General features: G+C 38.9%; 5 protein-coding genes across 6 annotated transcripts; 4 read left to right on the forward strand and 1 right to left on the reverse strand.

Annotated features, from left to right (window-relative positions):
* The first annotated feature begins 639 nt into the window (after nucleotides 1-639).
* On the forward strand, nucleotides 640-4,730 carry LOC102711114 (putative disease resistance protein At5g47280). The gene is made up of 4 exons (XM_006664090.3): nucleotides 640-1,567; nucleotides 2,441-3,191; nucleotides 3,274-3,485; nucleotides 3,737-4,730. Exons 1-4 carry the CDS (start codon nucleotides 799-801, stop codon nucleotides 4,567-4,569), a joined length of 2,565 nt encoding a protein of 854 aa, XP_006664153.3. The 5' UTR covers nucleotides 640-798; the 3' UTR covers nucleotides 4,570-4,730.
* A 19-nt stretch (nucleotides 4,731-4,749) lies between these two features.
* On the reverse strand, nucleotides 4,750-7,405 carry LOC102710831 (serine/threonine-protein kinase SAPK9). The gene is made up of 9 exons (XM_006664089.3): nucleotides 7,052-7,405; nucleotides 6,876-6,950; nucleotides 6,672-6,773; nucleotides 6,513-6,566; nucleotides 6,329-6,421; nucleotides 6,021-6,113; nucleotides 5,686-5,790; nucleotides 5,498-5,596; nucleotides 4,750-5,414 (listed from the first exon to the last, which is right to left on the reverse strand). Exons 1-9 carry the CDS (start codon nucleotides 7,226-7,228, stop codon nucleotides 5,124-5,126), a joined length of 1,089 nt encoding a protein of 362 aa, XP_006664152.1. The 5' UTR covers nucleotides 7,229-7,405; the 3' UTR covers nucleotides 4,750-5,123.
* A 16,295-nt stretch (nucleotides 7,406-23,700) lies between these two features.
* LOC102721699 (transcription factor HHO6-like) lies at nucleotides 23,701-26,431 on the forward strand. Its single transcript, XM_040529488.1, has 5 exons — nucleotides 23,701-24,006; nucleotides 24,125-24,393; nucleotides 25,013-25,337; nucleotides 25,543-25,619; nucleotides 25,738-26,431. The coding sequence occupies exons 1-5, from the start codon at nucleotides 23,781-23,783 to the stop codon at nucleotides 26,020-26,022; spliced, it is 1,182 nt and encodes a 393-aa protein (XP_040385422.1). The 5' UTR covers nucleotides 23,701-23,780; the 3' UTR covers nucleotides 26,023-26,431.
* Nucleotides 26,432-28,176: 1,745 nt separating this feature from the next.
* On the forward strand, nucleotides 28,177-32,245 carry LOC102721981 (protein misato homolog 1). 2 transcript variants are annotated; one of them, XM_015842860.2, is made up of 9 exons: nucleotides 28,177-28,423; nucleotides 28,524-28,625; nucleotides 28,714-28,759; nucleotides 28,862-28,940; nucleotides 29,912-30,263; nucleotides 30,454-30,703; nucleotides 30,787-31,029; nucleotides 31,120-31,239; nucleotides 31,428-32,245. In XM_015842860.2, the coding sequence occupies exons 1-9, from the start codon at nucleotides 28,352-28,354 to the stop codon at nucleotides 31,874-31,876; spliced, it is 1,713 nt and encodes a 570-aa protein (XP_015698346.2). In that variant the 5' UTR covers nucleotides 28,177-28,351; the 3' UTR covers nucleotides 31,877-32,245. The 2 variants fall into 2 exon arrangements, with proteins under 2 accessions (XP_015698346.2, XP_040385776.1); XM_040529842.1 differs by having other exon boundaries at nucleotides 28,336-28,423; nucleotides 28,698-28,759.
* A 3,616-nt stretch (nucleotides 32,246-35,861) lies between these two features.
* Nucleotides 35,862-41,351, forward strand: LOC102711394 (calcium-transporting ATPase 10, plasma membrane-type). Its single transcript, XM_006664091.3, has 7 exons — nucleotides 35,862-36,222; nucleotides 36,940-36,994; nucleotides 37,118-39,069; nucleotides 39,160-39,318; nucleotides 39,720-39,891; nucleotides 39,995-40,293; nucleotides 40,700-41,351. The coding sequence occupies exons 1-7, from the start codon at nucleotides 36,046-36,048 to the stop codon at nucleotides 40,946-40,948; spliced, it is 3,063 nt and encodes a 1,020-aa protein (XP_006664154.1). The 5' UTR covers nucleotides 35,862-36,045; the 3' UTR covers nucleotides 40,949-41,351.
* The last annotated feature ends 24,373 nt before the right edge of the window (nucleotides 41,352-65,724 follow it).

Genomic DNA, 65,724 nt, shown 5'->3' on the forward strand with positions numbered 1-65,724 from the left:
ACTATTACAGTAGTGCCTCCGGTTCCGAGATGTTGTTTGATCCAGTGACTCTTTTTTACTTATTTGTCATATCAGATGTTTGGACGTTAATTAGAAGTATTAAATATAGACTGATAATAAAACTAATTGTATAAATAAAGACTATTTTTTTAGACAAATTTTTAAAGTCTAATTAAGCTACGTTTAGCAATATTTACTGTAGCATCATATTCGCTAATCATGGACTAATTAGACTCAATAGATTTGAAATAGTACAGAGTATGGGATGAATTTTATTAATAGTCTATATTTAATACTTTTTAAATATTCGATGTGACAGAGACTAAATAAAGTTGTGTGGAAACAAACGGGCCTGAAAAGGCTTCATTTTTAGCCTTTTCTTTCATCTCTAATGAACTCTGTTTTTAGCAATTTATTACATTATAGTTTAATAAAAAATAGAAAACAAATGTATTGGGGTTTTAAAAATAAAGTCTTTTTAAACGATGGACTACGGATGTAGACTGAGCGGTGGGCCCCACACGGTAACTGGCGGTGTCAGTGACAGTGAGTAACCGGCGACCCCTCCCCGCGGCGGTTGACTCTCCACCCTCTCCCTCCCCTCCTATATCTCTTCTTCTTCCCACTCTGCTACTCCTCCTCCTCCTCTTCCACTTCCTCCATGGCGATGGCGACCATCCACTTGCCAGGCTGAGCCCCCAAACCAAGAACACCAAGACGGATAGCGAGAAGCGGGATTACAGAAGAGGAGGAGTGCTACAAGACAGTCCAGGATCCAAGAAGTGGTGTGGTGTGGCTATGGAGAAGCTGTTCGAGGAGCTTGCGAGCGAGGCGGTGAAGGAGCTGCTGCGGGCGGTGAGGGGCACCTTCTTCTGCAGGTCCACGGCCGAGCGGCTGCGCCGGAACGTGGAGCCGCTGCTGCCGCTGGTACAGCACCAGCACCACCATGGTGGGGGCGGGCACCGGAGCGCCGGGGAGCTGGCGGAGCTCGCGGCGCAGCTGAGGGAGGCGCTGGACCTGGCGCGGCGGGCCGCCGCCGCGCCGCGGTGGAACGTGTACCGCACCGCGCAGCTGGCGCGGCGGATGGAGGCGGCCGACCGCGCCATCGCGCGGTGGCTGTCGCGCCACGCGCCCGCGCACGTGCTCGACGGGGTGCGCCGCCTCCGTGACGAGGCCGACGCGCGCATCGGCCGCCTCGAGCGCCGCGTCGAGGAGGTCGCGGCGGCGCAGGCGCAGGCGCACCTGCCGCCCGCCATGTCCCTCCCCTGCGCGCCGCCGCCGCCGCCGCCACCGCCCAAGGCCATGGCGATGATGCCCATGGACACCCTTCCCTCCAAAGCCATGGCGATGGGGCTGGAAGCTCCACCGCCCAAGGGCATGCCAATGGAGATGGAGGTGGAAGAGGACGACGGCGTGGTCGGCAGCGGCGTCAGGGTGGGGAAAGAGAAGGTGAAGGAGATGGTGATGAGCGGCGGCGGCGGGTGGGAGGCCGTCGGAATCTGCGGCATGGGCGGCAGCGGCAAGACGACGCTCGCCATGGAGATCTTCAAGGATCACAAAGTCCGAGGTAAGCAAACACCATGGATCAAAATCACCAAATCCTAACCATCTTGTCTCTCACGATTCTTTCCAAGATCTCTTCTCCAAACACACACACAAAAAAAAAAATTAAAGTTTGCATCTTTCCGCAAAATTATTCGATTCTTGGTGTGAAAAAATTCCATATTTTTCCTTCAAATTCAATTATTGTGGCGGCTTGGCGTAAAAACATGCAAAATCGGAGCACCTTTGGTGGTGGTTGATTGGTGTGCTTTCGTGCAATTAGGTAAAGCTGAGGTTGATACTTCCGTCTTGTTCTTCACCTCTTTGCTCGGTCAAAATTGGCGCTTTGACCAGCTTAGTGCAAGGGTGTACCCTCCTAATGAGATTAGATTTTTGATGGAACATACTAATTACTCCACACGGCCTAACTTTATCAGATACTGTGAAAGAAAAAAAAGTTGTCCAAATTGAGTAACTTAATTTCTGTTCATGGCCATGGCACTTTTGCCTTGAATTCATGGCATGGTAAACCCTACCAGGTGAGTACTGGTGTGTTCTCGCATAGATTCTGATCAAAACTATATGCTTAATTAGCATGCTTTAATACAAACCCGATATGATTATCTTTCCTAGCAAGGGAATTAGAAGTAGTATGGTGGCAGAGCACTCATACAGCTCAAGTTGCAACTTGGATTCATACTGCCACTTTTAATCAAGATAACATTGGAGAGCTTATCTCCTCTAATTGATCTGACCAACCATTGGATCTTTGTTTATCATCAAGATCTGGTTACAGGACAGTTGTATTTGTATTTGATTCTTTCCTAATTTCTCTGAAAAATTTTGCATGCTGCCTTGTTTTTCATGGTGCTGACTTCTTTTTTTTTCGTTTATTTAGGCTACTTCAACGATAGGGTCTTCTTTGAGACTGTCTCGCAGTCTGCAAATTTGGACACTATCAAGATGAAGCTCTGGGAGCAGATAAGCGGAAACCTTGTGCTTGGCGCGTACAACCAGATCCCGGAATGGCAACTCAAGTTAGGTCCAAGGGACAGAGGACCTGTCCTTGTTATCCTTGATGATGTCTGGTCTCTCTCACAGCTGGAGGAGCTCATCTTCAAGTTCCCTGGGTGCAAGACTCTTGTTGTATCAAGGTTCAAGTTCCCCTCGTTGGTCACCCGGACTTATGATATGGAGTTGCTTGATGAGGAGGCTGCTTTTTCTGTCTTCTGCCGTGCTGCCTTCGATCAGGAGACCGTCCCTCAGACTGCTGACAAGAAATTGGTTAGGCAGGTTGCTGCAGAGTGCAGAGGCCTTCCTCTAGCCCTGAAGGTTATCGGTGCATCATTACGAGATCAGCCTCCTAAGATATGGTTGAGTGCAAAGAACCGGTTGTCGCGAGGAGAGGCTATATCCGACTGTCATGAGACCAAACTCATGGAGAGAATGGCTGCAAGCATCGAGTGCTTGTCAGAAAAGGTTAGGGAATGTTTCCTTGATCTGGGTTGCTTTCCAGAGGATAAGAAGATCCCACTAGATGTGTTGATCAATATATGGATGGAGATTCATGATCTTGATGAGCCAGACGCCTTCGCCATCTTGGTTGAGCTATCAAACAAGAATCTTCTTACCCTAGTTAATGATGCACAGTATGTATCAGCTGCTCTATTTCCTTTTAATGCATTTAATAATTACAAAAGGACAGATTTGACATTTGGTTACTCTATGCAGGAACAAAGCTGGCGATTTGTACAGCAGTTACCATGACTTCTCGGTTACACAACATGATGTCTTGAGGGATCTAGCGCTTCACATGAGTGGCCGTGATGCTCTGAACAACCGGAGGCAGCTGGTGATGCCGAGAAGAGAAGAATCACTACCGAAGGATTGGCAGAGGAATAAGGGCATTCCGTTCGAAGCTCAGATAGTTTCCATCCATACAGGTGATTCATTGGCCATTAGTTATACTTCTTAACTTTTCTTAATTTCTTTTTATCATAAAAACTGGCCCGCAAATTTGTTAAACTGATGCTTAATCCTTCAACATAATTCATAAGGTTCCATTTTAGATCAGTACTACATGATCCTGTGAAATATTCCCCTTATATAAAATTCTATAGTGTTTTTAGTTGCTATTATTTGGATTTTTTCTCCTTTGGACAAAATGACCTGACCAGCATGTTTCAATCTTCAGGTGAGATGAAAGAATCTGACTGGTTCCAGATGAGCTTCCCCAAAGCTGAAGTGCTTATCCTCAACTTCGCCTCAACTGTATACTACCTCCCACCGTTCATTGCAACCATGCAGAACTTGAAAGCCCTGGTGCTGATCAACTACGGCACCGTCAGCGCAACCCTTGATAACCTATCAGCCTTCACCACTCTCAATGACCTGAGGAGCCTCTGGCTTGAGAAGATTACCCTCCCACCGCTACCGAAAACCACGATCCCACTGAAGAACCTGCGCAAGATCTCCCTTGTTCTTTGTGAGCTGACCAACAGTCTAAGAGGATCAAAGATGGATCTCTCGATGACGTTCCCGCGCCTATCCAACCTCACCATTGACCACTGCGTAGATCTGAAGGAGCTACCATCTAGTGTATGTGAAATCACTTCACTAGAGAGCATCTCCATCTCAAACTGCCATGACCTCACAGAGCTTCCACATGAGCTGGGAAAGCTGCATTGCTTGAGCATCCTGAGGGTGTATGCCTGCCCGGCTCTGTGGAGGCTCCCGCCTTCGGTATGCAGCCTGAAGAGACTGAAATACCTCGACATCTCGCAGTGCGTGAACCTGACAGACCTCCCAGAAGAGCTTGGTCACCTGACAAGCCTGGAGAAGATCGACATGCGAGAATGCTCGCGCCTGAGGAGCCTTCCAAGGTCATCCTCGTCACTCAAGTCCCTTGGGCACGTCGTGTGCGACGAGGAGACGGCATTGCTGTGGAGGGAAGCTGAGCAGGTCATCCCAGACCTCCGGGTACAAGTAGCAGAGGAGTGTTATAACCTGGACTGGCTTGTAGACTGATGTCCTGGATGCTTCTGGCTCCAAACTCACCTTGTACAGATGATGTGTATATTTTTCCCCCTGTCTAATACAGGATAGAGGAACAATCCACTGTGCAATTTTGACATGTTCAGTGTTCATGCAACTGACTCTCCAGCAACTACCAAAGCTTGTTGACGAAATAGAATCATACAAATACAGTAATATAGATTTTCTTGTTGGCACAAAGTATATTTACATGCACATACAATACAATAACCAATACATATTTTCTGTCTTCCTGTTTAATACAATACAGAAAAAGGTTCCATACAGTGCTTCTCATTTCTCAGTGTTGCCTAGAAACAATCTTGCACGGTTTCATCTGGTGCTAAAATTGTTGCACAACATACATACTACACAATCTGCAGCAACAACAACGCAGCTACAATATGTCTCATCAGATATTCAGACTTGAACAGTAATGGCAGCAGAGGTCTGCTTCTCTATAGCCTGAACAGAGATATCTTCTGGAGCTCTACTTGCTCTGAAACAAGCTGATTCAGACTGCAATTTCATTGCAAATGTTCAGATGATTACATGGCATATACAATCTCTCCACTGCTCTCTATGTCAAGGTCAAGGTCTGAGTCCATATCCTCCATGTCGTCGTCAAGGTCAAGGCTGTCAGTCAAAAACTGGTTGATTCCACGGGTGCCAGCTGCTGGTATTGTTGCTTCTGCCAGTATATGCATGATCTCGTTCATATTCTGCATCGGCTGGTCAGGCTCTTCATACTGATTGCTCACCATGCCATCATCCATGAGGTCAGCTGGTATGTTCTTCATGAACCATGGGTGGTTCTTTATCTCAGTCATGGTGATCCTCTGCAGGAGCAAACAATAGCACGTGTTCTCACATCACAGCTGAATAATGGACGCTGTGTGACAGGAATAAAATTGTTACTCACACTAGATGGGTTGCCGACAAAAATCCTTGTAATGAGATCGCGACACTCCGGAGATATGTGGACATAGTCCGGAATTGAGTACTGAACACCCAATATTTTCTGCAAATTAAGGCCCAGTATTTATATGACTTTGAACATAACTGTAACTTGTGGTGCTACAAAGCTGAATGAATGGTTGGCAAGGATACCTGAATTGTCTTTCTGAAATTCTTAGGATCTTCAGGATCCTCGAAAGGGTATGCACCAACCAACATCACGTAGAGTGTCACACCACATGACCACACATCAGCAATCTCCATTCAAGGACAAATTATTAGGCATTGAGTTAATTAAACGCATTGTATAATAGGGTTGCTTCAGAAAATGATACGCTACTCATGCCATTGAAACATGGACAACACCTTTACAACACAATGGCAGGTTCTATTGTCGAGCAAAAGGCATAGAAGTTGGGCAGTTGTTAATAGCAATGTATCTTTGCATGCAGGAGGGCAACTTAAAGCACAAAGGAGATAGATAATACCTTTCCATCATATTCTTTCTTCAGCAAAACTTCAGGAGCAATGTATGCTGGAGTTCCAACTGTTGATTTTGGTTGTGAATGAAGAACTGATGACTGCAAAATCAGAAAACAACAGGTCCATTATTCAGGCTTCAATCACATCGAGCAATTTCCAGAGAAAGTTCCCCTTTTTCCACAACTACAAGCAGTAATTTAAGCCTCATTGTGTTGCCTAGCTGCCTTCTAGATATCATCAGCCTCCAAACCATCGAACAGCCATAGTAATCCAGACCAAAATCACAGCAAAACAAAATAGAAAACATTGGTACCTTTGAGTAACCAAAGTCGCAAATCTTCAGACGAGGAGTAGTACTTCCATCTAGCAGTGTGTTCTCGAGCTTTAAGTCACGATGGCACACTTGCTTGACAATACAAATCACATAAAAAAGAATTACTTTAGCTGATTAGCTCTGTGCAGCGAACAACTCAGAACTGGGAATCAAAATGATATACCATGGAATGGCAGTAGCTAACTCCAGATATCAGCTGCTGGAAAAAGAAACGAGCCTGAACACACACAACAAAATTCAGAGTAATCCAGGCCAATACAACAGTAGCATCATACAAATACAATACAATTATCGGTTGAGAGAAATGGACAGTGAGATCGACCTCGTCCTCGCTGAAGCGGCCGGCGCTGCAGATGCGCTCGAAGAGCTCCCCGCCGGAGGCGTACTCCATGACGATTGCGAGATGCGTCGGCGTCAGAATAACCTGAAAAAAGAAAAATAAGTGCAGCTTCATCACAATTATTCAGCACGACATGATCTCGGGAAGAAAGAGAGTAGAATCGTGTGTGAACTGTGACGCGATCACCTCCTTGAATCGGATGATGTTGGGGTGGCGCAGCGACCTGTGGTTGATGATCTCCCTCTGCACGTTCTCGTCGATCTGCAAACAATCGAGTCCCGACCGGCGCACGCCGATGGATCAAACCAACCCTCCCAGTTCTTGAGAGAGAGAGAGAGAGAGAGGCGCGGGGGTGTCCTCACCTTCTCGCCGCGGTCGATGTACTTGACGGCGACGAGCTCGCCGGAGGCGCGGTTGCGCATGAGGCGGGCGACGCCGAAGTTCCCCGACCCGATGTCCTTCACCAGCTCGTACCGGTCGCCGTCGTGCATTATCGGCATCTCCATCCCCAGCGGCCCCGCCGCCGCCCCCCTCTCCATCTCCGCCTCCGCCGCCGCCGACCAACCGAACACGCAATCCCACGCTCCCCGCCTCCCCTCGATCCAACTCGCACACGCCTCCTCCTCCTCCCCCGCAGCCGCGCCGGAGAAGAGAAGCCAACCAGCTCGTTTTTCTTTTTTTTTTTTCTTTCTCCCGCGCTTTTCTTATTGCCGCGAGACGGCGAGACAGACAGTGGGAGAGGACTATTTCTCAGAAAAAAAAACCAAACCGTATATTTTTAACAGAAAATAAATTTTATACACGCTAAAAAATCAACAGTAAAATAAAGAAAATACAAAAAACATAAAAAAGAATATTTTAAATTTATAATTAAAAAATTAAATTTTAGTTTATAAATATAAGATAAAATGAAAGATAAGTGTGAAAAGAAAAGGACATTACCCGCACACGTGTCCCAAGCTCACGTCACCAGTCTACCCGCGTTCACGTGACAGGTGGGTGGGAAAAGGGCGCGGAAATATCTGGCGGTGGGGCCCAAACAGCGCAGGGGGAGTGGGAGTAATTACGATCATGCCCTCCCGGATCAGGAAGCGTCGGATGGGAATCGGACGGTGGAGAAGGGTTGACTTTTGGATTAGGCGGTGCTGGTCTCATCGGACGGCTGCGATTGGCTTGGCGGCTACGCGGTCACATCGTCGGCCAATACAAACAGTTGTTGATTTTTGTCGGTTTTTCTCCCTTTTTTATCGCATGTTTTCAAACTACCAATAGATGTTTTTTTTAAAAAAAATTCTACGGCGAAGTTAATTAAATTATATTTTTAAATAGATTTTTAATTTTTATAATAGTTAATTCCGTCGATGCTCTTTCGTCTTTTTATCCTTCGTCCCTGAAGAAGACGGCCTTTTACAAGTGGGCTGGCGACCACTCTTTTAGCTAGGCAGGTGTCTCAAGGAACTAATAAGCCCAATGGACGTTATCGTATTATGGGCCTAATGTGAAGCCCAGAAACTACCGTTTCGGTTCTTTCCAAAAAGAAAAAAAGAAAAAAACATGTTTGACTGGCTGGACCATGTAAGATAGTTGTGGCCGGTAATAGTTTGTTCTCGAAACACGGTATAAATGTAGGCGCTAATAACATACGAAATTTCACTCTTATAAACCTACGATGCTACGAACACCCTATCTATCTCTATAACCACCTCTAGAGACTATTGACGAAGTCGCTATTAACGTATGTTTGTTGATGAAATGATCGCTTATCGCTAAAAGAATATGAGTGAATTATATGTTGAGATATATTTTATTATCCAAATTTCACTTTAGACCATTCTTAAACCCATATTTTTATTTTCAACCGGATAAGCATGTGACCATTGGGATTTGAATCACCCCAAACAATTTATTTGATACACATCAACGACCTCTAATACATCGGTTCTAATGCACCGGTAAACTCAGTATTTGCGAGTATCCTCGTGAGAGGACTTAAATCTAGGTCGACAGGTTCCACTATAAGGAATGACTCTAATCAAATAAGCTAAGCTCTGTTCGACCATTATTATTTTGTTTTTGTTTCTCTCTAATTTAGTACATAGCCAAGCTCTGTAAAATTAGGAATTTTGGTGACGACCTGCTCGATGGTGCTTATAAATTATTGACTATTCTTTTTTAAAAAATGCAATGTTTTTCTTTTCTTTACTGTGAACACCATAAGGGGATTTTATATCAGGAATATTGGTAAATCGAATGCAGGTAAGGATGGGTGGTGCAGCAGTGAGTGCTATCCATCCTATGGAGAATTGGAGATCTCAGTATCTCACAAGGATCAGATCATCTCCATCTTTTCCTGATGCATATATCCTCGTGTCATTTTCCTCTGAAAACTAAGCAGGGATGAAACTTGCAGAGATTCTTCATTCTTCCTTCCACAAGAGACAATTTGCAGCTTGCAACAAACAGCTAATTTATTTGTAATTCAGAGTTTCTCAGCGAGCTAAGCATGTGATATTTTTCAAGGGAAAAAGTAAAAAAAAAGCTTCTGCATGCATTACTTCTTAGCAATTCTAAGGGCATATTCAATTTGGAGCAACTGGACTGTTTTCTATACAAATCCTATAAAATTCATGTGTTCTGAAGAAGCTCCGGATGTGTTCTTCTTAGGTAAGGCCATTTATAATTTCTAAATATTTTTCCCAAAAACATCACATCGAATCTTTAAACACCTAAATAAAGCATTAAATATGTATAAATATTAAAACTAATTACACAGTTATGGGGAAAATCGTAAGACGAAACTTTTGAGCCTAATTAGTATATGATTAGCCATAAATGCTACAGTAACCAACATATGCTCCATGACAGATTAATTAGACTTAAAAATTCGTCCCACGGTTTTCAAACGGAATCTAAAACTTGTTTTGTAATTAGACTACATTTAAACTTCAAACATATATGACCGTACGTATTGACGTGACCTCTCCTCTAAAAAATTTTGCCATCTAAACAGGGGCTAAGGCAAGAGATTCTTGTCAATAATTCAGATAGAACAGCGAACTGCATTCTGAATTCTGAATTCTCTGATCCTGAAAAGCCAAGCAGCACACAGCAACAGAACAGTGCACATAAAGTCGAGATCCATGTAAAGAAAAAGAAATACTCCTGATACAAACGATGATAAAAAAAAAGGAAGAAGAATAAAGGCAGGTAAAGTATATATCAACATATGGTCCATTTCCATTGCACAACTGTGTGCGCCACCATCAGCAATGGTGGCCAGAATATTCTCTGCACCCACACAAACAAGATTGTGATAATAAAGTCACCATATCAGAAAAGAAGGAATTTTATCTCCCTTTTTTTCCTCTTTTTTGTCCTCCTTGTGGTTGGCCATTTTAATTATGTGATAATACATATATATATATATATATATATATATATATATATTAGTCAAGTTTCAGTTAGAAATCCTGTTTCTAGGTCTCAAAGAATGTATCCCCATTTTTGTCTACAAAGAGGCACATGATTTGGAGGGGTGAAAAGGAGGAATAGGATAAAACATAGGATTTTTATAAAAAAAAATAATTGTAAAATACGAGAAAAATATGAGAATAACCTTTAGAATAGACCATAGAAAAAGCACCGTGTCAGATACAAGAGAGAGAGGCTTAAAGCAATTTTTAAGTTTTTATAGCTTTTGCTAACTTTTCTCCGAAATATCTACTGTAGTATTGCTCACTCTGTATGAAGTTTATAAGGTATAGAATCCAATCCTTTATTTCAAAGGCCTTCGAAAATTTTCTATTCTTAAAATCCTTCAACTTTCCTATATATTTTAGTGTACTTTACATATTCCAAAGAAAATCCACAAAATCTAAAATATCCTTCGTTTTTTTCAAACTTCAATGCAATTGTTCTCTACCGTTTCAAATCTCAAGTCATATGCCTTCCACAATTGCTTAAAAAGTAAAGTATTTATGGAACCAACAAGGGGGACTAGAAAAGTATTTCCGGTACACAGGGAGTACACATTAAAGAGGACTTAAATTTTTAGGCAAAACATTTGACAAGAAATCAAACATGGATGAATTCCTAGCCAGGGTTTCAGCTAAAATTTCAGTTTCTCAAGCCCACTGCAGACAGCAGTAGAGAACCAGACAACCACCCCTTCACCTTCACCCTTCACCCTCACCCTCACCTTTTGCAGAAAATTTCAGGGTAAATTAGGCCTTGTTTGGTTCCCAAAATTTTTTTCAAAAACATCACATCGAAATTTTGAACACCTAAATAAAGCATTAAATATAGATGAACCAAAAAACTAATTGCATATTTATGAAAGAAATCTTGAGACAAATCTTTTTAGCCTAATTAGTCTATGATTAGCCATAAGTACTACAGTAACCAACATGTGCTAATGACGGATTAATTAGGCTAAAAATATTCGTCTCGCGGTTTCTAGGCTAGCCGTGAAATTCGTTTTTTCATTCGTGTCCGAAAACCCCTTCCGACATCCAGTCAAACATTTGACGTAACACTTCTCTCAAAAATTTTCTCAATCTAAGGTGATGTTTAGATTGAGAAAATTTTTGGGAGAAGTGTCACGTCCAATGTTTAACCGGATGTCGGAAGGGGTTTTCGGACATAAATGAAAAAACGAATTTCACGGCTAGCCTAGAAACCGCGAGACGAATCTTTTGAGCGTAATTAATCTATCATTAGCATATGTTGGTTACTGTAGCACTTATGGCTAATCATGGGCTAATTAGACTCAAAAGATTCGTCACAAGATTTCTTTCATGACTGTGCAATCAGTTTTTTGGTTCATCTATGTTTAATGTTTTATTTAGATGTTCAAAAATTCGATGGGATGTTTTTGGAAAAAAAATTTAGGAATTAAACAAGGCATAAACACCACCTTAACCCAGACGCTGACGTGTACACATTCCCCTCCCTCGCCAAAGTGGTGGGGCCCGCTACGCGGCGAATCGATGCGACCCTGTGTCACTGACAGCCTGACACGTCAGCGGCTGCCAGGTTGAGGCCGACAAACGCTGCGTGCTGCTGTGCGAGATTCCCTTCTCTCTTTTCATTCCCCACACACACACACGCGCGAAGAGGAATCTTTTTCTCTTCCTCTTTCAATTTTTTCAGGGGGAAAATAGAAAACTGCACATGATTTAGGTGGTGTTTAGATTGAGAAATTTTTTGAGAGAAGTGTCAAATCAAATGTTTGACCGAATGTCGGAAGAGTTTTTTTGGATACGAATGAAAAAACGAATTTCACGGCTAGCCTAGAAACCGCGAGACGAATCTTTTGAGCCTAATTAATCCGTCATTAGCCCATGTTGTTTACTGTATCACTTATGGCTAATCATAGATTAATTAGGCTTGAAAGATTCGTTTCAAGATTTCTTTCATAACTGTGCAATTGGTTTTTAGTTCATCTATATTTAATGCTTTATTTAGGTGTTTAAAAATTTAATGTGATATTTTTTAAAAAAATTTTGGGATGTAAACAAGGCCTTAGTCACAGGGAATCTTGTTTCGCTACTGCACTTTCGTCCCAAAATATCACTGCTTTTAGAACGCTTTCCCTGTCTTAAAATGATTAATTTTAGCTGAGTATCTGTCGAGAAGGGTCATCTTTTCGCTTTTATAAGAAAAAAACTAAATAAAATATTTACTAGCGAAAAATAATCGGTGAATAAAATTTATATATATATATTCTCAGTAATCTAAAATCATAGACTAAAAATAAATTACGATAAAAAACTATAAAATTAACTTCAAATTTTAAGATTACAAATTTAGATTTTGGTTTTATATAAGCAAAAGCAGAAAAGATGCGGTATAAGTTTATCCCTAAAAATTGGTTCTTGAGAGATAGAGGGAGTAGTGCTAAGCCAAATATTCTAAACTTTGAGCATTAATAACAAAAAAAAATCAGAAACATCAGTGTTACTAGATTTATCATCGAGCTAACTCTTTTTACTTAATACCATTCTTATAAATATCATTGATCAAAGTAGTATCTTCAATATCAGGTCAAGAAGTAGTTGCAATTTTTTTTGGCTCGATAGTACACTATGGCCGGGTTCTATAGAGAGAGAAATAAGGTAATTTATTCGGCGCGAAAAACGTAGTAATTGATAAGTACATGATTAATTAATTATTAATTATAAAAAATATGAAATAGACTAATATGATTTTTTTGAAGCAACTTTTCTATAGAAAATTTTTAAAAAAATATATTGTTTAGCAGTTCGGGAAGCGTGCGCGTGAAAAACGAGAGAGATAAAATATCTTATCCGGTTGCCAAACGGGACCTATGTTTTATATAACATTTTTGTTAGTGTACTCCAACTGCCCTCTTGTTTTTCCCCCTTCTTCAGAACATCACTGCAACATATGACCAGTGAATTTCACCAAATTCATATGGAAAATTCCGCGGAAACAGTGGGCGTACTGACCTGGAACTTTACAAAAATCTAGGCGAGTTTTACGTATAGAAATCGTAATCTGAAGTCTCAGCTCATAAAGTTTCAGGAGAGGATCGAAATTCGGTCAAGCATGCAAGTGCAACTGCTACAGACTTCTGCAGTTAGTTGGCATTTTGTTTGGTACTATCTCCATTTCATAATGCAAGATGTTTGATTTGTTTGGTTGTAATGTTTGACCATTCGTCTTATTCAAAAATTTAGTACAAATATAAAAAATGATAAACCGTGCTTAAAGTTCTTTTGATAATAAAGTAAGTCACAAGCAAAATAAATGATATTTCATAATTTTTTGAATAAGATAAATGATCAAACATTGCAGGTAAAAAAGTCAAACATCTTACATTATAAAACGGAGGGAGTACTGTTTTCTTTAAGACTCTCCATGCCAATTAAGAAGAAAGGAGATGAGGTGGACTTAAGCATAACCCCTCTCACTTGATTAGTAATGACTGCTGAGTCAGCTGGTGCCCTGTCACAATCTTGTGAGAATCTTGAGAAGAAGGTGCCTGCCTGCCTGCCCAAACCTTCACACAAAAAAGGGGAATATCTGATGAATATGGTTGGCATCTCCAAGCTCTCATAGCCTAACCAAAAGGAAGGGATTAGGATTTGATCTCACATCACCCACCCCCTCCTCCATTATTAATTCATCAAGGGTTAACATGATAAGATAAGATACTAATCTCTTGCATAATGTAATGTAGACATGTATAGAGAGAGAGAGGGGGGAAAGATGAGAAAGAAGACAAGTTGTGCAAGTCTTTGGAGTAATCTCTGGGGGATCTCACAGAGATTCTTCTGCCCTTTGAAATTATATTGGTCTTGGGTTGTTTTTTCTAGTCTTCTCCTTTTCTGCTGATGTTTTTCATGTGAAGGTTTGCAGCCAAGTCAAAAGAATGGCTCTTGGAACCCTGGCAGGGGCAACTGGCCAACCAACTAATGTGCTACTTGGACTTTGAATGCTTCCCCATTGGACCCTAGTCATTGGCATTAACTGAGCAGTGTTTAGTACTCCAATGCTTAGGCGTTGTTTAGTTCATAAATTTTTTTTTCAAAAACATCACATCAAATCTTTGGATACCTAAATAAAACATTAAATATAGATAAAAAAAACTAATTACACAGTTACGGAAGAAATTTTGAGACAAATCTTTTGAGCCTAATTAGAAATTGATTAGCCATAAGTGCTACAGTAACCAACATGTGCTAATGACGGATTAATTAGGCTCAAAAAATTCGTCTTGCGGTTTCCAGCCGGAATCTGACATTTGTTTTGTAATTATACTACGTTTAATACTTCAAATATGTATCCGAAAACTTGATGTGATGTTTTTGCAAAAATCTTTTGCAAACTAAACACCACCTTAGATGTAATAAAAATGTAATAAAAGTGACATTTTTTGCAAAAAGTTTATTGATGTAAGTTTATATTTCATAGTAGCAAGAATGTTCCTTTTAGCTACAGTGGATGGCAATTGTGCCAGGCATGCTTTTGAAGCTCCTAAATGGCATAACTTTTGCGAAAAATAACAAGTCATCAGCATTTCTTAGAAAACGAACTTTTCATCCTTATGATATGTGATTCATCCGTTTGTGTCCTTAAACAGTCGTCGTAAACTCAGTTTCATCCATTATCCATTATGATATGTGATTCATACGTTTCCCGAACTGCTAAACAGTATATTTTTTATAAAAAAAATTACTATAGAAAAGTTGTTATAAAAAATCATGTTAATCTATTTTATATTTTTAATAATTAATTAATTATGTACTAATCTATTACTACGTTTTTTTATATCAGAATAAGTTAACTTACACCCACGTCGAACCGGCCTAAGATGGGCAGGCTTTAGGGAGACAGCCAAAGTCATCACATCCCGTTTGAGGCGCACTTGGCACTTACCAGACCAGCACACTGAAAAACAGCAGCACAAACTAAAAGTTGAAGCCATCTAGATTGGTAGTGGCATGTGCATGAAACCCACAATTGACCTAGAGATACGATAAGGATCTCGATAGGCGCAGGACGACGTCCTACGGTGATAACCTAGTGCAATATTGATCTTATACTCTTCCTTTCCTCGAGTGTACAAATATTATTTCCAACCGTGAAATCTACACAATAATGCACCGACTGGTTTTACTTATGCTTCATCCTTATTTATCATTCTTTAAATCCGATGGCTAAAATCATCTTCGTAAGATTGGATGGTTAGGATGGACTCCACGTCTCCTTACACAAACTTTCTATATATTAGAAACTTTCAAAATTAAATTATATTTATCAATTTTAGAGTTTACGTATGTTATTAATTATCATTCTAATTAAAAACAATACAAACACTTTGAATATATTAGAGACTTTATATTAAGACAAATATATAAACTTTTCAATTATTATAAATATGCAGTATATAACTATAGAATCAAAGTTTAATCACATCAACGATATGGCTGGCGTAGTAGCACATGCCGATGCAAAACACCATTAAAACACCGTCAATTATGCAAACACAATGAAGTTATGTTTATCATCATATCACAGTTGCGCTCATTATTAGATCAATGAAAGCTCTAGAGACAAATATTATTGAATGCCTAAACGATCAAATCACTAACAATAACATCAAAGATAAATATCTAATAAATAGAAATTACTATTTAGGGTTCTAGGAATATTGCATTGGCAACATCTTTTTATCTGAAATAAATAAAATCGTTGATCTGTCAAATGATGCATCGTTGTAGAATATGAAGGGTATGTACACCTCATAATAATAAAGAATAGGAAACACAATAATTGAAAACATCACAGGTAATTTTGCTTTATTAAAAACTATGTGGTATATTTTAACACTAAAAGGAACTCATGTGATAAATATTTGCCAGGTATTGTACAATCATATTTGATTTTAATTTCTTTTTACGTAATATAAGGAGACATAATGGTATTTGTTTTTAAACTCATAAAAATTTAGATTTTGAATTACATATTATTTAAGAGTTACATAGTTGTTTTGTTCATTTGATATCATAAACAATTTTTCATTTAATATAAGGAGATAGGAAGTTGTATGGGATGTAACTCATGTTTGTATAAAGTAGATTTTATTAAATTTAGCTTTATATAGTTTAAGTGTGTTGTGCTAATATTATATAATTTAAATAAATTATTTAATTAAAATTATCATTGCAATATGTGAACTTGATATTGTAGTGATTTTGGAATTAGTGTAATTGACTATGCAAAGCTATATGGTTTGTTGCTAATTTGATAAGAGTTTGTTTAGACAATCAAAGTAACAAATGCTAGATAGATAGACAACTTTAGCGATCACATTTGAAAAGTTAGCACGTATACAATACTAGCTGGGAATAATTTCCTCCGTTCCAAAGGAGCCCCTATGCTTCTAGAGGCTTAATAGTGGCAACTATCGTCATCACCATCTCTCTCTCTGATATATATATACGAAACCCTAACCTTGGTGCTTTGGTCCCCAAGTGAGTGAGGGAATCTCTCCTACATTTCTATCTCCCCCTTATCACCAGTACTAACACCATCACCATTCACCAACAAACAGCATTCAGGCAGGGGGGATGAGGAGGAAGCAGCAGGTGATGTTTTCACTGTGCAAGTGCGAAACCCACGCTAGCCATCGATCTATCTACCTGTAGCTCCCTTTCTGTGGAAAGGCATGGCTCATGTAAAGGGTGGCAGCGTGCAGGTGTTGGTGCTGGCCCATGCATCAACCAACAATGGCATCCACCACCCACACTACCACTTATCCACTCAATTCATCCATTTCAGGGACCATGTCACCATGGAGATGCATGGAATGAGAAGGGGATGTATTCTCTCCCGTTTGATATATCCCTTAACTTTTCGCTTATGTTTATGCTTATAAGCTAAGGTTTAAATTTTTAACAATTGATTTTAAGGTTTTTCACCGAAGTTTGTCTTCCAGCCTTAGACTTTTAGACCACTAAAAATATGTATATAAAAGTTTTATTCACAAATTATTTTTTGTTTGCATATATCGTTTGGCTTTTTTTATAAAAAACCAAACAATCACCCCTACAATTTGATCATCTGTTGATAATCAACAAATAAAATGACAGCTTGTATGAAAACTTAAATTGCTTGGGAGGGGTTGTGGGGCTATCTAGCCCGCATTCAGCCGCACATGTAAGTTAACTTAACATTCTCGTTTTCCGCACACAGCTTCCTGAACTGCTAAACGGTGTATTTTTGTAAAAAAATTCTATAGAAAAATTGTTTTAAAAAATCATATAATATATATTTTTAAAATAATTAATAATTAATTAATCATGTACTAATTAATTACTACGTTTACCCGAACGCAGCCCTAGTAGGATCTATGTCACCGAATTTTCAATGTAAGCACAGTATGAGAGTTCTGTGATGTTTATATATGTTCATATGCATGGGTCAATTTTCAATCCGATCAGATGCTTGTTTTTTAAACCTCTCTAGTCTCTATCGACAGAAATAGCCATTAGTCCACTAATAAGCACCGGAAAATTTCCTCCAAACAAACTAAAATTAGTACATGCATATGACTTATAACAATATTATCCCTCGATCGATATTCCGTTTCTAAAGTTTCAAATGTATAATAATTAAACTGTTTGAGATCCATCGCAAACCCACAATTACATAAGGAAGGATTTTCCCTAGTGGTTTCATATAACCTCATCTTTTCGCTTTCTGTTTATGTTTTATTTATTAAAATTTAAACATTCAACCTTAAATTTAAAGTTGATTTTATTATTTTTTTGCTGAAATTTGTTTTCTAACTTTGGCTTTTATATCGCTAAGAGTATGTAAATATCAATTTTATTTACAAATTATTTTTTGTCTATAAAAAGAACCAAATAATCACCCGGTATTGAGGGAGATCGATGCATGCATGCCTGGAGATGCTTTTCTTTGCAGTCGCATGCGGTGGTATGAAAATGAGAGAGAATTGGTACTGCAGGCAGCAAAGAATCCAATGGGGAAGAAGAGGAGGGAATCCGATCGATCGATTCGTACGATTCCATTGCAATTATTCACGCTCTCGATCCCATCCTTGCATCCAAAGGCACCCCCTGTGGGCCCCCTCTCCATTCGGAATCTCCACAGATCCAGACCCAATCATGCCGGGTGAAAAACGCAAGGAGTATTTTTATTGCAAAACAGTATATCATCTTTGATCAAACCTTTGTTTTTTTTATATTTGATGATTTGTCACTCCTAGAGGTGACACTTAATCTATGTGTCTATGATAGGTGGGTTCAGGATCCACATGTCATAGACACGGAGAGTGGCAAATTGTTAACATGAGCACTGTAGCAGATGGCAAAAAGTTAAATGCCCCTTGTTTTTTTAGTCTCGCTACGACCCAGTGTACTACCCGCGTATGACTAAAACACTATGACCATTGATTAGGCAAAGGGGATCAAGTGAGTAGCACTGTAACCATTGATCAATTGAGTTATACGTAAGTCGGATGGTTGAGTCATACGCATAGTAATTTTCTTTTTTCCTCAAGAGACCAAAAGTCCTTGCAAAAATCTTTTCAAAATTTTGTCGAATTCAATCGGATGACGAGGAAATTTTGTGTCAACAGTGATGGTATAGATGGCCTTCAGCAGACGAGGGATTTGACCTTTTGATACTTGTAAGATTGAGATCCGATTATTTGATATCCTGGCCCATTATCATTGACTCAGATGGTCCCACATGTTATACTCATAGTGTCAATATAAATAATTGGACAACGAAAAAAGTGTCAAATCATCAAATTTATCTCACCAAACACATCGGTGCGTTCATGTGTGGTGGGGTTGATGTTTGTTCAGGGAGCACAAAGATATGCAGGATGTGTTATTTCTCGATGAAAGATGAAATAATTTTTTGTTCTTTTATATCTATTTAATGCTATAAAAATAAAATTAACTATACACAGTTGAAAATTTATTTTAGAAATATGATACGATAAAATTTTATATAAAATTATTTTATAAAAAACATTGTTTAATTAGTTTGGGAAGCATAAACACGAAAGCCAAGAATTCAACGGATTAGAAAGTGTGCTTACGGGAACGAGGTGAGTTTTCCTACTATGTTACCCAAAAGAATGCAACCTTATGGCTTGTTCGGTTTGGAGGAAATTACCAAAACACATGAATTTTTGAAAGAGGTTGGATGGATATAAATTTGTCTTTATTTTCTCTCTATAACTTGTGGGATAGAAAAAATTCCTTTAATTTTCCTATGCATTATTCCAAATGGCACCCATATGAATTTTTATTAGTAATCTAAATTTTTTGTTTTCCTTCTCAAAAGAAGGTAAAATTTGATGGTCTAACACTTTCTTTGTTCTCAAATTATTTATGTTGACACTTGTGAGTATTATATGTGAGATCATCTAAGTTAATGATAGTGGGCCCTAAATGTAGTAAATTGCACTGTTACCCTCATTACCTACATTCCAGTCGTTTCCAAAATAAGCAGCATTAATTCCGAGTAACAATTGTGCCTAGTTGATAAAGGATTACAATTGAAGGTTACCTCTAGACATGCTCTGGAATATGAGAATTACAAGTATTATGATAAACAAAATTAAATGCTACAAGGAGAAATGATCTAAAATGGAAGGGGTAAAAAAGAAGATAAGTATGTGTTTGATTCATGAAGAAAAAAAAAGTGAGATGATTTTGGGCAAAATAACAATATTATGGCTCTAAATTTGGATATTGTGGCTAGGGACTAAGGCCATGTTGGGCACGTGCCACTTTCTTACCCAAATTCCCTCGTTTTCGCTCACACGCTTCCCGAATGCTAAACGTTGTATTTTTTATGAAATTTTTATAGGAAAGTTGTTTTAAAAATCATATTAATCTATTTTTATTTTTTGTTATAATTAATCAGATATTAATCTATTATTATATTTTACGTGTTGGATAACTTACCCCGAAACTAACCAAAATGAACTCGGAGTAAGTGGTGGGTACTGTTGAATGTTCTCTTCCACTTTTCATTGCCAGCGAATGGCTCTGACAAAATGGTGCACAAATGGGAGGATGCCAAATCATGGAATCCCAGCTTTATGCTTGTGGAGTTTCAACTTTCAACATTTGTTTTTTTGAATCATACTTTCAGCATCTGGAAGGTACCTCCTTGGTACATACAAAAGGAGGTCAAAAGGAATAATCTTGTTTCACACCAATTGCATGCTCATTTTGTTCTGTCAATAACTGCGGCTAATTGAAGCTTCAACGAATTAGAATAAAATTTAAATTTTGATTTATACACAAGTGAAAATCCGATGCCAAAGTTTTTTTTTTTTTGCACCTGTTCACTTCAAAAGAATCTTTGCAGCTTGGGAGCCGTGACGTTGCCTGTCTCCATGGGAATCTCTCTCTGCTTTGGCGTGTCGTCTCAGCCATGGCGGCAGCAAAATCCCAGGGAGATCTCATCTCATCTCACCTCTCTCCCATGGCCCACCCCATACATGGAATCCTTATCCCTTGGCCATTCCTCTTCTGCCAATAATAAATCCTCCAACACCTCTCACAGACGATGGAATCTCTATTCTCCTAAAAAACCCTGCCACGTGGAGGGAAGCCATTGGCTGGGAGGATGAACAATCTTGGGAGCAGTTGTTCTACTGCACACAGACTTGCACCATCCACTTTAATAATTTGGTGAAAGTAAAAAAGAACTTGTCATTTTCCACTATGGTGAAAAAGAGTATCGAAAAAAATCTATACGATGTTCGTTGCAAAATATAAACATTTCTGAAATTCATATATAAGCTTTCTCACTAGTAACTCACACGATTTCAGTTATTTCACAGCTAATCATATGTTTAAAAAGAAATCTAATTTGAATAATATAATTAATTCAAACTAAAAAACTGTTGAAATAACTAAAAGAGAATTGTTGATCCCAGCCTCTATTAAACAAATTAAAATGTTTATATTTTCGAACGGACCTAAAAAGAGCAAGTCCGTGGAAAGCTAATTGTTTATTCTTACAAGCTTTGGTTACTCTTACTAGTATATGCTAGTGTAACTTCAGTGTCAAGGCATAAATCCTTTTCAGATTTGACAAGGGTCAGATGATGCTTGAATTATTTCATTAGCTATACTTGCTGGAAAGTATTGAAAATGGATCCCCTCACTGTCATGGGATCATGCCATCAAGATAGATATCCCTAATTAATCCATGGTACTACTCTAACATTTACCAGATGAAGATAGAGAAAACAGTACTTTGGCAATTCTCTGGTCCCCCATGCACCCCCCCCCCCTTAAAAAATAGGAAAATAACTTTTCATGATGAAAGTGTGAAATTAAAAAAAATGTAAGATTGGTATTTGGAATGATAGCTATTAACTTATAAAAACATTAGCTAGTTCTGAATTAGGATGTCTTTGGTTTTCACATTTATTATTTGATGTCAATTTGCATTTATACGACAAGCATCGATTGGTCGCGTGCTGCATGAGGTAGAAACTGAACAAAAGTCCAACACACTTTGCTGGTCATGGAAAGCTCATGAAATCTATCGTCTAAGTCACATTAATTAGATATTAGGTACTGGCTAATATTACTCTTCCTAAACTACCAATGCGATTTTAAAAAAACCGACTCATAGAAAAAAAACAAAATGGATTACAATTTAAATAGAACGGCATGCCAACTCATTTAGGCTGCGTTCGTTTGTGCAGCTTATCCCCATATTATTTCTTGGCTTCCGAGAAAAACCACCCGATATAGAAATTACGTGAAAAGAAAACTAAACTCATGGAGCATTTTGAGAGAAGCATCACTAATTCTAGGGAAGAAGAATAACAAAGAAGAGGAAGGACGAGGAAAAAAAAGGCAACAAAGAATGGGAGGAATATATCCGTGTGTATCCCCTTGATGAAACCTACCCCTCACCAACTCTCAACTCCCAAGCATGAAGCATCAACGAGGGGAGGGAGAATGGCACAAAAGCTCAGGGCAAGTACAATAGCAGGCTATAAACCAACTATAAGCATATTTTAAAGAAATGAGAGAAGAGAGAAGAGAGGTGAGCTACTAATTTGTACCCAGCTGCACACGGATTCCAAGACACGATGTGTGTATGACATGTGAGACCATGTACTAATGTTTTGTAGGTAACTATTGTATAAATTGGCTATTAGATTGATTATAAATAAATTAGAGCTAGTAGTTGGCTATACTATTTAACTTGCTCTCATTGCTAACGACAACATAGGAAAGCGGGGGGGGAATCAACTTTCCAGCAATTTATCCCTATCTTTAAACCCCCCTTGGTTTCTCACAAATTTCCGCCGCATCCAAATGCGCACGAATTAAGATTCCGTTTGAGATAAACTAAAATTCTTGGATATTTATTTGAAGGTGTAGATCAATGAATTTACTCATACAAAGTTAGTAATTTTTTTCTAGGAAAATATTCTAAACATCTGTTTATCTCAAACGCGCCGCATCCAAATGCGCACGAATTGACTCATACAAATGAAATGAATGTCAAGGCAGAAAGAGATCTGGATGAAAACTTGGAAAGGATCCGGATGAAATTAGGAGAAATGTGAGGGGGTGGGTTGTGAAAGAGTAAGAGAGAGAGGGAGAGGGAGAGAGAGAGAGAGAGGAGGAAAGATTCGGTGGTGTGGATCGAAGGGGAGGCGGTATCCTGACCGACGCCTCCTTTTGGGGTTGGGTTGGGTGTTACGCGACGAAACGCCTCTGATGATTCCACGCCCGCGGCATCTTTTCTCCGACTCCCACCTCCCCCTCAATTTACCATTCTACCCCTACCCGTATCCATCTCACATCACCATTTACTCCCCCGCTATTTCGACCAAGATTTATATAAATATTAATATATATATATAAAGTAATAAAAAGTTTTTAATATGGAGTAGAAGAAAGCATAATAGAAAAAATCAAACAAAATCTTTGCAAAAAAATAATTTATAAATAAAAATTTTATGTACGTATCGTTAGCTATCAAAAACCAAGACTTAAAAATAAACTTCAGTAAAAAAACTCAAAATTAATTTTAAATTTAAGGTTGAAAATCTAAACTTTGGCTCATGAGCACAAATATGTGGTGATAGGAAGTTAACGAAAAATTGTCTTATTTATGAAGGACTCCATCTGTTCCACGATATATGACTTTATAGCAATGGCTAGATTTATATAAATACTAATGAATCTGACATATATATATATATATATTATATATTTATTAACTAATAAATTTAAACTAGACTTAAAAATGTACTAAAACGGAGAGAGTATCAGCGAAGGAATAACGTGGTTGTAGAGACAGTACGAGAAGCTAGTGGTGGTATCTTCCATGGCCGATTCTATGCTGTTCCACTGCAAAATTACCGTTTTGCCCTCCGGTCTGCCTGAACCGGAGCCAGCCTCCGCTCCGGTATAAACGCGGCGAGCGCGACACGCAAACCCGCCGCCACACCATCTCCACCGCCTCTTCCTCCTCCTCCTCCTCCTCCCCCCAATTCCGGCGAGGTGTCGTTCTGGGCGGCGAGGCGTGCCGTAGATGATGGGCTCGTCGGCGGCGGCGCGGGAGGAGCCCTTCCTCGGCGTCGACCTGCGGATGCTGGCGGCGAGGACGGCGACGGGCGCGCTGGCGAGGGCGGCCGGCGGCGAGGTGGGGGAGAAGGCGGCGCGGTTCGAGGAGTGCATACGCAGCCTCGAGGCGGAGAAGGCCAAGATGGAGGTGTTCCGCCGCGAGCTCCCCATCAGCGTCCACCTCATCGCCGACGGTGAGCTCGCTCGCTCGCTCGATCGATCGATCTGCTCGTCAAAGATCGCAGCCGGTTGGGTTTCTCGGTTGGTTCGTCCGGAGCTTGATGGCTTTCTATTCTTGGTTGGGGCGTGCAGTGATCGAGTGGTTCAAGGACGAGCTGGAGCAGCAGCAGCGGCTGCGGCGGCGGGCGGAGGCGGAGGCGGTGCCGGCGCCGGAGCTGTGCGCGCCGCCGCTGCCGTCGCCGAAGAGGAAGGCGGCGGCGGCGGAGGGCGTCAAGGCCGAGGCGGACGCGAACGACAAGCGGAGCTGGATGAGCTCGGCGCAGCTGTGGACCTGCGGGAGCCACACCAGCACCAGCACCAGCAATGGCGGCAGCGTCAAGAAACAGCAGCACCAGCAGAAGGTAGGGGATGACATGGGGAAAAATATACGTGGATTTTGTTTTTTTTTTGGGTTAGATTTCATAGCTTTTGTTTTAATTTTGTAGTATTCATACTAGTTTTTTGAAAAAGTTTGCAAATTTATGTGATTAATTCTATTAGTTCTACTGAAAAAAATGGAATCTGTACAATACAGCTGTTCAACAAAAAAAATGCCCATTTTTTCCTTTTTGTTTTGTATAAGCATAAAAATCATTTCCCCCACACCACCATGTATAGAATAGAAACGGAAAACTACAGCAAAAACCACAAAAATAGGAGGTATAAAATCTTTCTCATCTGTAGACTTCGGAAAGAGAAAAAATTTACAATTTTTATTCAGTTTCTCTCTCAAATCCTTCTCTCGTCTGTAATCATCAAACGATGAAAAAAAATCATTTTTTTCGCTTCTTGCGATACGTAGATTTTTTCTCAGGTTTTAATTTTGCTATTTCACCCAAGAAAATATTAACACATGTTAAGCATGCATAGCTTGTGTTATCAATCACATCCATTTGTCTGTATTTTTGCTAACTTTTTTCTGAAAAAGAGTATATTTTTTTCCTAACTAGTTCTGGTTCTGTCAATCTCAAATCATTTCAGGTGTCAAATGCGTTCATGCCACTGGCCGACTCGCCGGCGTTCGCGAAATCATCGGAGGAAGCAGGAGTCGCCGCCCCCGCCGGAGCCGGGGGAGCCACGCCATTGCCGCCGGCCGTGCCAGACCTGTCCCTCTCCTCCCGGGGGGCGACCGACGCCCCCTGCCCGGCCGCGCCGAGCGCCACCAGCAGCGCCGTCACCGACGCCGCCGGAGCGGCAGCAGCAGCGCAGCGCCAGCAGCCGTTGCAGCGGAAGGCCAGGCGGTGCTGGTCGCCGGAGCTCCACCGCCGGTTCGTCGCCGCCCTCCAGCGCCTCGGTGGCCCACAAAGTAGGGATCTCATCAGCCCGATTTTGCAAAAAGATCTTCTAATGATAATTTACATTGCATTTTTTTTTGAACTGCTTAGATAATTGCAATGATAATTTGCTGTCACATTGTTGATTGCTCGTGTCAATTTTTTGATCGATTTTTTTCCGATGGGTGTGCTGAAACTTGCTTAATATAATAATCGATTATTTTTTTTATGCTGCAGCTGCCACTCCTAAGCAGATTAGGGAGCTGATGAAAGTTGATGGTCTCACTAATGATGAAGTCAAAAGTCACCTGCAGGTTTGTTAAGCCTCAGCTCCTACTGTTCCAACCTACAAAAGAAAATGTGTTGTCGGTTGCAATTCGGTACACCTCTTTTTTTAGAACAATTTCACGAACCGCAGAGCAAACCGTGCAGAAATACCGGCTGCACACGCGGCGAGCGTCCGACGGTGCCAGCGGCTGCGACAATCAGATGGCCGGCGGCCACGGCCATGGCTTGTGGCCGCCGCCGCCGCCATCGGAGCAGTACACGGCGTCGCAGCACAGCACGTCGCAGTCCGGCTCGCCGCAGGGCCCCCTGCAGCTCACCGTGTCGGTGACCGCCGGCGACAGCTGCGACGGCGGCGACGAGGATGACGGCAGGTCGGAGAGCTACAGCTGGGAGATTCAGAATGGGGCAAGGGCATCATCATCGTCTTGAGCACCATTAATTGATTGTCTCCAGGTGCAACAGCACACTGTCAGTGACTACTGAAGAACTGAGGCCTGTTTCTGTACAGTATTCAGAGTTTTCTTTGGCCCCCTTTTTTTGGAGGAGATTAAGTACTGAGAGAAGTGATCCATGTGAGTAATTTGAGTTTGTTGTAGCAGAGGATTTGAGGATATGAGATGTGTTAATTACATCACATTGTATAATCTTTGGGTTAAATTGCGGTGTCGAGGTTAATTATGTTAATTGAGGAGAAGATTGCTATAGATTATTAGCATTAATCTTGGATGCCTCCTGGTTCTGCATTTTTGCAGTTTGTTTTGAATATCTGAACAGACATTTGCTTGCTTTGTGGTAAAAGTTGAACTAATTAATTGAGGTCAACAATGGTAAAAAATGGAGGTCAAATTCATTGGATTTTCTTGATTGCAACTTGTGGTGGATGTGCTTGGAGATGTTCATGTGCTAATGAATCTGGATCTTTTTACCCATTTTCGGTAAGTGCATTGGTGAGAGAGTGGTTCATTCTAACCTACTCATATTAATGCTTAATCAACAAGTGGTTGGTACTGTATGATGGTAATTATGAACTTTGGATCTTGACTTGCCGTCCATATCGTACTGGTTTATCCTTTGGCGGGAATCTGATAGGAGCTACCGCTCGGGTAGTAGGGTTCATCATTCTTGATCTAATTTCATAGGCTTCAACTTGCTTTGCTTCTGCTTATAAATTGAATTTGCATTTTAAAATTTAATTTTAGAGTAAATTATGTTTTTTATCGTAATTTTTTTTTGCATCATTTGCTTCTGAATTACAATGGACACATATATAATAGTTTTATCCACGATATTTTTGTATTTACTAAAGTCATTTTTCTTATTCTTCGAATAAGTGATATGATGACATGTATCTTTTGTCAGACTAATGTTGAATATATTCCTCTAGTGATTTATATTTTGGTGCTGGGAGAACCGGACCGAATTATCCTAACATCAAGTATAAAGTTATTTTAAATTTTATCAAAAAGATGTTTCCCTTCAACTCCAACACAAATCAACATACGTTGCAACTTTTACAATGCGATATTCTAATTTTACGAACACAAAATTTGATTTTGAACTCTAGTATACAGGCTTCTTTGAAACAAAGGAATTTTGAAGGATTAGATTTCTATGGGAAAAAAATCATGTATAGTCTTTTGGAACAAAGGAATGGCTCTTTCAATTTCCTTTGAAATTTCTTAGTAATGCCTCGAAATATAGGATTTTTAAAGGATTTTCAACATGAGATCCAACATCATGAAAAAATTCATGTGTGTCTATCCCTTGCTTTTAAAGGCTCCTTTAGAACATAGAATATTGGAGGAATTTTGAACGATTAGATTCCTATGGAAAAAATTCATATATGGTTCTTTGGAACAAAAGAATGATATTCCAAATTCCTTTAACTTTCTTTAGGAGTGCCTCAAAACATAGGAATCTTGGAGGGATTTCAACATGAGGTTCAACCTCTTAAAAAATTTCTTTGTATATCTCTTTTCGTGTGCTCAATCCAAATGATTATTTTTATAGTTACATGTGTTTTTCATATCCGTAGGATTTGGGTTGATAAGACACTCTAATCCTATTGAATCTTGTATTACGAAGAAATCCTATTTTTCTATGCTCGATCCAAACATTTATTCCTATTGTTTTCCCGTGTTTATTCAATCCAATGAATTTGGGTTGACAGGGGCACTCTAACCCGGTATTTTCTCTATTCCTGTGTTAGAATCCTACATTCCAAAGGAGCTCTACAAGTTAAAAAAGAAACAGTTTTCAAAGGCTTCTTAGAAACACACGAACTCTAAAAAAAAGAATTCACAGGAATTAGTTCAACCCGTATAAAATTCCCCTAAAATTCCAACGTTCGAAAGGAAGAATAGATTTTTGCCTCTCCATGGGATTGAATTGAGTTGGGCCGAGAAAAGTCCAGCCCATCTATTTTCTGCGTCAGATTGGGCCAACCCTGTCTTATTGGGCCCAATAAATTGGGCCAAAAAAGCCATCCAAATTTTTCCTTAAAAAACAAAATTAGCAGCCCAATCCACAGTAGTAGTGAGCGGAAACCTCCACGATTTCTCGCGCCGCCGCCGCCGCCGCCGCCGTCGTTTGGTCGCGCACCTCGCCGCCGGCGAGGTTCTCCACTTAGGCCACCTCGCCGCCGTAGGAATTTGCGCTCTAGGAGAGACAGAGTTGCGCAAGGGAGGCTTTCTTCGTCGACTCCGGCGGCGCGGTTGCGGCTCTTGGGAGCTTCCCCGAGCTGCGGGGAGCGGCGGCGATGAGGGAGGCCGTGACGGTGCAGGTTGGCGGCTTCGCCAACTACGTCGGCTCCCACTTCTGGAACTTCCAGGTGAGCCCCTCTCGTCTCCGGCAAAGATCCCCACCCCCGTGTGCTCTGTACGGTATCGCCGCGCAAGAACCCTGACGCTTTGGTCTTGGTCTTTCTCCAGGATGAGTTGCTCGGGCTCGCCGACGACCCCGACGTCGACCCGGTGTTCAGGACCGCCGCGCTGGACATGGACGTCCTCTACCGCACCGGCGAGACGCACCAGGTAGAGAGAGAGAGAGAGGGAGACGCTCATCTCTATCATTCAAAAATGCATCTTTTATTAACTAATATGCAGCGCTCGATTTCACCAGGGTGTTCCCACCTACTGCCCTCGATTGGTTTCTGTTGGTTCTCGAGGTAATTTTGATGCTGGATTTGGTCCGGGGATAGTTGTATGCAAGAACTGTTGTTTTGTTGCTGATACTATATACTGCATACTCATGCTGGTGCAATTTGCAGGGTCTCTTGGCTCTCTGAGTTCATCCGGAAATCTCAGTCAGACAAGTGCTCCTGCAGATCAGCTTGATATTATTACATGGCAAGTGGCACTCTAACTTCTTTGGAATATGTTTCATGTTTGATTTGCTTATTTTGTGCACCTTGTATGATTGATTATCATGTTTGGTATTTACGACCTACCTAGAAGAAGGCGGTTGTTTCAGGGGCTGTTTAGTTCCCAAAAATTTTCACCCAAAAACATAACATCAAAACTTTGGACATCTAAATAGAGTATTAAATATAGATAAAATGAAAAACTAATTGCACAGTTATGTGAGAAATCGTGAGACGAATCTTTTGAGCCTAATTAGTACGTGATTAGCCTTAAGTGCTACAGTAACCCACATGCGCTAATGACGGACTAATTAGGCTCAAAAGATTCGTCTCGCGGTTTCTACGCCAACCGTGAAATTCGTTTTTTCATTCGTGTCCGATAACCCCTTCCAACATCCGGTCAAACGTCTGATGTGATATGCAAACATTTTCATTTCACCAACTAAACACCCCCTCAGTTTAGTTTTGGATTTCTTATGTAATTGGGTTACAGGTGTGCTGCCATCAGTTAAGTTAGCTTAGGTATCTATAACGGGTGCCTGGTGGTGGTAATTCGGACAGATGGAGGAAACAAGTCTGCATTGTCAAACCAAGCAGATATTAAATGCAGAAGCTTCGCTCTAGAGTTGTTTGGTTGATACAGTTCTAGGAAATTACTGCAGCCTGAGGAAACAATGAACTGCTCTTAGCCTCAATGGACTGGTATTAACGATGCATGTAGTGATCCAGCTTCTGTGGAGTGTGGAATTGCGCTGCGTGGCATCTGCCTACTTGTTTCATAGAGTTACATGCATCTTTTCGCTTGCCGTTGCTTGCTGGTCTATTCAAATCATCCATGCTCTCAGTTACTATATGCTAACATCTTTGACAAGCTAACTCCTCTTAGGGAGCAGCTGTATGTTGAATAATGTGCTATGCTCATAGAGTACCATGATGAATTACTTTTGGTTTACATAGGTCTGGAAATGTAACAAAATCAGTATCAAAACCTCATGGGCGGAACCTGTTTCTGCAAAGCTTAGTTGAAGAAGGGCAGAATCCAAGCACTAGTAATGGTGGCAGCAACTCCCAGAAAAGTGTTGAAGATAAGGATCTGATAGAATGCCTAGAGAATGGTGTCAACTTTTGGACAGATTATTCAAAAGTTCAGTATCATCCTCAGAGTTTATACGAGTTACATGGGTCATGGACAGACTTTGACAAGTTTGATAACTATGGCAGCGCACAAGAAGTGGTTTTGGACTGGTCGCAAATAGAGGAAATGAATGAGAGGCTAAGATTCTTTGTTGAAGAATGCGACCATATTCAGGTCCTACCCTTTTCCCCAGTAAATTATTAGCTAACTCTACCTACAATTTTGCGACAAACCACATTCACTTATGCAATCAGTATTTCTCTTTGTGAAGGATACATAATCAGTGATTTTTGTAGACATTTTTCCATCTTGCATATGTTTTAGATCATAACTTTTAGCTTAATCAATTCTCAATTTACCACAGGGCATCCAGTTTATCGTGGATGATTCAGGAGGTTTTTCCAGTGTAGCTGCACGGTTTCTGGAGAACATTGCTGATGATTACACAAATACACCTGTATTGCTTTACTGTGTGAGGGATCCAGTGACCCTTGGATCCTCCAGGAATAAAAGGGAATCCATTACGAGATCTTTGCATGACGCTGTTTCATTTGCAAAACTTTCGTCCTATTGCAACCTGATGGTACCCATAGGACCGCCTTCATTGAGTAGAAGTATGCTATTATTTTCATGGGTCTACACAAAGATTATTCTGAATAGATTCACTCACAAATTTGTTTTCACATTGTTTCATCAGGTTACTTGTCACCTTACCTTTATATACAGGATGAGAAACCATTCCACTCTAGTGCTGTTTGTGCTGCAGCAATACATTCAGTTACTGTTCCATTTAGACTAACACGCTTGGGCCCAAGTTCCAACTTAGCACATTCATCTGGTAATCTTGACATCGGCGAACTTGTGCACATATTGTCTGATCAAGGAAGGCTGAACATGATTACTGCTCTGGATGTAGCAATGCCTGCCCCTTCTTTGACAGGTACACAACAGAACATATCCCCTAGTATATCGGACCAGCATTGAATGCAAATTTAATCTTGTTTTCTAACTGCACACTAGTAATTTGCAGATAGAGATGCTATGGGGAATATAGAGATGAAGCTGCAATCTTTGACCCCTGAAATCAGGGATGAAGACGAAGACCCTTATTCAGTTGAATCACTGGTGATTCATGGAGCTATTGATAGAGGTTGGCTCATCCTATGCCTTTGGATCTGATTAACTCCTGCCATTTGTCATGCCACTAAAACTTATTTTCTAGTGTTATTAGTTCTTACAATGATGAATATTTCACAACATTCTAGGCAACGCTAAATTCCGGTTATACATTTACATGTAGAAGGTGATAAATTTAATAATTGAAATTTGTCAGCACAGGTGGGCAAAGGACTTCCATATCACAAGTGAAGGACTCGGTCTGTTCGGTCTACGAAGGCAGAGAGACAAGGGCAAAGTTTTCCCATCTCGCAGTATCAATGTGTCCCCTCCCTGTCCCCCTTCCATTCCCATCGATCTTCAGAGGCAACATTGGCCGGCATGGGGAGATCCTCGGTGACAATTCAGAAGGAACCCAGCCAAAGGGCTCAATCGACATCGAATCGGTACCAATGGCAGCACGCCTACGGTCGAGCAGCGCTGTCCTGCCTTTCATAGAGAGGCGATCGGGGAGCCTCCAGAAGCACGGCGTCGCAAGAGGCTCCGTTGGGTCTCAGGTCCTCCGCGACTGGGGCTTTGGGAGGGAGGAGGTTCAAGACATGGGGGAGCACCTAGCCAAGTTGCTCCGCCCATTTTATCCTGAAATGGATCTAACCTCAGATTCGGACTAGATGCATCATCTTCACCTGTAATGAAGCTAACTCCGGAATCCAACTCGATCATCTTCTAAAATTCCACTGTGAGGATCAAGCTGGAGACTTAGGGATCACAGGATGAACTCTTGATCCATCTGTTGCAATGTATGTGGATTGTAGTAATACAGTTTTCTTTTCAAAGGATTTTCAGATGCTGAAATTGATGCTCATGTGGGATGTGGCTGCTGTGAGATCAAGAATGAGAGATCTGAATCTATGCTGTGGTGGATTTTCTTTGTCTGTGCATGTGCATTTGAGCACGGGAGTAGGCTGTGGATGCCACATGCTGCTGCCGTGACATTCTGCAGTGTTTCAGGTCATGTCCAGATCAACCGGGCCCTGATTTTTCTGACAGTCAAGCAAGAGCCCAGCTAATTATCGTTCCATTATCGTTAGTTCACAATCAGTCGCTCTAAGTTCATACTCACTCATTTCCATAGTAAGTCTCTTTAAGTTTGTCTTAAATCAAACTCTTTACGCCTGATCAAAGTTTAAAAAGGATGTGGCAATATTTTTAAGATAAAATAGTAATATTATAAAAAATATATTTAATTAGGGATGCAGTGAAATTAGTTTAGTAACTTTGTCAACTCGAAGGAAGTGACTTAGGACAAATCCGACGTTACAGAATACAACACCCTTATCTTTTTGTTTAAATTTTCAATCTTAGATTTGGAATTGTTTTTTTTATTTTTTTCTTCATGGTGTATTTTTTTAGTTTTTGCTTTTAGATTGTTAATAACTCGTATATAAAAGTTTTACTCATAAATTATTTTTCGATTGCAAATATGTCATTTAGAGATTATTTAATAATAAGCCAAAAGATAGACACCTATAATTCCGTAATAATAAAAAAAAAAGGAATCCCTAATTTCAAACAGTTAAACAAAGACGACGACTGGATTTTAGCCCTGTTTGTGGTTACAAAGGTCTTTTAGCACTTGAGGTGCCTATGGTGATTTCGTTATTCCGAAGTTTACCGGCGGTTTTTAGAGGTGCTTATAGGGGTAGGGTTTGCATGCGTGGGTTCTTAGGAGGAGTGCGTGTGAGCATTTGTACTGTGTTAAAAAAAAAGAAAAGAACTCCTCGCATGCTTCCCGCTGCCGTCCGCGCAACCCCGATTGCTGTCCGCGCCATTCGCTCGCCGACGGAGTCGTCCGATGTATAGCAATTCTGGTTTGGAACATCGGCTGCGTTTGCCCCGAGGTAAGTTAACTCGATCGTTTTCACGCGTATATTTTTTAAACTGTTAAAAAATTCTATAAAAATATTATTTTAGAAATCATCTTAATCTATTTTATATTTATGTTTTTTATTTAACTTATCCACCCCTCCATCAAACGCGGTCATAGTAAATTTTCTTCCTTGCTGCATATGTTTTCAATAAATTCCTGCGTACCAAACGAGTCATTTCTGTCGCTTCATCTCATTAAATCAATCTCCATCTCATTAAAATTGGCTTCTTTCCTTTCCCATGGACCCAAACATTTCGGGGTGTTCAGTTGGTAAAATAAAAATTTTTACGTGTCATATCAGACGTTTGACCAGATATCGAAAGATGTTTTTGGACAAGAATAAAAAAACGAATTTCACGGCTGATATGGAAACCGCGGGACGAATCTTTTGAGCCTAATTAATCCGTCATTAGCGCATGTGGGTTACTATAGCACTTATGGCTAATCATGTACTAATTAGGGTCAAAAGATTCATCTCATGATTTCTCAAGTAACTGTGCAATTAGTTTTTCGATTTATCTATGTTTAATTCTCTATTTAGATGTCCAAAGATTTGATGTGATGTTTTCAGGTGAAAATTTTTAGAAACTAATCAGGGCCTTCTTTCATGTCTTACATGCCTTTGTTGCTTTATCTATCTACAATTCTTATTGACTAACCACGTTCATTTGCACGGTCACCAAGAATAAAACTAAAACAACAACTGTCACTAAACTACTACGAAACGGGTTAATATAATTCTCCCTCCAATTCCATAATACTTCCAGCTCCAGCTCCATCTTCCGGCTTAAGTTTATAAGCCAAAATTTAAACTTTAGTCTTTGGAGTAGATTTTGAATTTTTTATATACTTATTTTTAGCTTTCGTTTTTACATCGCTAAGAATATACATATAATTTTTATCCATAATTTGTTTTTATTTATAAATATACCATTTAGGCTTTCACTTAAAAACCAAATAATCACCCTGTACCGTTTTGAACAGGCCTAACATTAAAAAATAAAACTTTTGACTACAAATAAATTTCAAAATACCTACTTTAGAAAAATAAAAAATTATATGCATAGATTGATTTTGAAGATGTCTGAATAAAATCATATATTGGTCCACATTATTTAAATGCTATAATATAAAATACTGTCAAAGATGTTTTTCGAAATATTATGCCCATATTAAACGACAAGCATTAAAAAACAGACCGAGTAATTCAGAGCTGTCAAAGAAATTTCTTGGCATCAATGATTGGTGGCTATCGAGCGTCACATGGCCGGCCCTGCCCGGCCCGACCGGTCATGTGCCCGAAAACGCGTGACACGTTTACTATTAAATTTTAACCGAAAAAAACAAAGACACGGTGAGTTTTATTTTATAATAGTAAAAAGGGCTGGAAGAGACTGACGACTGACACAAACACGACCAAGACATGGATTAACTGAGGCCTTCTTACTTCCTAAAATTTTTTTCTAAAAACATCCTATCGAATTTTTAGACACCTAAATAAAGCATTAAACATAGATAAGCTAAAAAACAAATTGTACGGTTATGAAGAAATGACGAATCTTTTAAGCCTAATTAGTCCATAATTAGCCATAAGTGCTACAGTAACAAACATGTGCTAATGACGGATTAATTAGACTCAAAAGATTCGTCTCGCGGTTTTCAAACGGAATTTGAAATTTGTTTTTGCATTTGTATCCGAATCCTTCTTCCGACATCCGATCAAACATTCGATCTGACCCTTCTAGCAAAATATTTTGCCAACTAAACAACCTTAAGCTCTTGATAACTTATGATACTGAATCATTTTATACCATTAGATCTAGTTGAGCAGAATAAATATTAACTATTGGTAAAGTGAGATGTTGACACGTCGAGATATTTTTTAGACCGGAGCAAATCTCTTTTGTTAATTGTCCTATGCTCCATATATTTTCTCGACAACTTTGATATTTGGTGTCCTTTATATTTTTGGATGTTTGTATGTTATATTGCGTGGAAGTTTCCTTTCTTTCCCCTGTGCGGAAAAGTTTTGTAGTTTTTTGTTCAAAAGGAAACGGGAAAAAGAATCTTTAGGTTCTTTTTGCCTTTTTCATAATTAGTGGATCGTAAGTTGGGACTAACCTTTTTTATGTGCCTGTTCTAACGGGTTATGCTCCGAAAGTGACTTTGTGTTGACTTGAAAAAATAGAGAGACGAAGAATCTGATACATAATAACCCCAACATTTAAATAAAATTTGTTTCTAACTAGAAATTCAAGACTTATATCATTTGATCCATATGTTTTTTTGAAACTTCAGGTAAAAACAATTATGTGCAGCTTAGCTTAGCTTTTGATCGGTCCAGTGAACTACTATGAGCCATTTTGCATCCTTAACGTATCTTCAATCTTTTGTATCCTAAAAGGTGGGAACAATACTTTACCTCATAAATATTAAATCTTGAAAAACATGTGTGCAAACACAAGAGTTGCGATAACATGGAAAGAAAATATTCGAAAAGTGAATCCAAAAAGGAAAAAACAAAACAAAATTCCTCAAAAGTTTGTGACAGATTGTCCAAATTTCTTTCAAAGACAAACTTGGCTGCAGTAGAGAGAAGAGAGAGAGAGGAGGAGGAGGATGAAAAGGCCGTCCTTTTGACCCAACGACCACGCGCCATTGCTCACCTCACCTCACCTCACCTCATCTCCCTCCTCCTCCTCCTCCACCTCCCTCCCCACCCACCCCCTCGCCGGCCGTCGCACGGCTGCTGCTTGGCCGGCTCCCCCCACGGGCCTGTGGGTGCGCGCCAAGGGGAGCGGAAAGCTGGGATTTTTTTTTTGTACCTTTCATTTTTTTTCGTTTTGTTTTCTTGATTTGATCTGAGCTGAGCCGAGCCGAGCGAGGGGGGAGGGAGGTGGGAGGGCGGCGATGGAGAGCTACCTGGAGGAGAACTTCGGCGGGGTGAAGGCGAAGAATTCGTCGGAGGAGGCGCTCCGGCGGTGGCGCAAGCTCTGCGGCGTCGTCAAGAACCCCAAGCGCCGCTTCCGCTTCACCGCCAACCTCGACAAGCGCGGCGAGGCGCAGGCCATCAAGCACGCCAACCACGTACGTCGCCTCCTCCTCCTCCTCATCAACTCCTCTTCTCGCGGGCTCGCCGTCGCCGCTGCTTCTGGCTTCTGTGGGGTGCCTGCCTGTGCCGCCGTTCACCGCGCGGCTGCTGGGATCTGGAGCCGGTGCTGCTCGCTGCCCGGCCGGGGCTTCTAGGGTTTATCCTGCATAGCAGGATCGTCGCGTCAGTGCTCTTGATTCAGTTGGGGGGTTTGGCGTGATCTCCACCAACTAGTAGTTTGTAACTGCACACTGTGTGGAGTTACTATTATCCATGGAAGGTCTTGAACTGGCAAGTAGCAATTTTTTTGGGAGCCGTGGGTGGAAGCGGCGGTTATAGCGAAAATTCGGAGTCTGACAGTGATTTCTGTTCAGCTAGGAGGGATCATTGCTGCTTTGCTTGATCACTTTGACATGTTTGCGCTATGTTCATTTTAGTAGTACTATACTTTTGTGAAATTCGAGGTGGCCACCTTCAAGGCTTCAACCTTTCCTTAATTAAAGGACTAAAGGCATGGTGTGGGAAACTCGTTTTAATTGGTAGCTTTAGTCCTTAATTGGTTCCTGAATACAACTATGTAGCTTCGTTGTCACCGATTCAAAATGTTAGAATTACTTCTGGGTGCTCATATTGCTGCCATTGTACAGCACACTAGCTTATTAAACACACGTGATTTTAAGAAGTTACTGAAGTTGTAGTGCGGAATTTGACAGGAGAAGTTGCGGGTTGCTGTACTGGTATCAAAAGCTGCGCTACAGTTTATACATGGTAATCATGTAACTATTGGGTGCTGTTTCCTAATATGACTTCAGAACTTGTTTTGTTTTTGCAGTTGCTGTAGTTTTGAGCATTTGTAGTTCCTAAGCATACCACTGAAATACATATACTCAGGTCTTTCACTTCGAAGTGAGTATGTTGTTCCTGAAGAAGTCAAGGCTGCAGGGTTTCAGATTTGTGCTGATGAACTTGGGTCTATTGTTGAGGGTCATGATAGTAAAAAGTTGATCACCCATGGCGGAGTTACTGGAATAGCAGACAAGCTAGCAACATCACCAACAGATGGGTTAAGTACAGCTGAGGAAAACATTAAGCGCAGGCAAGATGTATATGGAGTAAACAAATTCACAGAGAGCGAGGTCCGTAGTTTTTGGGTGTTTGTATGGGAAGCACTTCAAGATACGACTCTTATAATTCTTGCTGTTTGTGCCTTTGTATCGTTGGTTGTTGGCATTGCCATGGAAGGATGGCCAAAAGGTGCCCATGATGGTCTGGGAATTGTGGCAAGTATCCTCTTAGTCGTGTTCGTTACCGCAACAAGTGACTATCGGCAATCCTTACAGTTCAAGGACTTGGACAAGGAGAAAAAGAAAATACAAGTTCAAGTCACAAGGAATGGTTTTAGACAAAGGCTATCTATATATGATCTTCTTCCTGGAGATATTGTCCATCTAGCAATTGGAGATCAGGTTCCTGCTGATGGGCTATTCATTTGTGGGTTTTCTCTACTGATCAACGAGTCCAGTCTTACTGGTGAGAGTGAACCTGTTGTTGTAAATGAAGATAACCCTTTTCTTTTGTCGGGGACCAAAGTTCAAGATGGTTCCTGCAAGATGTTGGTTACAACAGTTGGCATGCGAACCCAGTGGGGAAAACTAATGGCTACTCTCAGTGAGGGTGGGGATGATGAAACCCCTCTTCAGGTCAAGCTTAATGGTGTTGCAACTATTATAGGCAAGATTGGTCTATTTTTCGCAGTCATAACTTTCATTGTCCTTTCTCAAGGGTTAATCAGCAAGAAGTACCATGAGCGGCAGCTTTTCAACTGGTCAGGAGACGATGCACTGGTAATGTTAGAACATTTTGCTATTGCAGTTACCATTGTTGTTGTTGCTGTTCCTGAGGGCTTACCCTTGGCAGTTACCTTGAGCCTTGCATTTGCAATGAAGAAAATGATGAATGACAAGGCATTGGTTCGGCACTTAGCCGCATGCGAGACAATGGGCTCTGCAACAACCATCTGCAGTGACAAGACAGGAACACTGACAACCAATCATATGACTGTTGTCAAGGCCTGCATTTGTGGAAACATACAGGAAGTTAACAATCCAAAGAATGGGTCTAGCTTGTGTTCTGAGCTTCCAGAAACTGTTGTCAAAACTCTTCTGGAGTCTGTTTTTAACAATACTGGTGGTGAGGTTGTAATTGACCAAGATGGGAAATATCAGATTCTGGGTACCCCGACAGAGACAGCTTTATTGGAATTTGCATTGTCCCTGGGTGGAAATTTCAAGGCAAAGCGTGATGAAACTAAGATTGTGAAAATGGAGCCTTTTAATTCAACAAAAAAGAGGATGAGTGTCATTCTTGAGCTTCCTGGAGGAGGATGCCGTGCACATTGTAAAGGTGCTTCAGAAATAGTGTTGGCTGCCTGTGATAAGTTTATAGATGACACAGGTTCTGTTGTCCCTCTTGATAAAACAACTGCCGACAAGCTTAATGGTATTATTGAAAGTTTTGCTAATGAAGCTCTTAGGACATTGTGCCTTGCTTATAGGGAAATGGAAGAAGGCTTTTCTGTTGAAGAACAAATACCAGTGCAAGGGTATACATGCATTGGGATAGTAGGTATTAAAGATCCTGTTCGCCCAGGTGTTAGGGAGTCTGTTGCAACTTGCCGATCTGCTGGAATTATGGTGAGAATGGTCACGGGTGACAACATAAATACGGCAAAAGCAATTGCTCGTGAATGTGGCATACTTACTGAAGATGGCCTGGCAATTGAGGGACCTGAGTTCAGAGAGAAAAGTCTTGAAGAACTGCTCAAGTTGATTCCAAAAATTCAGGTTCGATATGCATATATTATTGACTTACAAAGTATTTGCCATTGCCATTCATATGCAAACCTAATCTTTTGGTGACTATGTGTATTGAAGGTAATGGCCCGATCATCACCACTTGACAAGCATACACTTGTGAAGCATTTGCGCACAACATTCAATGAAGTTGTTGCTGTTACTGGTGATGGTACAAATGACGCACCTGCACTTCATGAAGCAGATATTGGACTTGCAATGGGCATTGCTGGAACTGAGGTTAGAATATTTCTTCATTTGAAGAGATGAAAACAGCTACTTCTGTTCTGGTCACAATTAGGTGTCATTTTGGCATTGACATGGTGTACAAAATGCAACTTTGACCACTAATTTCTATCGTGATCTATTGGCAAAACTTAGTAGAATTAATACTATGAAAGCATTTTTTAATTTCTGTAAATCCAAAATATTCAGAATTTCAGAGATATGACACCAGTTAATTTTGACTTGATGGGCTAAAGGGATAGATCAACTAGCAGATATATCATTACTTATCTCTTTTTGTGCAATTCATGCATTTAGGCAATTTATCCAGCCACACACCTTACAAGACTTGAATATTGGTGATCTGAAATATTCTTATTTATGCCATGCTGTAAAACTAATCCTAGCTTATTCAGGTGGCGAAAGAGAGTGCTGATGTCATCATTCTTGACGACAACTTTTCCACAATTGTAACTGTTGCCAAATGGGGACGGTCTGTTTATGTCAACATTCAGAAGTTTGTGCAGTTTCAGCTGACTGTTAATGTTGTGGCTTTACTTGTCAACTTCTCCTCAGCTTGCTTTACAGGTATACTGTGCCGATCTCCCCACATGACATATACCTCATATCTTTGATGATTCTGTTAAGAATTCAGATATACTCATCTGACCTTTTACATATGCAATGCCAGGAAATGCACCACTGACAGCTGTTCAACTTCTTTGGGTGAACATGATCATGGACACCCTTGGTGCCCTTGCGTTAGCTACTGAGCCGCCTAATGACGACTTAATGAAGAGAGAGCCGGTGGGAAGAACAGGGAAATTTATCACAAATGTTATGTGGAGGAACATCCTGGGGCAGTCGTTCTACCAATTCATTGTTATGTGGTATCTCCAGACGCAAGGGAAAAACATGTTCGGCCTTGAAGGCCCTGATGCTGAAGTTGTGCTAAATACAATTATTTTCAACTCGTTTGTCTTCTGCCAGGTATGTGTACCACAGCAAATATGTTTTTCCCTTTTTTGGCTAGTAGTGTGGGTGTTGTGGACGTGTGCCCATACATGCAGTGGCCTCACCACTAATCCAATTAGTCCATGGTCCATTGCTTGCACAATTAGTTGATTATCTTTTAAAAAAGGTATTGTCCTGCTTTTCTGCAGTTAACGACGTAGCGTCCACATTATTTTAGATACCTATTTGTTAGGGGCAATGATTATAAAAAGAACAGTTCGTTTATCATGGAGTTAAGCAATTGAACAAGTCTTCTAGTCCCAAGATAGAATATCAATCCTCTATTCTTTGTGCTGGCTGTTCAAGATTCCTTTCTCTTGCAATATATGTGCCATAAATTGTTGGAATTAGGAGGTAGTAACCATGCATATGCTACTTTCAGGTGTTCAATGAGATAAGCTCCAGGGAGATGGAGAAGATCAACGTGCTGAGGGGCATACTGAAGAACTACGTCTTCATGGGCGTCCTCACCAGCACGGTCGTCTTCCAGTTCATCATGGTGCAATTCCTCGGCGAATTCGCGAACACGATTCCCCTCACCAGACTGCAGTGGGTCGCCAGCGTTCTCCTCGGCCTCGTCGGGATGCCCATCTCTGCCATCGTCAAGCTTCTCCCCGTCGGCTCGTCGTGATGGAAGATGGAAGAAGACGATATCTGCAGTGACAGTATCCATTACTGACCAAAAATTCCATATTGTTTGGACGAGCTGAACTCTCGATGCAGTCTTTTGGAAAATGCATGCGTGGGAGTAGTAGGCAATAGCTGCAGCACTTTGACAGGTTCTTTTTTTTATTGGTAGCCTATGAATGTGTCATATTTTGCATTATAGTATCAAGAAGCATTTTGTTTGGCACTGGGGCTTAGGCTCAGCTGTGTAGCAGAATTGTAAGGTTGATGTTGTTTGGATTGGAATTCAGACTGGAAATTATGTGGATTAATGAACAGCAGCATAAAAATTTCGCCCTGTATTCCATTTCCTGCACTCGATGTTATGTTCGTTGAACGGTGGTCAGTGATTCACGTTGCAGTTTCAATGACATTATTTTTAGATTTTCCGCAATGAAATTATCGGTGGTCTATCAACCCTATTTTGTTATTCTGCTTATGCTTATAAGTCAATTTAAATTTTAAATTTAGATCAGATTTTGATTTTTTTCATCGTAGTTATTTTTTAGTCTTAGCTTTTAGATATCTAAGAACACGTATATAAAAGTTTTATTTTAAAATTATATTACATTTGTAAAATGCAACCAATCAGCGCTTATGTGTCCTGAATCCCAATAGGATAACGTGAAAGTTTTAGTTTTCTAAGGGGATTGAAACTGCTATTCAGGTTTTTACGATCGTATCAATTTAGTTATCACCTTTTTTTCATGGTTTATAACGTGAAACTTATTTCCTAAAATAAATAAATAAATAAATAAATTGACAAAGAAGATAAAATTGCATCCTGGCCTTTTCATCAAGAATGCACACAACCAACCTCCTATGAGATGAAATAAGTAGAGCATATGTGCTAAGAAGGAACATTTGACGCATCATGCATTGAGTAAAACTAAAAGTAGCCACCGTCCAAAATAGATAAAGAGATGCGTTGATGGTTTACTTTTCGTATGTGTTTGGTTTTGATAAGATATGATGGTTTGGGTCAATCTAAGGGTCGATCGTCAAACGATATATTTATAAATAAAAAATAACTTATAAATATAATTTTTATATACATATTCTTAGTGATACAAAAGTCAAGGTTTAAAAATAAACTATGATAAAAAAACTCTAAAATCAATTTTAAATATAAGGTAAAAAATTAAATTTTAACTTATAAGTATAAGTATAAGCGAAAAGATAAGTGGATTAGTTTTTAGGGATGAGGTGATCTTGTTTGTTTAATATGAGAGTGGATAATTTCCTGTTTGGCACACATGACAGGATGCTCCTGTTTTTTTAGGAATGGGAATGTGTGACTCGTAGGTGAGAGAGAGAGGAAATGAGAATATTGTTTATAGGACATGACCATTGGGAATATTGTTCATGGGGACAGGACCGTTGTTCATGGAAACCATCTCTTCTTAAGATTTCATTTAGAAATTTTTTTATCAAGTTGACCCGAATCCCATCCCTACTTGGATTAGGATTTTTTGCTATTAGGTTGACCTGAATCCTAGCGAATTTTTTTTATTAAATACACCTTTTTAGCAAGTAATTTTATTACTAAACCACCGAACATTTTTTTTTCAAAACTGAACCTTTTGGCCACGCCAGTGCGGGTGACGTGGCAAAACAATGCTGCCAGCGGCTGATCGACATGACAATGGCGTGACAGTCTTGCCACGCTATTGTCGTTGGCGTGGCAAGACGATGTTGCCATACCACCGACAATAGCATGGTAAGTCATTTCGTTACACTAATGTTGGTGGCGTGGTCAAAAGGTTCATAGAGTGGAAATATTTTTTCCGGAAGTTTAGTAATAAAATTATTTATTAAAAAGGTTTAAAAAATAAAAAAATTCAATCCTAGCCTACTTGAACATTTTGGTATTAAGTTGACTTGAAGGTTAGAGGAATATTAAATAATGTTCATGAGGACCAACCCTGCATAAATTCCATCTAGAGGACTGCTATACATACGACAAAATATGTATAACATAAGTACGACTAAAAGCATATAATCATATATGAATTAAAAGAGTATCACTGCAACCGTTGATCAATTTTATCGTACCTAAATCGTACAACTTGACTGTACACATAGCAATTACATTTCATTTAGGGTTTCATCCCTACTTGAATTTCATTTAAGGCGGCGTTGAATTTCATTTAGGGTGTGTTTAATTAGGGCTGTTTTTTTAATGAAATGGTTCTATCTATGCAAGGGATGTAATGATCCTATCTAATGTCTATCTATGCTCCCAAAACGGTTCTAATTAACCCATCTGCTGGACCGCACTTACTTGGCATTATGCTTGTATTTTTCGTCGTCGCTTCACACACAAAATAAAAAAAAACAAACAGGTATTACCGTTGACCGGACATCCAATTTATAAACCGTCGTCACCCTTGCTTGCCTAGCAAGGTGGGATTAATCTAGCTACAGAACTTGCACTGCAAAGCTGCTGCATACACACATGGGCCAAAGCCCAAGGCAATCGGGCCTGCTAGCTAGCTGCATGCTTGCTTGGCCCAGAGACCAAAGAAACTAACCCACTGTCTCTTCTATTCATCATTTTTCATTCCCATTTTTATTTTCACCAATTATTTCGGAGCGTCACATCCTATCACATCTAGCCCGGTTCGGTAGGACCGTAGGATTGGATTAGGGATTTTTTTTGTCACTTGTGATGTTGATATTAATTAGGAGTATTAAATATAAACAGATAACAAAACTAATCGCATGAATAAATGTTATTTCATTAGACAATTTTTTAAGCCTAATTAATCCACGATTAACAAATATTTACTGTAGCATCACATTCGCTAATTATGGATTAATTAGGTTCAATAGATTCGTTTCGTGAAATTGTCCAGAGTATGAGATGAGTTTTATTAATAGTCTATATTTAATACTTCTAATTAGTGTCCAGACAGAGACTTAAAAAAAGTCCCTGGGATCCAAACACCCCCTTAGTTACCCAGCGTGAAAAAACGTACTAATAGACTACTCCAATACATGATTAATTAATTATTAATTTTTAAAACATAAAATAAATTAATATAAATTTTAAAACAACTTTTCTATAGAAAATTTTCACAAAAAATACACCATTTAACCGTTCGAAAAACAAAAACGTGTATACAGAAATCAACTTATAGAGTCCGCAAACACGGCCCTATCCTCATACAAAAGCGCTCCAATCAATCGCTCGCCCCGAGCGCCAGCAATCGGATTTTTCCTATACAGTACCCTTTCTCTCTCTCCCTATATATATATATATATTCCATATATATATATATACATACACATTTTTTAGGTCTAAAAAATTTATACACATAAATTTTATACATATAAACTTATGTATATATCTTTATACATGCAACATATACACACTTTAGACATGTAAACTTTATACATATATATATATAATTGAGTAAAGTATATGGCCGGTCCTTAAACTTGTGTCATGGTACTACTTAGGTACATAAACTTAGAAAATGCACGTTTAGATCTATAAATTTGTTACATAAACTTAGAAAATGCACGTTTAGATCTATAAATTTGTTTTATTATATCATCCAGGTCCATGAACTTGTTTTAAATGTACCATCTAGGTCCATAAACTCGTTTTAATACACCATCCAAATCCATGATTTTAGACATTAAAACGAGTGCATGGACCTAAACGTGCACTTTCTAAGTTTATGTCTAAGTGGTACCGTGCCACAAGTTTAAGGACCGGCCATGTACTTTACTCTATATAATTTTATACCTATAAACTTTATACATATAAACTTTATGCATGCAAAATTTATACATATAAAGTAAAAAAAACATATACACAGGAAATGGGCCGACCCATGTATCTTATATATCAAAAAGGGGCTGTTTTTCCGTATGGGCCGAACATGGGCCAAAACATAGGTCAAACATGGACCAGAAACAACTGTTTTGGAGGTGATGCGCGCGCGCAATAACCTTTTCGGCTACAACGGCCATGAGTAGTGTAATTCTCTTTATAATTCAATTAAATGGAACAGAAAACTAAATAAGCTAGGCTACGCAACATAAGAGGGGAAGATGATGTCTATTAATGTACTTCTTCCAGTTCCATGATTCTTATTGTTTTTTACAAGAGTGTGATTAAATTTTTAAAATTTTAACTATCAATAACTTTTGAAATATTTAATTTGGACACACTGGTACAACATGTATTGGTGAGTCATAAAGAATATTTTAATAAAAACAAGGAACAATTTTATTGCAAATTTGTCACCATGGCAGAAGGATTCATGATGATTATATTGATCGTGTGTACATATGTGTGTCCTTGTTGTACGTGGGTAAAGACTGCAGTGCTGCAAACCGGGCAACCAGCCATCTGCATATATAATGTCCTTATGTTCCACTGAACAAGTGGGCCCACCACGCGCATGTGCTCGATGCCAAGTGTGTCCTAGTGGCGATGGCTACTTGGACTGTTCCCTTGTCGATACTGCAAATAGAAGGCATTGCCATTTGTGCCATTCAAATTATGTGTTTTTCTTCCTTTTATCTTTTGTATAAGATGAGACTCTGTTATAAAATATACGTATTTATGTGTTTTAAAATTTTTACAACGATATAAATATTTTTACTACCATTTTAAGTACGACTTATCTCACCGATCACTTTATATTCAAATAGCTTTTTCATCCTAGTTAACTCCAACCACCCTCTACACAAACCATCTATCTTTTTCTCTAAATTTAATCTCTACTAAGGAAAACTTGTAAATACTTCTATTTTGGATTAAATGGACAGTATATTTGAAAGTTGTAAAGATTTCATATCTTTTATTTTCTAATCCTTTTTTTAATTTTAAAACTAAACTCCACCGAGATTTATTATCTAAATCCATTTGGTCATATAACCATGCCTGGCATATCCAAACAATGCTGCCAAGAATAGTGGGTGTGACAACGCGATTTCGCCAGCCAGTTAGATTGACGTTGGCCAAAATATTCAAATTTGAAAATAAATTCTGGTATGGGTCACATGAAAATAACAGAATAATTTGAATGGATCCTAAATAGAAATTAAGAAGAGAGATGAATAGAAAGAAGAGAGAAAAATGAGTTGTCACATTATATTGAACTTCTTATAAGAAAATTATAATGAGATTTCAGTTCATTTGCTAATGTATTATTGAATCGAGATGTTGGGATGGAATCCAAGGCATTTTAGTATTCTCAAATTCTTTTGTTCTAAACACTTAATTAGCACAGAATCGTCACACGTCTTATGAATTTCCTTCGATCTGTACGAGCTCTCGACTTGTGTTAATTACTAGTCACGGGTGTTTAGATGTGTCGGATATTAGTTTCAAAAAAAAAAATATGTGTCGGATGCTGATGTTCCTATACGACCGATAAAAAACATTGATTTCCTTTGTACTCCCACTGTTTTTTTATCGTAAGTCGTTCTAGTTTCATCCTAAGTTACGTAAACTCTAAGTTTGATTGAGGTTACAGAAAAACACATTAACATTTGTAACGTACGTTAATTAAGCTACTTTCATTCTATCTTTTAATAAAATATGTCTTGACAGTGCATTTATTTAATTTATTGCTGCGACGTCGATGCATTACCTTTGAAGTTTGTTAAACCTAGAGAAATTTATCTTAGGAGAAAACTAAAATAATTTATAATTTACAGCGGAGGGAATTAATAGTTTGTATTAATCACGGGTATTCGTAACCGAGATGCTTTTGAAAAAAAAAAGAAAAGAAAAGTGATCGAAGGATCGGATAAATATTTCCCAATAAATTAACAGCCACCGGGTAGGAGCTGTTTCCTGCGTGCTTCTGGATGATATGGTTAATTAGATTCCTTCCGATCGACACACCTACCATGAACCTAGCTAGTGGATCAATATGCGACTGAGCAAAAGAATCAACGACTAAAGACTCACGGGTTGTTTAGTACACTGTGACATTATATCCACCATGTGTCAAATTTAAGTTAGGCAGGTTTAAACGTACGTTTAGTTTATGCCACACTTATAGCAAACTTCTTTGATCTCATAAAGGTTCACAAAAGTTTGACAAGTTCGTAGTAATAGCTAAAGTGTGATCTTAATTTTGTTGATTATAAGTACATGTTAACTGAAAAAAGCATAAGAAACTTGCGTAATTTGAGTATGCTATCCAAACTGCCCCTTAATATCATGAACCGTTAAGGGTCTGTTTGGAAGAACTTAGGGTAGCTGTAGCTTCTCACAAAATCTTTTGAAGTTACAAGCTATTCTAAATAACACTTAACTTTTAAGAATCCAGAGCTGTAGTATTTATAAAATGAACTAGAAACCAGAGACTGAAAAATTCAGCTTTTCTATATTCTGATGAGGAGCTGACTTCTCACCGACTGTTTCTTAAAATCTTAAATCTTAAGCTCCCATAACCATGCCCTAATTCTCAATTGATATCCATGGATATCTCTCCGGCCGCTAGCTAGCTTCAAGTGGACATGCAACTTGTCTGAATGTCAGTAAAGCTACAGATGAGCGTATACTAGCTAGCTCATATCTTAACCACTAAATCGCGCGTGCGTTTTTCATATAATAATATTAAATGTAGGATTTCCATCTTCGGCAAGTTGCAGTTTAATTATTGTAGTATCGGTATTGATCGACCAAGGCAAAGACCTTGGTAAATTTGACCAAATTTAACACCCTTTTGGTTCAGATTTTAATTTAATTACTGATGTGTTACTGAGCGCTATTACCAAATATATAGGGTACGTACCTGGTGAAGAAACTTTTCATAAATCTCATGGCGACGATTTGGCAGGCCGACCCACACTGGACTCGGCCTTTGTCACTGACACGTGAACCCAAGATTTACGGAACCATTAATCAGTGACAAAGAGACGAAACACCTGCTGCAGCAGCAGAGGATCTCAATCCACCCACACTACCATTTACATAAGATAAGCAAAGAAATTTTTATGTCTAATTAAAAATAACTAACTATTCATACATCTAAAAATAGAGCAAATATGCATGTTGCAGAGGAGTGTTTATTCTTCGCATAATGTAGTAGTCACGTATAGGCGTTTTAACTATTCTTCGTATAAAATTGAGCTACATATATATCATCAGGGATGCACGTTAAATTAACTTCGCATTACGAAATTACATTACTTCTGTTCCATATTATAAAATATTTAGATTCATACGATACTATTGTTTATATATGGTTAAAATATTTGACGATATGAAACGGAGAGATCAGCATGTCCGGTGAGCAAATTAAACAAATCCAGAACGAATTAACAGCATGTGCCTTCTCGGTTATCTCCACTAATTATCTCTCCGACCAGTCAAGAACAACTGGAGAACTTGTCAGTATGTACATGTGCGTATAGGATACTGCACGTAAATTATAAAAAAGTTTGATATTTTATATCGTAAGTCTTTTTAGCCTTATATAAATTTATTTATAGATAAATGTATATAATTTATATACGTGTCTAGATTCAATAGTATCTAGAAGACGTGACGTGAAACGGAGGGAGTATATTATATTGTTCCTTCGGTCGGCTAGCTTTGCCGCTGCTTGCGTCAGCCAAAATTTTCGTTTTCTCCCGGTTGACCAAACTTAACAGCTATATATTTAATTGATTCTATTTTACCATTCCGTGTATAAATTTATGGATTATTTTGTTCACAGCATCACCCGTCTTTTCGCTTTTTTACTTATGTTTATAAGCCTAAATTTAATTTTTTTTAATTTAGAGCTTATTTTGAGATTTTTTCATTGAAGTTTATTTTCCAACATTGATTTTTAGATTTCTAAGAATACATGTATGAAAGTTTTATTCACAAATCATTTGTTGTTTTGAATGCTGCAAACAAATCACCCCTGTATGTTGCCGCATTTTGCCAAACTTCAAATTAGGCAAGTTTTAGCTATGTTTATGACGTCAAAGGCGTACATGATCACCCCTTCCAGCGGCAGCACGGCGGTCGCCACTTCCTGCCTTACGGCGACCTCCTGGTCATGGACTGCATGATATATATGCATATGCATAGAATGGATTAGTTATCATCAAGCTTCAGTTGGAATATGCTAAAGATTACTGGTACAGATTACTATTAAACCAACTATAATTATAGTAATAAAATAACAGTACAATTATAATCTAATTGCACTGCAACTATGGTTAACTAATCTGTTCCTCTGGAGAAAGAGCTAGGGGGAGCAAGGCTGAAAGGGCCATTTCTCATGGAGGATATATAGATCCTCTAACTCACTGTACCCTGGTTGCTCATATGTGGTCCACATGGTTCTAGGACTCCACTTTAATAGACAGCTCTCGGAATTTCAGACTAAATTTGAACCAAATTTAATAAGTTTGATCAAGTTTGAACCAAATGCAGACGGAATGGGAGGAAAACAGTGTCTCGGGGGGTCGGGCCTCATTGAAATAGAAGAAATTCAGACCTTTTGGTCCCAATCCTAGAACCCTGGTGGTCCATATCAGGGTTTACAATATTGTATGGGAGGACAAAACTACGAGCAAGCGGTTTGGCGATAATAACAATTAATTTTGACATAGGAATTGCGTGATATATAATGGTTATTGCGATATAGTAGGAGATAATCGTTGCAGTGAAAGGAATATTCGAGAGTTTGATAATGATAATCGCGCGGTTTGTGCGATATATCTCGTGGTAAATGAGTTTTCCGCTGGTAGTTTAGAAATTGAAATGCTAGGATAAAAAAAATCCAAAAATGCTGAGAAACTTTAGGAAATTTTTGCGGATTATCACAATTTTTTGGTAGTAAATGAGGTCCGCGTCACGAACAACACTGACTATCATGATTGTCCTTCAATTTATGTAGGGTGTTAACGGAGTGGATTTGAACGGATAGTTGTTATGCCATATCCTAAACCATAATTTTTAAGTGGATGCGGAGCGGGTGCGAATATTTTCGGATGTGGGTTATTGCGGATGTCGGAAATGGTGTGGCGTCGGCTCGAAAACAGATTATTATGACTAGATATATTTACATGTAGTCAATACATTGTCATTTAATACTGAATTAAAAATACTTGGGCAATTGATGGGCTTTTGATTGAGTGCTTCATGGGCTAAAAACTCGGATTATCCGCTTAAATTATTATCGGATTATCCGGTAATAAAATTGGATAATCCGCATCCACCGGATGTTAACAATACCACATCCATATCCGAATCCGTAACTCAATCTGAATCCAACTCCGTATCCGCCGGATAGTTGTAAACCCCTACAACATCACCGAATAGTTATAAACCCCTACCACATCCTCAATTCAAATGGATTCGGATCAGATCGGATCTCCGTTAACATCCCTACATTTATGCGAATACAATTCACTATATGACTATACTTCAGCGCTAAATGCTTTATTTTCGAAACTTTTGTTCAACATTATGTTAAAAAAGAGAACTATCACCAAGATTTTTTTCAGATCTTTTACCAAAATTTCTAAATTCTCATGAAATTTTCCAAACGCTACCGTTCATCAAAACCACACCCCGGTGGCTCAAATTCAATCCGATTGGTGCAATATACCTCGTAATTTTAAACTAAAATTTTTGATATTTTAAGTACATTTTAAGTACGGTAAAAAACCTTAGAAAATTAATGAGTAGGGAAGAACCATACTGGATACTGGTGATGTAGCTGGATGTCCTTCTTCGCGCTCTCCGGCAGCGGCAACGGTGAGGTCATGCCGTCTCTCATGTCGTACACGCCGACGCTGTACTCGCCGACATCCTCGCCGTGCAACGACTGGAGAGAGGCCCTCCAGTGCACGAAGTAGATGCAGTCTTCTCGAGCTCCGGCGCCGCCGTGTTGGCCAGCAAGGACGGACCTTGAGCACACCCTGTGTCGAGGAAGAGCGCCCGGCCGTGCAAGCTCCGCACCGCCGTCCACCGGCCGGGTGCCTCTCGCCGGTGAGGTCCGCCTCGAAGACCTCAAACCTAATGGGTGCCTGCTCCTCCTTGCGCGACGACCGCCGCACCATCAACAGCCGGCCGGCGGACTCCAATAGGTACCGCATGGCGAAGCGGAAGCTGCGAACTGATCCGGCGGCGTCGGCGTGGAAGCAGACATTCTGCTGCCCGGGGTCGTCAGCGATGTAGCCGTACGTGGAATCCCGGTGGGTCGTCATCTTCGCCGACGCGGGGAGCGTCGAGGACGTGGAACCCTTCTTTGTCGGTGAGGGCGTAGACCTTGCCGTGCTGGAAGGCGACGCCGGTGACCTCTCTGGTCGGCGGTCCTGCACCCGGCCAGTACCTTCTCGCGTCGTCGATGCACGACACAGTGCTGGCCGCGTCGTGCCGTTCGTGTTGGTATTTTTATTTTTTGTGTAGCAAGAGACTTGTTGTAAATAGACAGAGAGAGCTCATGAAGGACTAAGAGAAACAGAGTACTTAGTTGGAGAACAGATTACTACTGACTGAAGTCTTGCTTCTCGTTATTTGCTTTTTCACACATACACACATTCACACTACTGGCAGCCTCTGCCTGCCTATTTATAGGCTGCCAAACTGACATGGAGGAAGGTTCCTGATACACTAAATTTTCTAGTTTTTACTAGCTAGTGCAAGCTACTACAAACTACTATAAACTACTAGATGTACAAACTACTAGATGAGTAGACATGACTAGACTTAATTTTACAGCGTTGCAATCTTTGACTTTTGTGCTTAAGAAAGTAGGAGAGAGATGGAGATTTAGCTAGTGTTTTCTAGAAATGAATTAACTAACAAACTCCCCGTTAATTCATTTCTTGCAGACTCCGATCAGATCTCTGTTGCAGATGAATTTTTCCTTTGATAGAGCTTCAGTAAATATGTCCGCTAATTGTTCATCTGTGCGACAAAATTCCAATTTAGCCTCTCGACGATCCACTGCTTCTCGAATATAATGATACTTGATAGCAATGTGTTTTGTTCGGTCGTGGCTGATTGGATTTTCACTGATTGCGATAGCAGACTTACTATCACAATAAATTATTGTGGGCTCATTTTGCCTCTCGCCTAGATCTTCCATTATTCTTCTTAGCTAGATAGCTTGTGACACAACTTTTGATGCTGCTACATATTCTGCTTCTGTGAAAGATAAAGCAACAATATTTTGTTTCTTTGTAGACCAAGAGCACATACCTGAGCCAAGTGAGAAAGCATAGCCAGACGTGCTCTTCATATCATCAAGACATCCCGCCCAATCACTGTCGATATAACCAAATAACTTTGATTCTTTGATTGGCTTATACCATATACCATAATCTGCGGTCCCTTTGACATACCGTAGAACTCTTTTTGCAGCGATAAAGTTTAACTGACTTGGGCTAGACATATAACTTGATAATAAGCTAGCGGCAAACATAATATCTGGCCGTGTTGCAGTCAAATATAATAAACTTCCAACTAAGCTTCTGTAGATTGATGGATCTGCCTTTTCAGCTCCATCTTTTGCCATTTGCTTTTCATTTGGCGACAAGAGGGTTGTGACTGATTTGCAATTCTCCATTTTAAATTTCTTTAAAATATTTTCAGCATATTTCTTCTGTGATATAAATATTCCTTCATCACTTTGATATACCTCCATGCCCAAGAAATAGTGCAGTAAGCCCAAATCACTCATTTCATATGTGTTCATCATGTCTTTTTTAAATTCTTGCATCATCTCCTCACTATTGCTAGTATAAATTAAGTCATCAACGTATAGTGAGATAATTAGAATACTCGAACCTGATTTTTTAACATAGAGAGTGGGCTCACTTATGCTCTTGGCAAATCCTTTCTGAATAAAGTATTTGTCAATTTGACTGTACCAAGCTCTTGGTGCTTGTTTTAATCCATACAATGCTTTCTTTAGTTTGTAAACTTTATTTTCTCCCCCTTTAACTGAAAAACCTTCCGTTTGTTCAACATAAATTTCTTCTTCAAGATACCCACTGAGAAAAGCTGATTTAACATCAAGCTGATAAATCTTCCATCTCTTTTGAGCCGCTAGAGCAATTATTGTACAAATTGTCTCTAGCCTTGCAACAGGAGCATATGTCTCGTAGTAATCAATGCCAGGCTTTTTCTTAAATCCTTTTGCTATAAGCCACGCTTTGTATTTTTGTATTGAGCCATCTGGATTTAATTTTGTTTTATAAACCCATTTAACTCCAATAACTTCTCTGTCTTTAGGACGATCAACCAATTCCCATGTATTATTTTTCTCAATCATATAAATCTCATCTTCCATGGATTTTACCCAATTTTTATGTTTTTCTGCCTCTTGAAAACTTTGAGGCTCAACAACAGAATAATTGCAAAATTCATGTTGTTCTGAACCTCTTTGTTGAGAAATAGATTCTAATAATTCGATCATACTTCTTACCCGTCTTGGAGGTGATTCCGGTGTAGATACAAGCTCATCACTTGCTGGGGTTGAGTGTGAAATAGAGCTTGAACTTGACCTTGGACTTGATGACTGTGGGCTTGGAGTATGATCTTCTACTTCAGGATTATCATGCATAATTGGTTGGCCAAATGTGATGGTAGTGGTTGGCAATGATGTATTACTAGTATCTTCGGGAACCTTCCAGTCCCATCTAGCATTTTCATAAAAAATCACATCTCTACTGCTAATAATTTTCTTTTTTCCAGATTATAAAGTCTATAACCTTTGATACCAGCATAGCCAACAAATATGCATCTATCACTTTTATTTATCAAATTTTACTCTCTTTTGTGTTGGCACTTGAGCATAACAAAATTCTCATATGACCAATGACGGGCTTTTTACCATACCAAGCTTCAAATGGTGCACGATTTAATACTGCCTTGGTAGGACTTCTATTTAAAATGTAAACTGATGTATTAACAGCTTCAACCCAGAAAGATTTAGGCATACCTTTATCTGAAAGCATAGAATATGACATATCATTAATTGTCCGATTTTTTCTTTCGACGACACCATTTTGTTGAGCACTATATCATGCCGTTAATTGTCTTCTTATGCCAGCATTTTCACAATACTTCTCAAATTCTTTTGAGATATATTCTCCTCCTTGATCACTACGTAAAACTTTAATTTTTCAATTGCTTTGGTTTTCCACCATGGCCTTAAACTTTTTGAATGTCTCAAGGGCTACTGATTTTTCTTTTAGAAAATATACCCTGATCATTCTTGTGTAATCATCAATAAATGTGATAAAGTACCAATTACCTCCTTCTGACATTGTTGGTATTTTACTAACTATATCGGTGTGCACTAGTTCCAATGGTGCACTAGCTCTCCAGGCTCCGATACGTGGAAAAGAACTTCATATTTGTTTTTCAAATACACAACCTTCACATGGGTCAGACTTGGGGGTAATAAATGGAAGGCCTTGGACCATTCCTTTTGTCCTGAGCAACTTTAGTGCTCTGTAATTGAGATGACTCATTCTCTTGTGTCATAAATCAGAAATATCAACTTCACTTCTAAAAGCCATTTGAGTTGGGTGGTTCATCCTTAATAGAAAATTTCTGTTTTTCTCCATATTTATTTTAGCAACCAGACTATTATTTTTACGGTCCAATATTTTGCAAGAAAGATACTCAAAATAAACTGCGTACCCATGTTCTAGAAGTTGTCCAATACTTAGCAAATTTTATTTTAAATCAGGTACCAGTAAAACATCTTTTATAAATTTTGGACCATCTGCAGTTTGAGCAGAAACCGTACCTTTGCCTTCACTTTGGGCTATGGAACCATTGCCCATATGAATTTTTGCATGATAAGATGAATCCATTTCTCGAAATAATTTTGGATCAGCAGCCATGTGGTTAGTGCAACCACTGTCAATAACCCAAACATCATTTTTTTCTTCTCGAGCAGTTTGACAAGAGAAAATCATTTCTTCAGATTTTTCTTCTTGTGAAAAATTTGCTCGATTTAATTCTCGAGTTCTGCAATATTTTGCAATATGACCCTTTCTCTTGCACTTGTTGCAAGTCATTTTCTTCCAACACATATCTGTGGTATGACTAGATTTTTTGCAAATATCACACCACAAATTTGAATTAGACGTACATTTTTCTCTTCTTTCTTGACCTTCCTCCTTCTGCATATTTTGCCTTGGGAAAACATTTTTCTGAAAAACACGGTCCCGCGGTGGAAATCCATTTTTCTGAAAATTCCCGTAAAACCTTAATTTTGACTAAAATGCATTTTCAATAGAGGTCCCTTCACGTTGAAGTTTCCTTTCTTCATGAGACTCCAACGAGCTCATTAGTTGCTGAATTGTGAGAGATGAAAAATCTTTTGACTCTTCGATAGCAGCAACAATGTGCTCATATTTTTCAGGCAAACTGATTAAAATTTTCTCAACAACCTTTTGATCCTTAATGTCTTCACCATAGAGCCGCATCTGATTAACAATCTCAATAACTCTTGAAAAATAATCATTTATCTTTTCTGACTCATTCATCTGTAAATTTTGAAATTGTCTTCTTAGAGTTTGAAGTTTAACAAGTATCTTTTCAGATCCTTGAAACTCCTCCTTCAACTTGTCCCATGCTTCTTTCGACTTCTTGGCTCCAATAATACGCGGAAATAAACTTTCTGCAACTCCTTGTTAGATCAAGAACAAGGCCTTGGCGTCATTCATCCGGTTCTCCGCCAAAGCTTTTTTCTATTCCTCCGTAGGATTGTCTTCAGCTGAATACTCCTTGTAGTCATTCTCAACAATATCCCATAATCCTTGAGATAGCAGCAGCGTTCGCATCTTGATACTCCATATATCATAATTTTCTCCTGTCTTTTCGCATCTTGATACTCCATATATTATAATTTTCTCCTGCAAAGATAGGGATCATAGACTGCGCCACCGTGGCGCCTGAACTTGAAGCCATACTTGTAGCTTCAAATAACAATGCCGATACGCCGCGCTCCTCCTATATGCCCAACTCGAACCTGGGAGCTCTGTTACCAGTTATTGGTATTTTTATTTTTTTTAGCAAGGGACTTGTTGTAAATGGGCAGAGAGAGCTCGTGAAGGACTAAGAGAAACAGAGTACTTAGTTGGAGAACAGAGTACTACTGGCTGAAGTTTTGCTTCTTGTTATTTGCTTCTTCACACGTACACACATTCACACTACTTGAAGCCTTGGCTGCCTCTGCCTGCCTATTTATAGACTGCCAAACCGACATGGAGGAAGGTTCCCGATACACTAAATTTTCTAGTTTTTACTAGCTAGTGCAAGCTACTGCAAACTGACATGACTAGACTTAATTTTACAGTATTGCAATCTTTGACTTTTGTGCTTCAAGAAAGTAGGAGAGAGATGGAGATTTAGCTGGTGTTTTCTAGAAATGAATTAACTAACAGTTCGCAGGTGGAGATGGCGACGGCGGATTGGTTCAATACCCACGGCGGCGACGGGGGGGGGGGGGTCCGGCGATGAGGAGCCCATCGGCGACGACAGGATCGCCTTAGAGCACGGCGGGCTTGTGGAGAGAATATTTCGCACGAGCCGAGCGCTCGCTGCACGGCGGCGGCAGCGAGATCGGGGAGAGGGATCACCAAGCCGGAGAGAGGATTCGCCAGAGACAGCGAGCAGCCGAAGCCGCCGCGCTGGAGGAGGAACAGGTTGCCGACAACGACGACGCCGGCCGCCGCCGCCGCTAGGGAGAAGCCCATGGAAGCCCATATTGGATACTAGCCCATTTAGTCTTGGCCCATGAACTATCAATGAATCTTAGACTTTGACACACACTGTACTTACACATATGAAAGGATATTTATTTAGACCATGTTTCGACTCGAGGGCATTTAACTTTTTGCCACTCTTAAAAATGGTTGATAACAGATTTGTCACCCGTTATCTATGACACCTGTGTACTCATGTATCTATGACATGTAGTTTTAATGACAAATCTGTTATGACCAAATGCAAGAGTGGCAAAAAAAAATTAATTATTCCGGATTTAGGAGTTGGAGATTATGATTTTTCTAGTTGTACTTTTGAGCCAACTCTAAGATGGGTACCAAGATAATTGTATGTCAACAATTATACTCGTTTTTCCTATCATCCTTGATTGATAACTTGACGTACCATATTATTCTATGAAAAATTGGTATCTACAGTTACAAGAGTTTTACGTTAATTCTTTTTTTACCTTTACAAAAGTACTTAATTATCAAGTATGATAAAATTTATCTATACAGAGGATGTGGGAGATAAAGAGGACAGGGAGACGAGTTTCACTTGTAGGTTTTAGTATTTTGTTATACTTTCATAAGATAAGATGTTTGACTTTTTTGCTTGCGATTTTTGACCATTTATCTTATTTAAAAAATTATAGAAATATCATTTATTTTGCTTGTGACTTACTTTATTATCAAAAGAACTTTAAGCACAGCTTGTCACTTTTTATATTTATACTAAATTTTTGAATAAGACGAATGATCAAACGTTACAACTAAAAAAGTCAAACATCATATATTATAAAACGGAGACAATATTTTTTAAATTACTTGTGTTTTATTTTGTTTATTAATACGTTGATGTTAGCATATTAAACCAAAAGAGTAGCTGCATGGTTAAGGGACTTAAACCGAAACAAGGCCATAGTTAATTAAGATACTAAATATGATTTTTCTCATGCTCGATAGTATAGCCAGCTACTGGCTTAGAATAATATTCTCACGTAATCTAAACCAATATAATAGGTCACTCGTACACAATAGTTAGATACAGATACATTATAAACCATTAACACCCACGTTTACTCTATTCTCTCACAAAAACTTCTAGGAGGCCACCGTACCTAGATCTACGTATATACAGTTCGCTTTGTTCTCTTTCTTCCAACCACGGTTGATATAAGGTGACATATGTTATATCCTTTTTAGGCCAATCTTAGTGGAGGTTTTACGGAAGCTTCGATCTCACCAAATCATTATACTTTCTAGTTTCAACAAGAGATTTGGTTTAAGGTTTACTATGCATTTAACTACGTTAATTAAGCCGGGTGCATCAACCGACACAACATGTATGTAGAGAGAAGAAGGGGGCATCTAATTATGCATTACCCGCTACAATATCTCATTTAACGATTTACCAGTCTTTATGTCTATGACATATGAAGCCCTAAACCCACTGTAATAGTCAGGTAATTTAAGCGCCACTTTTCTCTAAGAGTGGCAAACCGTTAAATATCCTTGTGTTGGGTGGTGATGGGCAGGGCTGGGGCCGTCGTCTCTGGCTGGCTGTCGTCGTCCCCGATCTCGAGGTTGACCAGCCATGCGGAAGCTAGGGAGCCATGGCCGGCAAGTGCACGGGCTCATGATCATAAGCAGACAATCGAATGGCGACCAGCCACATGTACGTACGTGTGTGTGTATATATATATATATATGCATTATTCATCACCATTCCTCACCTCCGTGTCGTTCGTTTTGACGCTAGCTCATCGATCGATTCACTACTCGTGCATCCATCTATCCATATGCTTAATTGCATGCTTCAATTCTCTCTGGATATGTATCACCTTTTCTTGCTTATAAACTACACCTCCTTATGAAATTTTAGAGTACCCTTAGGGCTGTCACTTGATATTTATTAATATATAGCTGTTCTCATATCCATATATACCCATACCAGTTGGATATGATATGAGTAAAAATAATTATCTATTTGAATTTTGGGTATGTGAAGATTATTAACTATTTTATCTATACACATTTAGCAGGTATAAATTCGAAACTAAAATTTTTAAAATTGTGTTCACATAATAAAATTTATTAAATTTAATTAAAATTTATAGAAACGATTTATAATGTTAAAGAACAACTTTATATGAATTTTAGTCCATTTCTACAGGTGGGATTCATATATGTGCATTTTCTTATCCATTGGTTATCCATACACATTTAGTATGAGTACGGATAAACTACATCTATTTTATATTGTAAGACTTTCTAGTCTTGTCTAAATTCATCGACTAATGAATGCATATAATTTATATATATGTCTAGATTTATTTGCATCAATGTGAATCTAGGCAAGGCTAGAAAGTTTTACATTGTGAAACAGAGAAAGTATCTTTTTAAAAATATGCACAGGCAAACTTGGGTATGAGTTACCCAATATACTTCTCACTGGCACGCCTAAGTATCCTTGCTGTGTTTTAGAAAAGATCGAAAACTAACCAGTGTTGTGGAAAACAGAAACAGATGTCGGACGGAGAGGGTGCCGTCAAATGATTAATCGGAATACGGACGATTAATCGAAATTATACGGAAATATAACGTTTATATTAATATATGTATACATTAGTATTACTCTTTCTTTTGGGATATTTAAATATCTAAGATCATATAAAATTGATGTATTTATACCATTATTAATTTGAGTAATCATAAAAATAATCATGTCGTGTAAAGGCTAGAATTTCATTCCAAATAGTAATATTTTTAGTTTATTTTTATTATGAATTGTAAAAAAATATAATAAAATATAAACGATAGTAAACATAGACACAAATATAAGTATAATTAGTTGCCAATGATAGAAATGTCAAACATACCAAAATAAAATGTATAGAGTCTAGATAGGTTAGCTATTGTGACGGCAGATTTTTCTATTTATACGGATTATGTGGACGATTAAACGGAAAAAACGGATGATTAATCGCTAAATATGAAAATTTAACGTTCATAAACGTAAAATGATGACCGTATCATCGATACGGGACGGTTTTACTACCTTCACCGATTAAACGGCCGACTAAACGGCCGAGTCGACCGTTTTCCACAACACTGAAACTAACAAGTAGCCCAAGTTTTCAAAAAATGCATAATTAACTACTTATATGCATGGAATGATTAATACACACATAATATTACAGCATCCTATAACAAGTGCTTCGTAAAATACGTGCATCCTATGACTTTATTAACAAGAGCCTTTAAACTATATGTCCTACATTTTTTTAATTAATTAGAGAACTATTTGTTGATCGACTAGTTTTAATTTGCAGGCATTTTCAATTATTGATATTAGGAGCTTCATCACTTGGAGGCCATCCAGAGAGCTTGGGAGTTGATTCCGCCTGCAGGAGCTTGGTGATACCAAATTGGTTCACCAGTGCAGTGTTAAAAATACAGTAATCTTGCTTAATTTTTTGTGCTATCTTTATTACCTATATAACTATGGATTTTAGTGACGGTCTTTGGCATCAACCGACCCTTACTATAGCTCCACCCTGTTTCTCCTCTAGTGCTATGACGTACTCGCTCTAATAAAAAAAAGTCAAAATTAATTTGACTAGAGGGCAGGAAGATCCTAGACATACATAATGGCATCAAATTGTTTTGGTGAAAAAAAAATCATTTTTATGTGACAAATTTATGTATTCCTTTTGTATATGTACTCAAAGTTTTCCTATGCAAGCCGTACACATGGATTAAAAAGTAACGGTAGCTGTGAAGGGAAGCACGTAGCTTCATATAACAGGGTTTAATCACGGTGTCAATAATCATGAAGTATATCCTCCGGTCGAAAATATTTATTATTTAGGATAACTTTGATCAAACTTCTAAAATCTTGGTTATTCATAATTTCTTAAATGCTTAGTTTAAATACAAGACAAATAATATACATAATGTAATACTCTGCAGTTAAACAGGGTATTTTTTTGGTAACCATCAATAGGAGGTGTGAAAATTAAACTTTTAAACCCTTACTCAAATAGACGATTGAAATCGTGGACATGTAGAGTTCGCCAAGCATTGCGAAATAGAAAGTATATGATTATCGCAGTTCAGATAAATTCATGATATTGGAATCGAGCATTTTTTTTCTAGTTTGCTCGGATGCTAATCAGGCTAGAATGCATGTTGTTGCGTTTTGGCCTCTGTGTGTTCTTGTTCTGGTTTAGCCTGTTAGGATCAATTGTTAGGCCCGTTAGGTTAAGGTGTTCACTTGATGAAATTAGTCCCACGTAGAAAATTTAGGTAGATGTGGACCCAACTTATATAATTAGTTTACCCCAATTATAACTATCTCCGGGTTAATCCTTTTATACGAAGCGAAGACGAAAGTGTAAGTGGGGTGCTATGTGAACATGTGCTCACTCACCGTGTAGAGTGGATTATGTGAATTTGGGGGCTAGGGTGCTACACATAATTTTCTTTAAAATACATTACCATAATATTACGAACAGAGTACCAATATTACGATCGGTTTATGAGTTTAGTAGTTCTCCATTACCAATTTTATGAGGTTCATGTGTTTACTAACTCAGTTCTCCTATAACTATGTTATAGAATGTGCCTTAAAAACACTCCAAATAAATACGTAGAATTCTTATTGATAGTATTATATCTATCTTTAGACTCATATTTTGATTAGTTTACTTATTATATCTACCCATCTATGATTTGTAATTTTTAGTTATTTTGATTGGCAAACTATATAATAGTTGGATGTGGTTTCTTTTAAGCAAAGGTTAGAATGAACTATTATTAAAAAAAACACTCATAAGCTTCTTCTTGTGTATATGTGTATCTTTCGAATCATGGTAAAAAAAATTAATATTTAGGGAGGAATTAAGAAGAAAGCACTACACTGCCTGCCACATACTTGCTGCTACTGGCACTCCCACATGCCTGTGTTCTGCTATTCTCTATGCTTTTAGTTAACTACTAATCTTCTTAACTAATCACGCGCATCAATTGTTTAATCTTGTCCTCTGCAGGTGATATACGACTTTTTTCTGTATTTTGTCCTGTCTAGGTATTATAAATATTTATATTCTGCAGGTGATATGCTTTATTTATTTGTTTATTTGCATTCTGGCAATTGCTGTATTACGCATGCTGCAGTGCAGTTTAATGCAAGTTCTACGGTCAGCGTAAGTGACACCAGTGCAATTGTTGGGTTGCCGTTTGAGTGGATTTGATGTTTGAATGTAATAGTCAAATACTCCCTGGGATGAAAAAATATTGGACGTTTAAGATAAAATCCGGTTAATTTTTTATATTATCGTAATCAATAATTTCTTAACTTCTTACTTAAAAATATATATGCAAGGATTTACCAAAAAGTATTTTAATAATATTATGTTCTCTCCTATGCATGATGCCAGACTTTTTTAGTATTGCATAGATTTGTATAGATGATAATGAATCTAGATACATATATAAATCATATAAATTGATCACTTGACGAATTTAGACATATTCAGAAAATCTTACAACATAAAACTATGAGACTACGTTGATTATATTTTATAAGATATTCTAATATAGATTATTTATCAGAATTTTAAAAGTTTGATCAAATCTTATCCTAAACATCAAATATATATTTAACAAAGGGATATCAACTGTTCACAAATCCCTAAGCAATAAAATAGATGTGGATTGACAAGTCATTGCTAATGAAAACCTTGTTTGCAATACGGACAGTTAAACTTTCAAGATTCTTAGGGGATTTGAATTGGTTCCAATGAAAGGAGACGATTCTAAACCATTGATGGGATGTCCCCTCGCTTTTGCATGTCATTTAAATAGTTATATAATTTTTTAAAAAATAACAAGATAGATTAATATGTGATATTCCACTCTACACAAATGCATATCCAAATTTGACATATATAAGTTGTATTAAAATAATAAATTAAGCTCTAATTACTACACATATCCATAGTCATATTTATTTATTTATTTGCAATTTGGAAAAGTAAAATTTGTTTTGCAATTTTTTAGTGATATATCACGTATTAATCTGTTTTTCATTTTTAAAATTTTTAATAACCATTTAGATGACATGCAAAGTAGTGAGGGTATATGTTTCCCTCCAAATTCCTATATTCCAAAATGTGACCAAAATTTTATTTCAGTGAGAAATTTGCATTATTCATTCTGAGTTATTAAAACGTTTCAATAAAGCTTATTTGAACAAAAGGTACATTAACCCACCAAGATGAGAAGTCAAGTGAGCACAGATCACAAAGAAGTTGATATGGTGAGATTGAGACCACACAGTAGACAGTAGATCAGAACTACTACCCCATCTCCTCTGCAAATGCCATACATACTACAGGGCTAAATTCCCCAGCAATGCACAGGGGGACAGATGATCACATTCACCAGCAGAGGAGCCAGCAGCATAAGAAACCAAAACAAGCAATACAATACAAAACAAAAGCCATATGAGTCTCTTTGACCAGATCAGGAGCTGTTTGTGTGTGTGTGCCTGCCTGTGCTGCTACTGTGTGTTGTGTGATGCATGGGAAGATATCTTTGTGTTGGCCTCTTTGTCTTTGTGCAGGCATGTTTGTAGTCTTTAGACCACACATCCACTCCAAAATACATAGTAGGTCTGCTTCTGCAGTGTAGTGCAGTGTGATGCTTGTGAAGGCTATGTGTAGTAGCTAGCTAGGGCCACATCTGGCCTGCCATTGATGCAAGCAGCAGCAGCAGCAGACCATCTTTGTTTCAGGCTTTCAGTTGAGGACTCACAGCTGTACACATTCGAACTGCCATCCCCTCATCCATCTCCTTACACTTTGTATAAGCATTCCTCTTTTCTTTACATGTAACATCCAGTGATTTTGATACTAGTACATTTGCATATTTTGCCAAATGATAATAAAGATTCAAGAAATCTTAAGGTTCTCTACCCTTTGTTTACACCTTCCTTTAGCGATTCACATACGGGGTACATATGCGTAAAAAATTGTCAAATGTATGTAATAGAAATGAAATAAATATTAGAGCTCAGTTGGAAAACAGGAATCGACGCTAATGATAATTCTTCGTTTTCGTTTTTATGAAAATCGTAGAAGACCGAGTTTTTATTTCTATTATAATTGTTGCTCTTAAAAATATTGATGCTTTGCTAGGGCCAGGCAGCCGGCCAAGCCAGTGAGGTTGTCCACTCACTTCTAGGTGGCACTCCTTTGAACCAACAAAATTTAACCAAGCTTTGTCTCCAAGCCTGTTTTTGACTGCATTGGTGACTGAGAAGCTATGCAGTTTTTTTTTTAACCTTTCTGGATTCTGATTTCTATTCACCCAACAACCATATGCATCTCTATCTCTAGTCATGAACAATCTAGATTCAGAAGGAGTGAGGGTTAATAGTATATTATTGCAACACTTTAGTTACAAGCTATCAGATGCATTGATTGGTTGAACCATGTATTATAAACTTATCTTTTGTTGGTCATCTTAAGATTGTACAGTTGATTAGTTCGAGAAAGTCTTCTAAACATGTTTGGTTTGATCTACTTCAGTTGGACTTGCAAATATATTTCCTCCAGTAGTCTTCTTGACCAGCTCGATCTGAGGTTTCATAAGATTGATGGATTGGAAACGATGGAAATCTATGCATTTTTTATCTTTGGTACCAAGGAATCAGTTCTTGATTAGTGTGCAAAACTCTAGTAATAACTACTGTCACATATGAAGGTTCTGATGACCATGATCTGAGGTTTTCATTCCAATCTGGATCGGCATTTGTATTATGCTTGCCAGAAAAACTTTGATTTTAAATATGTGCTTATGGAAAATACTTTCTGAAATATGTGCTTATAGAAAATAAGCATTGGGCATCAATGCTTATTTCAGAAAATATTTTTCATTAGCACATAACTGAGAAAGTATATAGGAAATTGCAAACTAATTTTCATATAATACAAATTTTGGTCTTTTTGAGATGGCACCAAATTTGAAAAAAAAGAATGTTAACTGATGGTAAGTTTGACCAGACCTAAGACAGGACTCAAGATGTTCTAATCTCAATCCCTCTCGATCTTGGGACCCTGGTGGTACAAACATGAAACATTAGTAATTTTTAGTTCAGCCAGACATGCCTAAAACCTCTCAATTTTTGTACTAATTTTGAGTTCAGCCTTCCATGCAGCTGCTGCCAGCCCAAACTACTCAACAGAGAAGAAAAAAAGAAAGAACAGTGCTTGAGAACAGCATCAGCATTTGTGACCATGCCTCAATGCAATGAAGAAAAGGAATCCCTTTTGCATTTTATTACCTAATAAGCTAAGCAACATCTCATCGAAGTGAGAAAACTAAGCCAAGAGGCCACATGACTGAGAGAAAAAAAAAAAGATGAGCTAGCTAGCTAGCAAGCAAGGAAGCAGAGCATGCATGCATTGATCAGATGCAGAGATTCATCAGAGATGGTAGTGGTGGTGGCTTCAGAAAGTCACTCCATTGCCCATGGGGCATTTTCATTGCCTGAGTGCATGCAGCTGCAGGTGCAGAGGGCAGGGGCAGGAGAAAGAGAGGGGCAAAAAAAAAAAAGCTCTTTTTTACCAGCTGTAAGGCAGTGTGTGCTGTGCAATGTAAGACCTGCATTAGTTAGTGGATGAACCCAGAAGACCAACTTTAGGGGTTAGGGCTTAAGAAAGAGCATGCAGTCTGTGTGCATGTAAAGATAATCATCATTATTGTATCCAAGAAAAAGTAATAGTATTTCCAGCATGTGTTCCTTCATCTTTTTCTGCAAGGGCATCGTGGGCACATTGCAAGCCTCCTAGTCCTTAATTAGTTTCATGATCTAAGTATGGTTTTTAGTATTAATTGTTATGTGTTTTAGAAGTGCTAAGTATGAAGATTTTATAGGCCTTTTGTGCTTGCAATAACATTATCTTGCTTTCTGATTAACACTTGTATTTTGTTGTCACTTCAGTTGAACTCTCCTTTGCC

The sequence above is a fragment of the Oryza brachyantha genome, chromosome 12 (assembly GCF_000231095.2).
Source record: "Oryza brachyantha chromosome 12, ObraRS2, whole genome shotgun sequence".
Classification (NCBI taxonomy): domain Eukaryota; kingdom Viridiplantae; phylum Streptophyta; class Magnoliopsida; order Poales; family Poaceae; genus Oryza; species Oryza brachyantha.

Excerpts from the sequence above, each read along its gene's own strand:
- LOC102711114 (XM_006664090.3), top strand. The coding sequence starts at position 799 with ATGGAGAAGCTGTTCGAGGAGCTTGCGAGCGAGGCGGTGAAGGAGCTG. Across the intron at positions 1,568-2,440 it reads CAAGGATCACAAAGTCCGAG|GCTACTTCAACGATAGGGTC; the intron begins GTAAGCAAACAC and ends TCGTTTATTTAG. Across the intron at positions 3,192-3,273 it reads ACCCTAGTTAATGATGCACA|GAACAAAGCTGGCGATTTGT; the intron begins GTATGTATCAGC and ends TACTCTATGCAG.
- LOC102710831 (XM_006664089.3), bottom strand. The coding sequence starts at position 7,228 with ATGGAGAGGGGGGCGGCGGCGGGGCCGCTGGGGATGGAGATGCCGATA. Across the intron at positions 5,597-5,685 it reads ATTTCAGAAAGACAATTCAG|AAAATATTGGGTGTTCAGTA; the intron begins GTATCCTTGCCA and ends CTTAATTTGCAG. Across the intron at positions 5,415-5,497 it reads TTGTCGGCAACCCATCTAGT|AGGATCACCATGACTGAGAT; the intron begins GTGAGTAACAAT and ends TTGCTCCTGCAG.
- LOC102721699 (XM_040529488.1), top strand. The coding sequence starts at position 23,781 with ATGATGGGCTCGTCGGCGGCGGCGCGGGAGGAGCCCTTCCTCGGCGTC. Across the intron at positions 25,338-25,542 it reads GCGCCTCGGTGGCCCACAAA|CTGCCACTCCTAAGCAGATT; the intron begins GTAGGGATCTCA and ends TTTATGCTGCAG. Across the intron at positions 25,620-25,737 it reads AAGTCAAAAGTCACCTGCAG|AAATACCGGCTGCACACGCG; the intron begins GTTTGTTAAGCC and ends CAAACCGTGCAG.
- LOC102721981 (XM_015842860.2), top strand. The coding sequence starts at position 28,352 with ATGAGGGAGGCCGTGACGGTGCAGGTTGGCGGCTTCGCCAACTACGTC. Across the intron at positions 28,424-28,523 it reads CCCACTTCTGGAACTTCCAG|GATGAGTTGCTCGGGCTCGC; the intron begins GTGAGCCCCTCT and ends GTCTTTCTCCAG. Across the intron at positions 31,240-31,427 it reads TCATGGAGCTATTGATAGAG|GTGGGCAAAGGACTTCCATA; the intron begins GTTGGCTCATCC and ends TTGTCAGCACAG.
- LOC102711394 (XM_006664091.3), top strand. The coding sequence starts at position 36,046 with ATGGAGAGCTACCTGGAGGAGAACTTCGGCGGGGTGAAGGCGAAGAAT. Across the intron at positions 36,223-36,939 it reads CCATCAAGCACGCCAACCAC|GAGAAGTTGCGGGTTGCTGT; the intron begins GTACGTCGCCTC and ends GGAATTTGACAG. Across the intron at positions 39,892-39,994 it reads CTCCTCAGCTTGCTTTACAG|GAAATGCACCACTGACAGCT; the intron begins GTATACTGTGCC and ends ATGCAATGCCAG.